This window comes from Pristiophorus japonicus, chromosome 2 (genome assembly GCF_044704955.1).
Source record: "Pristiophorus japonicus isolate sPriJap1 chromosome 2, sPriJap1.hap1, whole genome shotgun sequence".
NCBI classification, from domain to species: Eukaryota; Metazoa; Chordata; class Chondrichthyes; family Pristiophoridae; genus Pristiophorus; species Pristiophorus japonicus.
In genome coordinates, this window is record NC_091978.1 from 358,830,416 (window position 1) to 358,902,504 (window position 72,089).

The following is a 72,089-nucleotide window of genomic DNA, read 5'->3' on the forward strand; positions in this document are numbered from 1 at the left end:
TTTAGAATTCAGCAGAGGAGGACAATGGGGTTAATTTAGAAGGGGGAAATAGATTTTGAGAGGAAGCTTGCAGGGAACATAAAATCTGACTGCAAAAGCTTCTATCGATATGTGAAGAGAAAAAGGTTAGTGATGACAAACGTAGGGCCCTTGCAGTCAGAATCAGGTGAATTTATAATGGGGAACAAAGAAATTGCAGACCAATTAAACAATTACTTTGGTTCTGTCTTCACCAAGGAAGACACAAATAACCTTCCGGAAATACAAGGGGTCCGAGGGTCTAGCGAGAAGGAGGAGCTGAAGGGAATCCTTATTAGTCAGGAAATTGTGTTAGGGAAATTGATGGGATTGAAGGCCGATAAGTCCCTGGGGCCTGATAAGCTTCATCCCAGTGTACTTAACGAAGTGGCCCTAGAAATAGTGGACGCATTGTTGATCATTTTCCAACAGTCCATCGACTTTGGATCAGTTCCTATGAACTGGAGGGTAGCTAATGTAACACCACTTTTTAAAAAAGGAGGGAGAGAGAAAACGGCTAATTATAGACCGGTTAGCCTGACATAAGTAGTGGGGAAAATATTGGAATCAATTATTAAAGATGAAATAGCAACGCATTTGGAAAGCAGTGACAGGATCGGTCCAAGTCAGCATGGATTTATGAAAGGGAAATTATGCTTGACAAATCTTCTAGAATTTTTTGAGGATTTAACTAGTAGAGTGGACAAGGGAGAACCAGTGGATGTGGTGTATTTGGACTTTCAAAAGGCTTTTGACAAGGTCCCACACAAGAGATTGGTGTGCAAAATTAAAGCACATGGTATTGAGGGTAATGTATTGACGTGGATAGAGAACTGGTTGGCAGACAGGAAGCAAAGAGTAGGAATAAGGGTCCTTTTCAGAATGGCAGGCAGTGACTAGTGGGGTTCCGCAAGGTTCAGTGCTGGGACCCCAGCTATTTACAATATTCATTAATGCTTTAGATAAAGGAATTGAGTGTAATATCCCCAAGTTTGCAGATGAAACTAAGCTGGGTGGCAGTGTGAGCTGTGAGGAGGATGCTAAGAAGCTGCAGGGTGACTTGGACAGGTTAGGTGAATGGGCAAATGCATGGCAGATGCAGTATAATGTTGATAAATGTGAGGTTATCCACTTTGGTGGCAAAAACAGGAAGGCAGAATATTATCTGAATAGTGACAGATTAGGAAAAGGGGAGGTGCAACAAGACCTGGCTGTCATGGTACATCAGTCATTGAAAGTTGGCAGGCGGTGAAGAAGGCAAATGGCATGTTGGCCTTCATAGAGAGAGGATTTGAGTATCAGAGCAGGGAGTCCTTACAGCAGTTGTACAGGGACTTGGTGAGGCCACACCTTGAATATTGTGTGCAGTTTTGGTCTCCTAATCTGAGGAAGGACATTCTTGCTATTGAGGGAATACAGCGAAGGTTCACCAGACTGACTCCCGCGATGGCAGGACTAATATATAAGAAAGACTTGATCGACTAGGCTTATATTCACTGGAATTCAGAAGAATGAGAGGGGATCTTATAGAAACATATAAAATTCTGATGGGTTTGGACAGGTTAGATGCAGTAAGAATGTTCCCGATGTTGGGGAAGTCCAGAACCAGGGGTCACAGTCTAAGGATAAGGGGTAAGCCATTTAGGACCGAGATGAGAAGAAAGTTCTTCATTCAGAGAATTGTGAACCTGTGGAATTCTCTGTCACTGAAAGTTGTTGAGTCCAGTTCGTTAGATATATTCAAAAGGGAGTTAGATGTGGCCCTTACAGCTAAAGGGATCGAGGGATATGGAGAGAAAGCAGGAATGGGGTACTGAAGTTGCATGATCAGCCATGATCATATTGAATAATGATGCAGGCTCGAAGGGCCGAATGACCTACTCCTGCACCTTTTTTCTATGTTTCTATGTTTTTATCTTGTTTAAGGCAAATTAACTGGAACACCAGCCATGCAGAATTAGATTTTTTTGACTGCTAAATTAGTTTGAGTCAATTTGTACTTTTCAGAGAGGTTTTCAGCAATAATGTTCGATTGGCTTCATGCATTGAGCACATTATTCCCAGCTAAACAGGGAATGTAATTACCTTAATACAAAAGGAAAATATTGCGGATGCTGAAATCTGAAATAAACACAGAAAATGCAGGAAATACCTGCATTTTCTGTTTTTAGAATGTAATTAGCTTGCTGTGTAGGAGGAAAATTTCTGATACAAGCTGGTAGATTGGATTGGCAGCCTGGCGTGTCGATTGTTTTCAGAGCTAGGGGAGGGGGTGAGCGATTGAGGGCTCAAAATTGGTTATGGCCGTTTTTTGAGGCGATATCACCGCCTGAGTGCTGGTTTTAGCACCGAGTGTTAGGTGCAGCCTCAAAATGGCAAATTCAGTTTTTCCAGCCAAAGTTGAGAGAGCAGCACTGTGGGTGGCATTGCACACTCAGCTTTGGGCGGCAACAGGGCGGGAGCTCAGGAGGCCGACTCAATTCCACGACGGAAGGCTGCCGGTATGCGAGCTGGATAAACGGGGAGAGAAGAAACCGAAAAGTTCTCCCACACACACACACACACACACACACACACACTTCCCCACTGTTTACAACTAGTAATAAATGCTCAATTAAATAAATAAAAAAAACTTACTGGACGAGTCCGCCCGAGATCCGCTATGTTCAAAACATTTTTTGCAGGCTGTCCGAACGTCTGCTGGTAAAGCCATTGTCGAAACGCAGTATCGCGGCAGGGGCCGCTGCACTCTGGATGACCTCACCACATGGGTGGCATTCGAGGGTGCAGTGATACCTCTTGGCCCCTCCACCAAAGACCAACTCAATTTCTCCGGAGGCATGGACGCTGCTCACCGCCGGCGGTAGGCCTTTGCCGTCCATTTGCTGCCCATCGCCGGTGTTAATGAGCGGCGATATCAAGGGAATTTCGTTCCCTAAGCTTTTAGTTTGCCAATCTATGGACTTAAAAAAAACAGGAGTTTCAAACATTGAGGGGGATTTTTGGGAGGCATCAGCAGCGTGTTTCATGGCAGGTCGGGTGGGAAAGTGTTTTTTTTTGACAGCGAGTCGGAGCCCCACAGTCAACTCGCCACCACACGCCTTTCATAAATGTTCGTTCTGTCAACGCTGAGCAGACCCAACCGGCAGTGGCGGGGCAGGCAATTGAGACAATTATCGCTTGTTTACAAGCCCTTAACAGTGATATTTTATTCACTTTTTAACTTTATCAGGTTGCCCATGGATTTCTCCTGGGCCCCGACTGTTCACCTGAGGCAGAGGTTGAGTGGCCGTTGAAGCAGATGATTAGTGACAGCATTAAAACTTGTATAAAACCTCACAATTTAAACCTGCACACTTTCCAAACCCAGTGGCTCTTTGCTTTCTCCCCTTGGAAGAGAGATTGTGCTTTATGCAGGCTGCAAGTCTTTGTAGCAAACTCTCCAGCCAGGCTCACCTCATTGCAGCAATCTCTCTCACCTTTGACAGATCGCTTCTGTCATCTCACCTCCAACTGGTATCTACTCCATCAGGATGGAAACTATTTATACTCTGTCGCCTTGGTCCTGAGAATCCCACCACGATCAGCCCCAACACCAGCAGCACCAGACACGCCAGCAGCATCAACAACAACAACAACTTTCTCCACAAACAACTGATGCTGTACAGGACATGGGCATCAGCACCCGACCACATTGCTGCCCGGGACGCCAGGGATGGCCTCACTATGGCCAGATTTACTTCACTTAACGCTGTATATCCTGGTTGCGACATGATGCAACAGGTTGGCACCACCCCACATGTAAGGGGGTGGTCCCGGGGGTCAGGTTCACCTCTGACCTACTTGAGCAGTTCGAATCGCTCCCACTCCCTTTGGTTCTAGACTCTGGATTTACTTGGGGGATGTGATAAAGTGCAAAGGACAACTGGTTTGATGCAAAAGAACTTTGACTTTATTGCAGACAAGAAAATACAATGTCAAACTTATAAGCACTCTAATAAAGAACAATACATTACACATTCAAAGGGGGTTACAGTAAAAATTACACCTCCCACCTCCCAATACCTAATCCTAGCTAGGTTAGACTCCCGGGAAGGCAGGGACTATGCTTACCAATCCTTTCTGGTCAGTTAGCGGTAGATCATGATTTCGGGGTTTGTTGGATTCTGTAGGTTCTGCTTGCCGTACCCCAAACATCGGAGAAGACTTCTTACTGCACAATCTTCAGTTGTGTTGAGTCCGCTAATGCGGTAAGGCGCGTTTTGGATCTATGGGGTAAGTACCCGGTTTTCTTTGTTAGAAATAGGTTCACAGTCTCTTTAGGTAATGTTTTCACCTGTTGGTAGCCAGACCTTAGATTGTAGAGTGGAAACTTTCGATTCTTCGTTTTTTTCTTGTTGGAGTTTTGTTTCGAGTTTGGTCGATAGTGGTGGTTTTTCATTGGTACCACGTTGGCTGTGGTCGGTTGCTGCTGCGATGGTGACGTTCTTCCTTCCTTCAGGACTTCAGGACTTCGAGGCTGGAGAAGTTAGTTTACAACTGTCTCGTTGGTTTCGCTCCCTGTCTTGATGACATACTCACAGTATAGCACCTGGTGTAGTATGCCATACAGTGTCTCCTGAGGTAGTAGCAACCTTGTAGCTACCTAGCAACCTAATCTCTGTTAAAACAGGGGCAGTTATACGGTTTGAGCTGTTCTAATCTTCACGCCAAATCAGTTTAGAGTTCTTTGTTTAAATTTGGTGGGCTCGACTTTTCTTTGTAATATTTTGGCGGGCTTGTTAAAAGTTAATATGTCTAGGGTGGGTTGCATTTCTAAATCTATTTCCTGATGGAAATATTAGCTTGGTAATCGCAATGTCCTTTTGTGCTTGGTTTTTCTCATACAGGCTGTAGTGGGCCTTTTGTTCTTATTCATGTTGAAGATGGCTTTTCTCAGTTTGGTTTGATGGCTGGCCATCTCTGAGTTATTGTTGTAATGTAAATGTCTCTTGTGGAGAAGGGTTTTCGAATGTCCATTCCTCCAGACAAGTTAACTTAGTCCCAACACCCTGACAGTTCCAATAATCAAGTTGACTTTTTTAGTTCCCTAGGCCCGCCCACAGGCTTGAATTTGTCTTGTAAAAGTCCAAAATTTGATTAAAGTTCGTAGTTTCTTCCATAAGCACTTTAGGATTTCAAACTTTTCGGTAGATAGTCCCAAATTAAATTTCCTTTCGAATGAGCCCAAACACTGGGGGAGGGGAGGGGGCTTCTCGGGAATTTTGCACCCTTCACACACCAAAACTATAAAGCATCCCTGCAATGCTCAAGCCATTCCTTTCACACTCTTCACCATTGCAGGTGTGTTACCCTTATATCTCACCATTCACTGCAACTCACTAAGCCTCTTCCAAAGGTGCACACAAATCTGTCCAAGAACACAAAGTGTTGAAAATAAAGGTTTCAATGTTTGACACCAAATTAACAGAAACTTTACATGAACATTGCATGAAACACCTAAGTGCCCAACCTGTGTGTTGTTAGTTGGTATGATTGGACCAGGATGAGGGTGAGTGTGAACGGTGGTTAGTGAGATGGGGAAGTGATAATATAGATAGAGAGGGATGGGTGGAGGTGCAAGGTAAGTTGGTGTAAATAAGATTGTGCAGGACTGGGTTGGGAAGGCAGAGTGATGGGGTTGTGATGAGTGGCACAGCAGAATGAGGTTGAGTGTGGCTTTGCAGTAACATTTCATGATCTACTGAGATCATTGAAAGGTTTGTGTCACTGCAGCCAAGTCCTACTGACGACATCTCTGCTTGTGTCCTCCTGTGCAATGTGCAACCAGGCTGCGTAATCTCCTGGGGAGGTCTCTCCCACCTATTGGAAGGGAAGAAAACCTCCCTGCGTGCTGTGACTCCCTCCATAAGCATTTGTAGGAAGTCATGGGAGAGCCTGGGGTGCAGCTCTGTACCTCTGTGCAGTGTGTGTCAGTGTTTGCAGCACCTCAATGCTGCAGAACACTGACAGCACAACTGTCAAAGTAAATTTGGACATGGTCCCTTTAAGGAAACCGGCTGATGACACGTCATCGAATGACGACGTTAGACCCACTTCCTTCAATTGGCTGGGAAACGCGCTGGCGGGCTTAACAAGCCCCATCAACGGAAAATCATTCCTACACAGCGGGCTGGAGCCAACAGCGAGGTTGGGACCCATCACTGACTTCACCCGCCACAGACCCGCGGAGGTAGGGGAAATCGTGTCCGAAGTGTTTGCCAGACAGACTATGATACTAACCAGTAAAATGAGATAGACTTATTCCAAGGGCAAAGTTTGCATAATTTATTACTTGAGTTACAAGGAACGACAGGATATAGGTAAAGCTTACTATAAAAATGCTATTCTGCTCAATCATGCAATTCATATAAAAAAATATCTGTTTTTTGGGTTAATATTGACATCTCGTTAGAGTGCTCATCAACCCACCTTCCAGAAGATAGCAGCAATACACCAGGGACATGTACAAGGTCACGCACATGGAGGGTTCTTATTGTTACAGCCCCTGATTCACATTATTGTATGTTGAGTCATTGGGCAGCAAAGGACATACTCCTGGCCATAGGGCACACAGGGCCCATCCCCAGGAGTGACTGGTGATGCCAAACATGAGAGATTACCTGGGGCAGATCTGACATTGCTAACACCTATCTTTTAGAAATCTGTGTCGACCTTGATTGAATTATATTACATCCCATATTATAGATTTATTTATTATAAAGGAACATAAGAGCAGGAGTAGGCCATTTAGCCCCTCGAGCCTGTCCCGCCATTCAATGAGATCATTGCTGATCTGCGACCTAACTCCATATACCCGCCTATCAATCTATCAATCTCAGATATAAAATTAACAATTAACGTAAGAACATAAGAACATAAGAAATAGGAGAAGGAGTAGGCCATAAGGCCCTTCGAGCCTGCTCCGCCATTCAATAAGATCATGGCTGATCTGATCATGGACTCAGCTCCACTTCCCCCCCCGCTCCCCATAACCCCTTATCCCCTTATCGTTTAAGAAACTGTCTATTTCTGTCTTAAATTCATTCAATGTCCCAGCTTCCACAGCTCTCTGAATTCCACAAATTCACAATCCTCTGAGAGAAGAAATTTCTCCTCATCTCAGTTCTAAATTGGCGGCCCCTTATTCTAAGATCATGCCCTCTAGTTCTAGTCTCACCCACCAGTGGAAACATCCTCTCTGCATCCACCTTGTCAATTGCCATATGTGGAAGAGAGTTCCAAACTTCTACCAACCTTTGTGTGTAGAAGTGTTTCCTAATTTCCCTTCTGAAAAGTCTGGCTCTCATTTTTAGACTCTGCCCCCGAGTCTTGGAATCCCCAACCAGCAGAAATAATTTCTCTCTATCTATCCTATCAGTTCCCCTTAATATCCTGAAAATTTTAATCAAGTCATCCCTTAACCGTCTAAAATCTAGAGAATATAAACCTAGTTTGTGTAATCTCTCCTCATAATTTAACCCCTGGAGTCTGGGTATCTTTCTGATAATCCTACACTGCACTCCCTCCAAGGCCAATATATCCTTCCTAAGGTGTGGTGCCTAGAACTGCTCACATGAATATTTGTGCCTGCACTTGATCGAAATATTATACAGTAAGGCAGTTTGTGTAGGTTCATGTTCTCCCAATATTGCCTTTGCTTCCTTGGCCCCCCCTTTCAGGCCCATTTGCCTCCATCAGCTATGAACATACCCCTCAAAACAACCAATTCCAGGGGGATTGGCCTGCGACAGAGGAGGCCCAAGGTATCCTTATGGGACCAGAAGGAAACACTCCTGTTTCTCATGGCCCATAAGGAACCTTTCATTTAAAAACAGAGCACTTACTTGGGCTTCCTTTGCCTGGGATCCTTGCTGCTGCCAGCTTTTGCTGGCAAGCCGGAAACCATATGGGCGGCAGTCGGGCCCGCAGTTAAAATGGCGTACAGGTCCCAGTGACGTCATCAGGATGCGCCTTTGCCATTCAAATTAAGCCCCACTTCTCTGTGGAGGGTGGCCTTACCGTGCCCAAATTTAGGCAAGCAAAAATGGTGAGGGAGGGGATGGGGGCAATGCGTCTGGAATATGAAGGAAACCCCCTCACCCCCTCACCCCCACTATCAGCAATACTGCTGTACGTGGAGAAGGGAGGTGTTGGTGGAGGAGGTTAAAATTGACCCGTTGGTGTTTGGCAACATTAGGGGCCAACGCTTAAGGCTTGGTAGTACTGGTGGTGCAGGGAGGGTCATCCCATGGTTTGACCATACAGAGCAGGGAATTGTGGGGTCTGGTAGCGGGGTTCTGCAGCACTCGGGGGAGAAGGAACATGTAGAGCTTGATACCAGTTGTGGGGGGCGGGGTGGACAGAGCAATGTGAATTTGACAGTAAGTATGTACAACCCTCTCCCCAACTTCTGTCTGAGGCTGTACCAGACTGTTCACAAACTTGGTGTCATATTTGACCCTGAAACAACTTTCAACCATATATCAGCAGCATAACTAAGACTACCTATTTCCACCTCAGTAACATCACCTGTCTCCGCCCTTGCATCAGCTCATCCGCTGCTGAAGCCCTCTAGACTTGGATAAGCAATGCCTCGATTTCAACATTTTCATCCTTGCTTTCAAATCCCTCCATGGCCTCGCCCCTCCCTATCTCTGTAATCTCCTCCAACCCCACAACCGCCCCCCGAGATGTCTGCGCTTCTCTAATTCTGCCCTCTTGAGCATCCCTGATTATAATCGCTCAACCATTGGTGGCCGTGCCTTCTGTTGTCTAGGCCCTGCCTAAACCTCTCCGCCTCTCTACCTCTCTTTCCTCCTTCAAGTCGCCCCTTAAAACCAGCTCTTTGTCACCTGCGCTAGTTTCTACTTATGCGGCTCGATGTCAAATTTTTTTAATCTCCTGTGAAGTGCCTTGGGACATTTCACTATGTTAAAGGTGCTATATAAATGCAAGTTGTTGTTGTTGTTGTCAGAACCAGAGTATTAGTTAATAACATGCTCATAGCAATCTTGGTCTTCAACTGACCCTCCATGGTACAGCTAGTCCTCAATGTTTTGCAGATGATTAGCAAACAGCATATTTAGAACAAGCTCGGTATCTGGAGCCATCAGTGAGCATCTCAATGTTTATCTGCTGGTATTTACTGCAACACTTGCCTTTCCCTTGGCTTGTATGTTTTGTTCAATTGTTCGACTGTTACAACATTGTCGGGAGTTGGCAGTCATGTAAGGATTCCTCAGCTATCAGATTTTCATTCGAATGAATAGACAGTTTATTTTATGATTAAAGATGTTCTCATTGACCGCTATCTCCAACGACGAAAATACCAGTTAATATGGGCTGCTGGTTCCGATGGGATCATGTGGTACAAGAACAGTGCTGCCTCTTTCAAAGTGTACCCATATTTTTTGTTCCGATTAACATGAGACCCAGTATAAGGGCAGAATAAATGTTTTGCTGGACAAAGAAAAAAAATCCCCTCAAGGAAATAAGATTTAGGGCAGAGCTAGCAAAGATTAATCCTTTTAAAAGCAGTGCCTGTTAAATGTTATCAAAATTCCTTAATCAAAAAATTACCTAGCAACATTTCTATAAAGGCCAGTGTTATCCTTTGATCTGCCTGGAGATCAAAGCAGGTACTAAACCACAAAGGTAATGTTAGATTTCAAGCACCGCTTTTGATTTTGTGTTTGCTGATACAACAAGCAATATTTTCTGTTGTGATGTGTATTAATCTCCAGTATCTCTCCATGCTCTTTTATTACATTACACATTAAGTTCTTGAGACGGTTTTGTAGATAAGTAGGAAACCAAGGTAGACTCCGTGGAAATCAGCTAAAAATCTGTTGTTGATTATAAGCAACTTAGTTGCTTCAGCCTTAATCTTCCAAAGCTCTCTCGATTCAGGAATTGTCCCTTTAGATTGGGAACTTGCAAATGTAAGTCCATAATTAAGAAAGGTGAGAGAGAAAAAACAGATTATAGATCTAACGTCTGATGTGGGGATGTTATTGGAACCTATAATTAAGGACAGAGCGACTGAGCACTTAAAGAAATTTGAGCTGATTGGAGAGAGAACCAACATGGATTTGCAACGGGTAGGTCATGGCTAAGGAGCCTAGTTGAATTTTCTGAGAAATTAACTAAAGTAGTGGACAGGGGAATGTTAATGGATGTAGCATGTGCCAACTTCCAGAAGGCATTCAATCAGGTTCCACATGAAAGACTGTTCGCTAAAATTAAAGCTCATGGAATTGAAGGCAAATTGTTGAGCTGGTTAGGAGATTGGTTAAGCTATAAAAGACAGGTGGGCAAAAATTTGGTAGGGGGTGGTAACACGCGCGAGATGCGAATCTTTGCGCCAGGCGCAGAGGTCTCGTCTCTCACGAGAAATTGGGGTTCGCGCTTCTGAAAAGAAGTGGAGCGCTAAATCAAACACTCCACTTCCTTTCTGGGGTGGTAGTGGGGAGGATGCCTCAGGAGCGGGACGCAGCGCTATGCACTGGGCTGCGTAGTGCTGCCGCGTAGGAGTGGTTCATCCCTTGAATAAAGAGAAGTGCCCAAGCTGCATATGATGCAGCAAAAAGAGGGTCCTACCCAGACCACCGGAAAATGGGGTTGCCGGGCCAACAGCTCGGCACTCAAACAGAGTGCCAGGCTGACCGATCGCGGCACAGACCCCGCATTCAAAGCGGCAACGGGGTGCACAAAAAAAATCGGCAATTTTTTTTCCACAGCAGCACACCTCCGCTTTAGGTTTTGCCCCGCGAAGGGCTGGCTGCCCGATATGCATCTCCCGAAGCTGAGTCTGTCATCACCCAGGGCAGCTCTTCAGGGGACGATATCCAATTTAGGGTCCGGGGCCCTAACGGGATGCTGCGCATGGTGTTGACATCGGCATCGCCAGTAGAGCAAGGCGCTACGGGTTACCGCCATCACCAAACTGCTGCCGAATTTAGCGGGAGTCGTTAGCGGCGCCGCGCCCGGTCGCAAAGTCGTTTTGCGCCACGTTAGCGCCTCCCCCTGGAAGTTCTAGGCCTCTAGAGAGTAGAGATAATGGGTCTGTGATGGAATTGGAAGGAAGTGACTTATGGTGTTCCACAAGGATCAGTGCTGGGGCCTCAGCTATTCACTCTAGGCTAGAAATTCGTCTCAGATTGTGGTATTGGATCGGCCTCCCGTTATAAGCAGTGCGTGATATTAACTGCAATGGAATTCAGTTTCAGGCACTGCGTATAACTGGCGACCAATTCGATACTGCCCGAGATGAATTTCTAGGCCTCTATTAATTACTTAGATAATACAATAGAGAGCCATATATCAAAGTTTGTCGATGACACAAATATTAGTGGTATGGTAAGTAGTATACACAGGAGCATAAAAATCACAAATAAACATTGATAGATTGAGTGGGTAAAACTGTGGCAGATGGATTTCAGCACAGGTCAGTCCGAGATCATCAACTTTAGACCAAAGAAAGATAGACGCTGGTCATTTTTAAATGGTGAAAAACTAGGAACAGTGGAGGTCCGAAGAGATTTATGGGTCCATGTACGCAGGTCACTAAAATGTAGTGGTACAAAAGACATTCAAAAAAGCCAATAGAATGTTAGCCTTTATAATTAGAGGGCTAGAATATACAGGAGAGGAAGTTTTGCCACAGCTATACAAAGCACTGGTTAGACCACACCTTTGTACAGTTCTTGGCATCACACTTCAGGAAGGATATATTGGTGTACCAGTCTCAGTCAGAGCATAGCATAGCGCGAGCATAGCTCTGATTCTCCAGCTAGCTTCAACACTACACCAAGAAATATGGCCAAAGGTCAGAGCTTCAGAATCCAAATCCTTTAATAATGTAGTGTGAAAAATGTTGATAAAGAATACAAGCCAGATCTGACATTCTTGTAACTCAACATTAACAATCGAATACAAGCAGTAATCAAGAGAAGTTACTTATCTCTTTCTGTACATCACATATAAATACAACAATTCCAGAACAATTGGATAAGAAGAAGTTACTTACATCAATGTACTTTTGCGAAGGTTTAATACAGCAGCAGGTTCATTTTTAATCACTAAAACTACAGACAGTGTAAGCTAAAATGGATGTTTGTGGCTTCTCTGCGGCAGCTGGTTTTCTCTTTGGTTTTTCTTTTTCAATGTTCTTTTCTGTCCAATTGGAAAAGCACCACCCTGTGGCTGGAGTACTTCATGACATCTACTGTGTCTAGAATTAAATTGGCTCCAACCAATACAATTGGCCTTTGAAGAGGTGGAGCACAGATTCAACAGAATGTTACCAGGGCTTAAAGAATTAGATTATAAAGAAAGATTACATAAACTAGGCTTGTATTTCCTGGAATGTCGAAGGTTCAGGGGTGATTTGATTGCGTTTTTTAAGAATTTTAACGGAATTGATAGGGTAGATAGAGGGAACGATTTTCTGCTGGTGGGGAAGTCTCGGACAAGGGAACATAAGCTTAAAATCAGAGCCAGGCCATTCAGGAGAGAAGTTAGGAAACACTTCTTCACGCAAGGTATGGAAATTTCTCCCACAATAAGCAGTAGACGCCAGCTCAATTAATAAGTTTAAATCTGAGAGCAATAGATTTTTGCTCGCCAAGGGTTTTAAGGGATATGGAGCCAAGGAGGGTGGATGCAATTAGGATACAGATAAGCCATGGTCTCATTGAATGATGGAACAGGCTCGAGGGGCTGAATGGCCTACCCCTGTTCCTATGTTATTCATCAGGGGCAAATAATTAAGAGTAAATAATTTCTGGCTTAGCACATTTTGCAAGGTTATAACACGACAAAAACAACTTGTATTTATATAGCGTATTTAACGTAGTGAAACGTCCCAAGACGATTTATAGATTATGAGATTTTTAAAAATTGACACTGAGCCCCATAAGTACAAATTAGCACAGGTGACCAAAAGCTTAGTCAAAGAGGTAGGTTTTAAGAACACAAGAACATAAGAAATAGGAGCAGTAATAGGCCATTTAGCCCCTCGAGCCTGCTCCGCCATTCAATAAGATCATGGCTGATCTGATCATGGACTCAGCTCCACTTCCCTGCCCACTCCCCATAATCCTTTATTCCCTTATCGCTCAAAAATCTGTCTATCTCAGCCTTAATATATTCAATGACCCAAGCTCCACAGCTCTCTGGGGCAGAGAATTCCATAGATTTACAACCCTCTGAGAGAAGAAATTTCTCCTCATCTCAGTTTTAAATGGGCGGCCCCTTAAGGAGCATCTTGAAGGAGGAAAGAGATGTAAAGAGACAGAGAGGTTTAGGGAGGGAGTTCCGGAGCTTGGGGCCTAAGCAACACAAGGCACAGCCACCAATGGTTGAGCGATTATACTCAGGGATGCTCAAGAGGGCAGAATTATAGGAGCGCAGACATCTCAGTGGGTTAAACATAGAAACATAGAAACATAGAAATAGGTGCAGGAGTAGGCCATTCGGCCCTTCTAGCCTGCACCGCCATTCAATGAGTTCATGGCTGAACATGCAACTTCAGTACCCCATTCCTGCTTTCTCGCCATACCCCTTCATCCCCCCAGTAGTAAGGACTTCATCTAACTCCCTCTTGAATATATTTAGTGAATTGGCCTCAACTACTTTCTGTGGTAGAGAATTCCACAGGTTCACCACTCTCTGGGTGAAGAAGTTTCTCCTCATCTCGGTCCTAAATGGCTTACCCCTTATCCTTAGACTGTGACCCCTGGTTCTGGACGTCCCCAACATTGGGAACATTCTTCCTGCATCCAACCTGTCTAAAACTGTCAGAATTTTAAACGTTTCTATGAGGTCCCCTCTCATTCTTCTGAACTCCAGTGAATACAAGCCCAGTTGATCCAGTCTTTCTTGATAGGTCAGTCCCACCATCCCGGGAATCAGTCTGGTGAACCTTCGCTGCACTCCCTCAATAGCAGGAATGTCCTTCCTCAAGTTAGGAGACCAAAATTGTACACAATACTCCAGGTGTGGCCTCACCAAGGCCCTGTACAACTGTAGCAACACCTCCCTGCCCCTGTACTCAAATCCCCTTGCTATGAAGGCCAACATGCCATTTGCTTTCTTAACCGCCTGCTGTACCTGCATGCCAACCTTCAATGACTGATGTACCATGACACCCAGGTCTCCTTGCACCTCTCCTTTTCCTAATCTGTCACAATTCAGATAATAGTCTGCCTCTCTGTTTTTACCACTAAAGTGGATAACCTCACATTTATCCACATTATACTTCATCTGCCATGCATTTGCCCACTCACCTAACCTATCCAAGTCACTCTGCAGTCTCATAGCATCCCCCTCGCAGCTCACACTGCCACCCAACTTAGTGTCATCCGCAAATTTGGAGATACTACATTTAATCCCCTCGTCTAAATCATTAATGTATAGTGTAAACAGCTGAGGCCCCAGCACAGAACCCTGCGGTACCCCACTAGTCACTGCCTGCCATTCTGAAAAGTACCCATTTACTCCTACTCTTTGCTTCATGTCTGACAACCAGTTCTCAATCCATGTCAGCACACTACCCCCAATCCCATGTGCTTTAACTTTGCACATTAATCTCTTGTGTGGGACCTTGTCGAAAGCCTTCTGAAAGTCCAAATATACCACATCAACTGGTTCTCCCTTGTCCACTCTACTGGAAACATCCTCAAAAAATTCCAGAAGATTTGTCAAGCATGATTTCCCTTTCACAAATCCATGCTGACTTGGTTGTAGGGCTGGAGGAGATTACAGAGATAGGAGGGGCGATACCATGGAGGGATTTGAAAAGAAGGATGAGAATTTTGAAATCAAGGCGTTGCTTAACCGAGAGCCAATGTAGGTCATCAAGCGTAGGGATGATGGGTGAGCAGGACTTAGAAAGCAGCACAGAGGTTGATATAGAGCAAGAGAGAGAAAGAGTTAAAGAGATAGAAAAAGAGAGATATAGAAGGAGAGAGAGATACAAAGAGAGGCCTTGAATGGCTATATCCTCTTATGACACACTGAAAAAGCAAGCCACCCCGCTTCTCGTTGAAGTGGCTGTTCTTCATGTAGGAGCTTAGAGAATGAACATAAACATGCTATTTAGCCATAGAAAAGAATTAGAGCTGAGTATGGGCTTGCCCACACTAACACAGATCGGGGTCAAGAGTGGGAACACTGTCTGTAATCTTTCGAATGTAGCCCAGAACCGAAGGCCAACATTATAATCCAGCTGGCCAGGGCCAGTTAACAGACTAGGGTTTGATACTTTAGAAATAAATACTGATCCTGACAGCCTCACATGGCAGGTTCCCCCAACTCTCAGGATATTGCTAGAGAGAGAGAGAGAGAGAGAGAGAGAAAGAGAGAGATAGAGAGGGAGGATATGTTGGTCTTGCATGTAAGCTATACTGTGCATGGATGGACCAACTGTACTCTAAGAACATAGGGCTAGAATTTCCACAAAATCCACCACTGCCGGATTGCCGCCCAAAATATCATTAAGATTCTTAAATTATCGCCGGTGAAAAATTGCACAAAAAAAGGAAAAAAATACCGCCTGGCGAGAAAAATGGGTCTTACATGCAGATTCCCAGCGGAAAACGCGATCCTGGGCAAATTGGGCGGTTCTAAATCAAAATGGGCTCAAATTTAGACCGAAGCTGCGGGTTGGGCCTAGGCCGGGGGAAAACCCAAAATATATTTTTATCCAAAACACATAAAATAAAAAAAAATCAGAAAACATTCTCAGGACCCTTTTCAACTTAATCGCTGTAAAAGAATTTTAAAATAATGATAAAAAGCACTTTAACTTATCTTTTTTTGCAGGGCTACTTACCGACCGCCCAGCTCCGGCTGCTTTTCGTGGGCGGGTTTTTCAATGTTACCAATGAGTCACCGCTGAGCCCAAACTTGCGCGGTATCAGTTTTTTCGGCGGTGCATGCCGGCAGCCTGCTCCCCAGATCACCGGTGGAACTCTTTGTGAAATGGAGTAGAAATTGTCGCCGGGTGGTTTTCAGCCCAAAACGAACAATACCGCCGAGAAAACCGGTGGAAATGGAGGGGAAATTGTAGCCCTAAAGAACATAATAAATATGAAAAAAAAAAAGAAATTTTCAACACTCTGTATGTGAAGGGTGTGCGACTGAGTACATCATTACAGGGGCCAGTGTTGGTGACAGATTCCGTTTCATTTCTATCACACACTGGAGGGTGATTCCCGCTGCTACCATTTATGGCGGTTGGTGTTTGAAGGAGTGGGACACAAGGGATTCAGCACCAAACATCTCCTCGGTGGTTCCGGTGCTTCACAAGGTTTCCGCCCTGTGAAAATCCAACAGTAATGTGTTGCTATTTAAATTCCGACTGGTTAATAATACCAAGTCGAGGCTTGTTCATGGTTAACACCCATTGCTCCTGTTTATCCATCGGCACCTGTTACTTCCATAGGGCCGTAGGAATTGCTAGACAAAAAATTACCATGATTCAACAATAATGGAGTTGTTGACTAATCATAGTCATCAATCTCTTTCAGCTAGTCGACAACAGACCCAGACATGAGGCGAGGAGAACCATAGTGGTGGAGTACTTTGGGAACCATAGGTCCAAAGTAACTTGTTCCTCCCAAGCACGCTACACTCAGCACACATCATGTCTCAATTTACTAACTTGGGATGGATTTTCCACATGTTGACACCTCTGTTTTTGCCCCAGAGGGGCGGCAATGGCGGCGGTAAGCTCATCCGGGCGGGCGGCCAGCTTCGAGTACCCCGCCGGGGTTTTCAGAGCCGGTTTCGGCGGGGCATGGAGCATTACTGCCCGGGAGATGTGAGCTGCTGTGCAACCCCCTTGGTTGCAACACCGGCTCGATTTTAGGCTCCAGTCTGATTCACAGTACGCCATAGAGCTGAGACTGCCTGTAAAACATAAGAACATATGAACGTAAGAAATAGGACCAGGAATAGGTCATTTGGCCCATCGATCCAACTCCGTCATTCAATAAGATCATGGCTGATCTGATCTTGGCCTCAACTCCACTTCCCTGCCTGCTCCCCATAACTCTTGACTCCTGAATGCAAGGAGTATCCGTAATAAGGTGGATGAATTAACTGTGCAAATAGATGTTAACAGATTTGATGTGATTGGGATTAGAGAGACGTGGCTCTAGGATGATCAGGGCTGGGACCTCAACATCCATGGGTATTCAACATTCAGGAAGGATAGAATAAAAAGAAAAGGAGGTGGGGTAGCATTGCTGGTTAAAGAGGAGTTTAATGCAATAGTTAGGAAGGACATTAGCTTGGATGATGTGGAATCTATATGGGTAGAGCTGCAGAACACCAAAGGGCAAAAAACATTAGTGGGAGTTGTGTACAGACCTCAAAACAGTAGTAGTGATGTTGGGGAGGGCATCAAACAGGAAATTAGGGGTGCATGCAATAAAGGTGCAGCAGTTATAATGGGTGACTTTAATATGCATATAGATTGGGCTAACCAAACTGGAACCAATACGGTGGAGGAGGATTTCTTGGAGTGCATAAGGGATGGTTTTCTAGACCAATATGTCGAGGAACCAACTAGGGGGGAGGCCATCTTAGACTGGGTGTTGTGTAATGAGAGAGGATTAATGAGCAATCTCATTGTGCGAGGCCCCTTGGGGAAGAGTGACCATAATATGGTGGAATTCTGCATTAGAATGGAGAATGAAACAGTTAATTCAGAGACCATGGTCCAGAACTTAAAGAAGAGTAATTTTGAAGGTATGAGGCGTGAATTGGCTAAGATAGATTGGCGAATGATACTTAAGGGGTTGACTGTGAATGGGCAATGGCAGACATTTAGAGACCGCATGGATGAACTACAACAATTGTATATCCCTGTCTGGCGTAAAAATAAAAAAAGGGAAGGTGGCTCAACCATGGCTATCAAGGGAAATCAGGGATAGCATTAAAGCCAAGGAAGTGGCATACAAATTGGCCAGAAATAGCAGTGAACCCGGGGACTGGGAGAAATTTAGAACTCAGCAGAGGAGGACAAAGGGTTTGATTAGGGCAGGGAAAATGGAGTACGAGAGGAAGCTTGCAGGGAACATTAAGATGGACTGCAAAAGTTTCTATAGATATGTAAAGAGAAAAAGGTTAGTAAAGACAAACGTAGGTCCTCTGCAGTCAGAATCAGGGGAAGTCATAACGGGGAACAAAGAAATGGCAGACCAATTGAACAAGTACTTTGGTTCGGTATTCACTAAGGAGGACACAAACAACCTTCCGGATATAAAAGGGGTCAGAGGGTCGAGTAAGGAAGAGGAACTGAGGGAAATCCTTATTAGTCGGGAAATTGTATTGGGGAAATTGATGGGATTGAAGGCCGATAAATCCCCAGGGCCTGATGGACTGCATCCCAGAGTACTTAAGGAGGTGGCCTTGGAAATAGCGGATGCATTGACAGTCATTTTCCAACATTCCATTGACTCTGGATCAGTTCCTATGGAGTGGAGGGTAGCCAATGTAACCCCACTTTTTAAAAAAGGAGGGAGAGAGAAAACAGGGAATTATAGACCGGTCAGCCTGACCTCAGTAGTGGGTAAAATGATGGAATCAATTATTAAGAATGTCATAGCAGCGCATTTGGAAAATGGTGACATGATAGGTCCAAGTCAGCATGGATTTGTGAAAGGGAAATCATGCTTGACAAATCTTCTGGAATTTTTTGAGGATGTTTCCAGTAGAGTGGACAAGGGAGAACCAGTTGATGTGGTATATTTGGACTTTCAAAAGGCTTTCGACAAGGTCCCACACAAGAGATTAATGTGCAAAGTTCAAGCACATGGGATTGGGGGTAGTGTGCTGACGTGGATTGAGAACTGGTTGGCAGACAGGAAACAAAGAGTAGGAGTAAATGGGTACTTTTCAGAATGGCAGGCAGTGACTAGTGGGGTACCGCAAGGTTCTGTGCTGGGGCTCCAGCTGTTTACATTGTACATTAATGATTTAGACGAGGGGATTAAATGTAGTATCTCCAAATTTGCGGATGAACTAAGTTGGGTGGCAATGTGAGCTGCGAGGGGGATGCTATGAGGCTGCAGAGTGACTTGGATAGGTTAGTGTGAGTGGGCAAATGCATGGCAGATGAAGGACATTCTGAAATGGGAGGGAGAACAGCCAGTTGTCGTGGTGCACATTGGTACCAACGACATAGGTAAAAAAAGGGATGAGGTCCTACGAAATGAATTTAAGGAGCTAGGAGCTAAATTAAAAAGTAGGACCTCAAAAGTAGTAATCTCGGGATTGCTACCAGTGCCACGTGCTAGTCAGAGTAGGAATCGCAGGATAGCGCAGATGAATACGTGGCTTGAGCAGTGGTGCAGCAGGGAGGGATTCAAATTCCTGGGGCATTGGAACCGGTTCTGGGGGAGGTGGGACCAGTACAAACCGGACGGTCTGCACCTGGGCAGGACCGGAACTGATGTCCTAGGGGAGTGTTTGCTAGTCCTGTTGGGGATGGGCTAAACTAATATGGCAGGGGGATGGGAATCTATGCAGGGAGACAGAGTGAAGGAAAATGGGGGCAGAAGCAAAAGACAGAAAGGAGAAAAGTAAAAGTGGAGAGCAGAGAAAAACTATTTTCTATGTTTCTATGTTTCTATGTTTCTTATCGTTCAAAAATCTGCCTATCTCCACCTTAAATATATTCAATCACCCAGCCTGCACAGCCCTCTGGGGTAGAGAATTACACAGATTGACGACCCTCTGAGAGGAGAAATTCCTCCTCATCTCCATTTAAAATCCATGACCCCTTATTCTGAAACTACGCCTCCTAGTTCTAGATTACCCCACAAGGGGAAACATCCTCTCTGCACCTACCCTGTCAAGCTCCCTCAGAATCTTATACATTTCAATAAGCTCACCTCTCAGTCTTCTAAACTCCAATGAGTATAGGCCCAACCTGCTCGACCTTTAAGGCAACCCCTTCATCTCAGGAATCAACCTAGTGACCATTCTCTGAACTGCCTCCAATGCAAGAATATCCCTCTTTAAATAAGGAGACCAAAACTGTACGCAGTACTCCTAGTGTGATCTCACCAAAGCCTTGTATAGTTTTAGCACGACTTTCCTTCTTTTATATTCCATCCCCCTTGCAATAAAGGCCAACATTCCATTTGCCTTCCTAATTACTTGCTGTATCACCATGCTAACTTTTTGTGATTCATGTACAAGGATCCCCAGATCCTTCTGTACCGTAGCATTTTGTAATCTGCCTCCATTTAAATAATAATTGTTTTTTTATTTTTCCTACCAAAGTGGATAACCTCACATTTTCCCACATTATACTCCATCTGCCAAATTTTTGCCCACTCACTCACCTATCTATATCCCTTTGCAGACTCTTTGTGTCCTCTTCACAACTTGCTTTCCCACCTGTCTTAGCATCATCAGCAAATGTGGCTTCTTGGTCCCTTCATCCAAGTCATTAATATAGATTGTAAATAGTTGAGGCCCCAGCACTGATCCCTGTGGCACCACACTAGTTACTGTTTACCAACCTGAAAATGACCCATTTATCCCAACTCTCTGTTTTCTGTTAGTTAGCCAATCCTCTATCCATGCTAATATATTACAGGTTGGACCTCTCTGGTCCAGGACACTCTGATACGGAAACATCCATGGTTCGGCATTAGTCCCGGTTTCCCATGCTTCCTGCCTCTCTGAGTGTTCTGTGAGGTAACCAGGCCGGGCAAGGAAAGGGAAGGGCAGGTGGCTGATTGAGGTGCCGAAGCTGGGCCTGAGGGAGAGGCGGGTTTATTTTAAAAAAGAGCACCAAACCAGCGCGTTAATTAATAAATGTGGCTGGGAGATTTCTACAGAGAGAGAGAGAGAGCGCAAGGCCCAAGTTTCTCAGCCTGAGCTGGAGTGTGACAGAAGCATTCAGGAGCGTGAGCTAGGCGTGACCTCCCATGGTTTGGAAAATTCTCTGTTTCGGCACCGGTCAGATCCCGGAAGTGCAGGACTAGAGAGGTTCAACCTGTACCAACAACCCCGTGAGTTCTTATCTTGTGCAGTAACCTTTCATGTGACACCTTATCGAATGCCTTCTGGAAATCCAAAGACACCACATCTACAGATTCCCCTTTATTCACCCTGCTCGTTATATTCTCAAAGAACTCTATCAAGTTTGTCAAACATGATTTCCCTTTCATAAAACCATGCTGACTCTGCTTGACTGTATTATGATTTTCTAAATACTCTGCTACTACTTCGTTAATGATGGACTCCAGCATTTTCCCAAGGACAGATGTTAGGCTAACTGGTCTATAGTTTCCTGCTTCCTGTCTCCCTCCTTTCTTAAATAGGGGTGTTACATTTGCGGTTTTCCAATCCGCTGGGACCTCGCCAGAATCCAGGGAATTTTGGTAGATTACAAGCAATGCATCCACTATCTCTGCAGCCACTTCTTTTAAGACTCCATGATATAAGCCATCAGGTCCAGGGGACCTATCCACCTTTAGTCCAATTAGTTTGCCTAGTACTTTTTCTCTAGTGATAGTGATTGTTTTAAGTTCCCCCCTCCCTATAGCCCCTTCATTATTTATTATTGGAATGCTTTTAGTGTCTTCTACCATAAAGACTGATACAAAATATTTGTTCAAAATCTCTGCCATTTCCCTGTTCCCCATTGTTAACGCCCCAGTCTCATTCTCTAAGACACCAATGTTTACTTTAGCTACACTCTTCCTTTTTTATAACTGTAGAAACTCTTTGTCATGTATCTTACATTATTATATATAACTGTATCCTAACATGCTATACATAACTGTAATAAGATATGATCTGTAACCACCAGCATACCTTACCACCAGGGTGCACTTGCAAGAGACAGGTATATAAGGACAGGTCTCAGGCAAGTGCAGCATTCCAGAGCTGTGAAATAAAGGTGCAGGTCCAGAGTGACCTTGACTTCACTACATGCCTCATGTGAATCTGTACTGAGGGGACAGGACTTTACAGTGGCGATGAGTTACGGGATTACAGAATCCACAGAATGGCGAACAACGGATCAGATGAAAAGTACAATGCGGGAGACAATTGGGAGGACTTTATAGAAAGGCTCCAGCAAAGCTTTGTAACCAAAGACTAGTTAGGCGATGATAAGGCAGACAAGAGAAGAGCCCATCTCTTGACCAGCTGTGGCTCGAAAACATACGCTTTAATGAAGGATCTGCTGGCACCCGAGAAGCCAGCAAGCAAGTCATTTGAAGAATTGAGCACACTGGTAAGAGACCACCTGAAGCCAGCAAGCAGCCTACACATGGCCAGACACAGGTTCTACAACTACAGACGCTGTGTGAGCCAGAGCATACCCGACTTCGTGGCGGAACTTCGGAGGTTGGCTAGTTTATGTGAGTTCTCCGATGAACTGAGGAGAGAAATGCTGAGAGACTTTTTCATTGAAGGAATAGGCCACGCAGGCATATTCTGAAAGCTCATAGAGACCAAGAACCTGACCTTAGAGGCAGCAACACTGGTTGCACAGAGATTCTTGGTAGGGGAAGAAGAAACGAGGTTGATTTACAATGCAGGTACGACAACTAACAAAATATCGGAACAAGAAGTTCACAGCACTAAACAAGCTGATACCCCCACACACAGACAAAACCGGGAGAACAGGCTCTCGACAGCAGGCAGTGGCACCAGAAGCCATCAAGGGCCACAGGAACGGCCGTTCACACCTCATCAACCCACAATGCGAGCAATCAACTACAAACTGAGAGAAGCTCAAGAGAGATCAGCCAGACGCAGCTCATTCTTTGGGAACACTTTGAACAATGGAACCAGTCTGTGCTGGAGGTGTGGGGGTGGGCACTCGTCAAGGGGATGTCGATTTCAGCAGGCTGTTTGCAGGAACTGTGAAAATACAGGGCATTTGGACCGCATGTGCAAAAAAACGGCAGCTCGGCTGGTATACGAATCAGATGGGTCGGAAAGCGGACCAGAAGACGGTGGGGACAGTACCCGGAACACCGATGTACAGCGGGTCAACACGATCAATGGCCGCTGCTCCTACAACAGAATGCCTCCTATAATGATGAGGGTCCTACTCAATGGGATACCTGTCAACATGGAGCTGGATGCGGGAGCGAGTCAATCTCTCATGGGCGCTCAACAATTTGAACAACTGTGGCTGCATAAAAGAGACCGACCAAAACTCACAAGGGTCAACACCAAATTAAGAACCGATACCAAAGAAATCGTACCAGCCCTCGGCAGCGCCATGCTCTCTGTCACACACAAAGGGAAGATAGACAAGAAGGGAAAGGAGGTGAGGTAGCTCTGTTAATAAAGGTAGATACCAGGGCAGTTGTGAGAGATGATATTGGCTCAAATGAACAAAATGTTGAATCATTGTGGGTGGAGATTAGAGATGGTAAGGGGAAAAAGTCACTGGTGGGCGTAGTTTATATGCCCCCAAATAATAACTTCACGGTGGGACGGGCAATAATCAAGGGAATAATGGAGGCATGTGAAAAAGGAACGGCAGTAATCATGGGGGATTTTAACCTACATATCGATTGGTCAAATCAAATCACACGGGGTAGCCTGGAGGAGGAATTCATAGAATGCATACAGGATTGTTTCTTAGAACAGTATGTTACAGAACCTATAAGGGAGCAAGCGATCTTAGATCTGGTCTTGTGTAATGAGTCAGGATTAATAAACGATCTCCGAGTAAAAGATCCTCTCGGAATGAGTGATCACAGTATGGTTGAATTTGTAATACAGATTGAGGGTGAGGAAGTAGTGTCTCAAACAAGCGAACTATGCTTAAAGAAAGGGGACTACAGTGGGATGAGGGCAGAGTTGGCTAAAGTAGACTGGAAACACAGACTAAACGGTGGCACAATTGAGGAATAGTGGAGGACTTTTAAGGAGCACTTTCATAGTGCTCAACAAAAATATATTCCAGTGAAAAAGAAGGGCGGTAAGAGAAGGGATAACCAGCCATGGATAACCAAGGAAATAAAGGAGAGAATCAAATTAAAAACCAATGCGTATAAGGTGGCCAAGGTTAGTGGGAAACTAGAAAATTGGGAAAATTTTAAAACGACAGCAAAGAATGACTAAGAAAGCAATAAAGAAAGGAAAGATAGATTTCGAAAGTAAACTTGCGCAAAATATAAAAACAGATAGTAAAAGCTTTTACAGATATATAAAACGGAAAAGAGTGACTAAATTAAATGTTGGTCCCTTAGAAGATGAGAAGGGGGATTTAATAATGGGAAATGTGGAAACGGCTGAGACCATAAACAATTATTTTGCTTCAGTCTTCACAGTGGAAGACACAAAAACCATGCCAAAAATTGCTGGTCACAGGAATGTGGGAAGGGAGGACCTTGAGACAATCACTATCACTAGGAGAGTAGTGCTGGACAGGCTAATGGGACTCAAGATAGACAAGTCCCCTGGTCCTGATGAAATGCATCCCAGGGTATTAAAAGAGATGGCGGAAGTTATAGCAGATGCATTCGTTATAATCTACCAAAATTCTCTGGACTCTGGAGAGGTACCAGCGGATTGGAAAGCAGCTAATGTAACGCCTCTGTTTAAAAAAGGGGGCAGACAATAGGCCGGTTAGTTTAACATCTGTAGTGGGGAAAATGCTTGAAGCTATCATTAAGGAAGAAATAGCGGGACATCTAGATAGGAATAGTGCAATCAAGCAGACGCAACATGGATTCATGAAGGGGAAATCATGTTTAACTAATTTACTGGAATTCTTTGCGGATATAACGAGCATGGTGGATAGAGGTGTACCGATGGATGTGGTGTATTTAGATTTCCAAAAGGCATTCAAAAAGGTGCCACACAAAAGGACCCTGCAGAAGATAAAGGAACGCGGAGTCAGAGGAAATGTATTAGCATGGATCGAGAATTGGCTGGCGAAAAGAAAGCAGAGAGTCGGGATAAATGGGTCCTTTTCAGGTTGGAAATTGGTGGTTAGTGGTGTGCCACAGGGATCGGTGCTGGGACCACAACTGTTTACAATATACATAGATGACCTGGAAGAGGGGACGGAGTGTAGTGTAATAAAATTTGCAGATTACACAAAGATTAGTGGGAAAGTGGGTTGTGTGGAGGACACAGAGAGGCTGCAAAGAGATTTAAATAGGTTAAGCGAATGGGCTAAGGTTTGGCAGATGGGATACAATGTCGGAAGGTGTGAGGTCATCCACCGTGGAAAAAAAAAACAGTAAAAGGGAATATTATTTGAATGGGGAGAAATTACAACTTGCTGCGGTGCAGAGGGACCTGGGGGTCCTTGTGCATGAATCCCAAAAAGTTAGTTTGCAGGTGCAGCAGGTAATCAGGAAGGCGAATGGAATGTTGGCCTTCATTGCGAGAGGGATGGAGTACAAAAGCAGGGAGGTCCTGCTGCAACTGTATAGGGTATTGGTGAGGCCGCACCTGGAGTACTCCAAGCAGTTTTGGTCACCTTACTTAAGGAAGGGTATACTAGCTTTGGAGGGGATACAGAGACGATTCACTAGGCTGATTCCGGAGATGAGGGGGTTACCTTATGATGATAGATTGATTAGACTGGGTCTTTACTCATTGGAGTTCAGAAGGATGAGGGGTGATCTTTTAGAAACATTTAAAATAATGAAAGGGATAGACAAGATAGAGCCAGAGAGGTTCTTTCCACTGGTCGGGGAGACTAGAACTAGGGGGCACAGCCTCAAAATACGGGGGAGACAATTTAAAACCGAGTTGAGAAGGAATTTCTTCTCCCAGAGGGTTGGGAATCTGTGGAATTCCCTGCCCAAGGAAGCAGTTGACGCTAGCTCATTGAATGTATTCAAATCACAGATAGATAGATTTTTAAGCAATAAGGGAATTAAGGGTTACGGGGAGCGGGCGGGTAAGTGGAGTTGAGTCCACAGCCAGATCAGCCATGATCTTGTTGAATGGCGGAGCAGGCTAGAGGGGCTAGATGGCTGACTCCTGTTCCTTATTCTTATGTTCTTATGTTCTTATGACAGTGAACCGACTGTCCCTGGAGACCAAACTGGCTGGCAAAATTAAACTGGAAATGGGATGATGTCCATGCCATGTCATTAGAGGAACGGACCTCCTGCTCAACATTATAAAGCGATTTGAACATCTCTTTCAGCCAGGTGTGGGCACTTTCAAAGGGGCCAAAGTCAAAATCTACATCACACAGGGTGCTAGACCGGTCCATCACAAGGCCAGAGCTGTAACCTATGTGATGAGGGAAAAGATTGAACACGAACTAGACAGGCCTCTGCGGGAAGGCATTATATCACCTGTGGAATTTAGCGACTGGGCAAGTCCCATCGTCCCAGTCATGAAGCCTGATGGATCCGTATGAATCTGTGGGGACTACAGATCTACCATAAACAGAGTCTCCCTACAGGACCAGTACCCGCTGCCCAGAGCGGAGGACTTATTTGCCACATTGGCTGGAGGTAAACTTTTCTCAAAACTAGACCTCACATCTGCGTATATGACGCAAGAATTGACCGAGGAATCCAAGCTACTCACCACCATCAACACACATCGAGGCCTTTTCATGTACAATCGATGCCCATTCGGCATCAGTCAGATCGGCAGCTACCATATTCCAGCGCAACATGGAGAGTCTGCTCAAGTCCATCCTGAGGACGGTTGTATTTCAAGACGACATACTTATCACGGGCAGGGACACCGACTCCCATCTCCGTAATTTGGAGGAAGCACTAAAGCAGTTGGATCGGGTAGGCCTACGAGTCAAGAAATCCAAGTGCCTGTTTCTCACACCCGAGACTGAATTTTTGGGCAGAAGGATTGCCGCTGATGGAATCCGCCCAACAGAGTCCAAAACAGAAGCAATTCGCCTGGCACCCAGATCCTGGAATGTCTCAGAACTGCGCGTCTTTCTCGGGCTACTCAATTACTTTGGGAACTTTATGCAGAACTTAAGCACGCTGCTGGAGCCTCTCCACGTGCTACTCAGGAAGGGGTGCGATTGGTTTTGGGGGGACGCCCAGGAACGCGCCTTCAATAAGGCACGCAACCTTCTGTGTTCCAACAGTGTTTTGACTTTCTTTGACCCAGGTAAAAAGTTAGTTCTCACATGCGATGCGTCAGCGTATGGGGTCGGGTGCATTTTGCAACATGTCATTAGTGCGGGCAAATTACAACCCATAGTTTATGCCTCCAGGTCACTTTCGCGGGCGGAGCGCGGGCACGGAATGGTAGAGAAGGAGGCGCTCGCGTGCATGTACGGTGTCAAAAAGATGCACCAATACCTTTTCGGGGCCAAGTTCGCGTTAGAAAAACCGACCACAACCCCTCACATCCCTCCTATCCGAGAGCAAGGCAATAAACGCCAACGCCTCGGCGCGAATTCAATGGTGGGCACTCATGCTGGAATCCTACGACTATACTATAAGGCACAGACCAGGCACAGACAACTGTGCCGACGCGCTCAGCAGGCTACCCCTGGTGACCACGAAAGGGTCTGACGAACAAGACTGTGAGATAGTCATGGCAATCAATGCCTTTGAGTCCACAGGTTCGCCCACGACGGCTCGCCAAATCAGAGCCTGGACGGCCAGCGACCCCACGTTATCCTTAGTAAAAAGATGCCTGCCCCGAGGAATTAAAACCCTTTCACAGGCGCATGCATGAGCTATCACTACAAGCAGACTGCCTGATGTGGGGCAGCCGAGTAGTCATGCCTCTGCGAGGCTGAGAGGCATTTGTCCAGGAGCTCCACCGCGAGCACCCGGGGATCGTTTTCATGAAGGCCATAGCCAGATCCCACGTCTGGTGGCCTGGCATTGACGCGGACTTGGAGCTCTGCGTCCGAAGGTGCACCATTTGTGCCCAACTCAACAATGCCCCCAGGGAGGCTCCACTGAACCCCTGGCCCTGGCCTACCAAACTGTGGTCGCGGGTGCACGTAGACTATGCGGGCCCATTCATGGGCAAAATGTTCCTCGTAGTTGTAGATGCATTTTCAAAGTGGATCGAATGCACCATTTTAAACTCGAGCGCAACCTCCACCACTGTGGAGAGCCTCGCAACCATGTTTGCAACGCACAGAATCCCTGACATATTGGTCAGTGACAATGGTCCGTGCTTCACCAGCGCAGAATTCCAAGACTTTATAATTGACCACGGCATAAATCACGTCAAGACGGCACCGTTCAAGCTGGCCTCCAACGGCCAGGCAGAGAGAGCAGTGCAAATCATTAAACAAGGCATGCTTAAAATCCAAGGTCCCACGCTGCGGGGTCGCCTGTCGCGACTGCTGCTGGCATACAGATCTCGTCCACACTCACTGACTGGGATCCTCCCCGCGCAACTGTTGATGAAAAGGACTTTAAAAACAAGGCTCTCATTCATCCTCCCAGTCATGCACGAAATCGTTGAGGCAAAGCGCCGTAAGCTGACTGAGTACCATGACAGAAATTCGAGGGGGAGATGGAATGAGATAGGGGACAAAGTGTTTGTACTAAACTATGGCAGGGGTCCCAAATGGCTTGCAGGGACAGTAACAGGCAAGGAAGGAAACAGGCTACTGGTAATACAAATGGACAATGGCAAAATCTGCCGGTGGCATGTAGACCAAGTCAAAAGCAGATTTACCAACAACACTGTGGAACCAGAGGCAGACTACAATGTGGAACTCGCACCTCACCTGGTGGACAGATAGAGGGAACAACCTGAGGAAAGGGCAATCCCAACAGACAGCCCAGGCGAGTCAACAACAATCACACCAATCGAAACAGACAGCCCAGGTGAGATACCAGCAACCACACCCAAAGAAAAACAGACACCAAGGCAAACAACTGAACCACAACTCAGACGCTCCACGTGAGAGTGTAGACCACCCGAGAGATTGAACCTATAAAGACAATAAGACCTTGGGGGAGGGTGATGTCATGTATCTTACATTATTATATATATCTGTATCCTAACATGCTATACATGACTCTAATAAGATATGATCTGTAACCACCAGTATACCTTACCACCAGGGGTGCACTTGCAAGAGACAGGTATATAAGGGCAGGTCTCAGGCAAGTGCAGCATTCCAGAGCTGTGAAATAAAGGTGCAGGTCCAGAGTGACCTTGACTTCACTACATGCCTCATGTGAATCTGGACTGAGGGAACAGGACTTTACACTCTTATTGTCTGTTTTTATTTTTCTTGCTAGTTTACTCTCAATCTATCTTCTCTCTCTTTATTATTTTTTTAGTCGTCCTTTGCTGGTTTCTAAAAATGTCCCAATCCTCTGGTTTACCACTAATCTTCGCAACATTGTATGCCTTTGTTTTCAATTTGTTGTCATCCTTAACTTCCTTAGTTAGCCAAGGATAGTTCATCCTTTTCTTAGAGTGTTTCTTTCTCACTAGAATATATCTTTGCTGAGAGTTCTGAAATATCTCCTTAAATGTCCGCCACTGCTTTTCTACCATTTACCCTTTAATCTATTTTCCCTGTCCACTTTAACCAACTCCATCTTCATACCTTTGTAATTGCCTTTATTTAAGTTAAGGACACTAGTATGAGACCCAAGTTTCTCACCCTCAAACTGAATTTGCAATTCTAATGCTGTGATCACGTCTGGTCCATTTTGTCACATATCTATGAATGAAAAGGTGAGATGCAAGTATTACCCAGATAGTCACTATTTTCCATGTGTTGAGCAAATTTAGCTCGATGGGCATGAATTCATAGAATCATAGAATCACAGAGATTTACAGCACAGAAGAAGCTAATTCAGTCCATTATGTCCGTGCTGGCCGACAACGAGCTATCAAGCCTAATCACACTTTCTAGCTTAGGTCCGTAGCCTCGTAGTTTACGGCATTTCAAATGCATTTAGAGTTTAATGCTATTCGAGTTTCTGCCTCAACTACCCTATCAGTCAGTCAATTCCAGACCCCCACGCTCCTCTGGGTGAAACAATTTCTCTTCCAATGCCCTCTGTTAGCGTGAATGTTTTCTCGGAAGAATCACTCAACACTCAGAGTCGGTTCCAACGCCAAAGCAGCCTTTATTTTCACCGGCGGGGAGAGAGCCTCTGATTAACTCCAGGCACTCTACTCCAACGAACAAAGAAATTCATCGATATTTATATGTTTTACAATAGTTCTTTACAGTTACTCAGCCCACTTCGGCTGGACACAATCCAATCATAACGATTATAGATTACATATAGGTTTCTTTAACCCAATAGAATTCCCCTGATACCTCAGGGGCTGTATGTTCGTTTTTTGTCAGCTCGGGCTGATTAATGACCTTGTTATGTGAGGTGGGCCCCCCCCCCCTTATCTCTGTTCCTCGGGCTCTGCTGTGTGAAGTCCTTAATCAAAGGACATTCCACATCAGGTACTATAATGGTTCATTATAGTTATCTTGTCTCAAGTGAGTGAGCCAAGGCATTCCCGGTAGTGGGCCTCACAGGGTCATTGCTCGGTCATTGCTCGGTCAGTCCCAGTTCATTACTTGACTAGCGGAGTTCCCATCATGCTTGGGCAGCCATTTTATATGTGGCCACTTTAAACCTATATGAGTTTAGATATATTCAGCAGGTGCCTAATGCCTAGCGTTTTGATATTTTCAGCAGGTGCCTAATGCCTACAACAATTCCCTCCTTTCAGTAAAGGGACTAGTCCTAGTCCCCCTTTAACCAACCGCCCTACTTTTATTAGATTTTGTGCACGGCCCGGTACTCCCTGCCTCAACGTGCTGGCCAGTCACGCGGTTTCAGGAGTCCCGGTTGCTTAAATCAAATTGACAAAGGCCAAATCCTCCTGCCCCTTTATTAGACAGGCTTGTTTAGTATTTGGGGACCGGTCATGGGTCCCTCTTCGTTGTGCGTGGTGCCTGCATGCCTGGCAGGCCATTATGCCCCATGTTATTGCTAAGATCAATTGTATCCCGACCAGTATGTGTGAAATTATTCGAATCCAAGGATGGATGTTCACATTTATTCCCCAGTCCCAGACCTTTCTCCACCAACTCTGACTTTGTAAGTCCACATCGATATCTTCTTCCAGTACTTTGATTTTAGTTTGCAGTTGGTGGTAGAGCTTTACGGATTGACCCACCGAGCCTCAATTCTCATAATACTTCGGTTAGATGTGGGATAGGGACCTGCTCTGGCTCGTCATAATCCTGCAAATGATCGTGGAACTGATCGGTTACATCAATAACTTCGGGCTTCCGGCGTCTAACCTGGGTGATATGCGCTTGCCCGATCGCGACAGGTCGTAGCGGCACAAAGCAAAAGTTCGGCTGTGGTATCGGGCACTGCAGGTCATTATACTGGTATGAACGCTCTGTGGTAGAGACGCAGTATCTTCCCTTCCCTCCGTAGCCTGCCCTCGCGAAGTGCCTGTGTGCGGGCACTATTTCTAGTACACACCCGTCGGTTCGGTTAAACCCGCACTCGTCTAGCTCACCTCGGCCTACCGGGTGAGGGCATACTGTGATCTCCCCCCTTTGCTTGCATTCTGTTTGGGAAATCCCGGTAAGTATGTTGTTTCGACGAACGGCAGAGGCGGTGGTCAGATAGTAACGTATGGAGACATTTTCCCGTATTACTCCGATATTCTCTAGTTGGTACAGGGGGAACGGCCCTGAGTCCGGCGTGGCTATAAGGATCATCAGGACTATCCCTATCCCAGTATTCCCACCCATCTGGCAATCTGGAATCGTTGGGTATACTCGGGTCAGTCCCTTCAGAGTACAATTATCCAGTGTCCCCCTCTGTTTAGCCAACTGAGCTAAATGTGAACTGTCTATCCAATCGGGTACCTCCCCGCGTTGGATCTGATCGAGATTGTGGCGGATCTGTCCCACCATCCACAGACCATAAGCGTGACAGAGTTGCCCCTGTCTTTGCTTTCCGGTATCTTCTCTTTCTCTATCAATGAGGTGATTGATGGTTTTGGCGTGAGCTTCCAGGACTGAGATGCCATCCAACTGGATTTCGGCACCCTCCTTTCCTAGGTTGGCTTGGTCTTCCTGGTTTTGCTCCACCCTTTCTAATAACCCCTTCATCACCCCTCTAAGCTGTTCCACCCTCTCGTTTAACCCTTGTATGTCTATCGAGTTTACTACGGAGGTCCCTGTATTGAAGCCGGTAGCAACATCATTAACTATTCCCCTCTTTATCCTGGGGACTGACCCGTCCTCGGAATCTACTGGCACCCATTGCATCGGCAGCCTGCTGCATTACAACTTTACTTAATACATTGTACATTTTCCTTGACTGTTCTGTACAGTATTCCGGCATCTGGATGCCTGAAATATTGATCAGGACAGGCACAATTTCATGTTTAACATTATCATACAATAATTCCCCTTCGTTGTACATTACAATCCCATTTTCTGGTCCCTTAGTAGTTATGGGACAAGACAGTTCCTCGGGCAATGTAGTGGTTCTTATGGGGCGTGGTGTTGGAGGGGATGAGAAGCATACATACAATGATATTGTAGCCGCCCCCACCTCCTCGTAGTACTCACACAGCCCCACTCCCTTTTTGCGAATGACTGATTGCTGGGACTGTCCCGGAGGCGCGCAAATTATGCCGAAAGTACATTCATCGGGCCCTTTGACATCCCTCCGTTTAATGCAGTTGCTCCTTATACCCGTGGAGCACTGTACACATATCCGGTTCTTATTAGGATTTACTTGTAACCATGCATTAAAATAAGTCCTGTCCTTGCTCCAATCCTTGGCTGCTGGGATGCACATTCCATCCGTTAAATTAAACAAGACTCCATAGTTCATGTAGTTGTTTATTTCCTGAGTGCGCTGCAATCCATTGGTATCATCCAGTGTTTGCGTGGGTCTTGAGGTTCCCAGTATCATGAGTCCCCAGAGTCGAAGTCACCACTGCGGTCCCATCTTGGTGAGTGTTTTATCTGAAAATTTTAAACAGATAGCCTGGTCGTCACCAGGTATTAGGTTCTGGTCTACTTGTGTCACTGTCACTCTGTGGAATCGGAGGTAAGGATTAGGTTAACCATATTCTTTATAGTCGTACGATCTCTATCACTTCATGTCCCTGTCTGGGCTGCCGTCGGTTTTGCGTTTGAGCCTGCTGTGCTCGAGTCTGCACGATGACCCATCTAAATATTATCCAAACTCCAATCAACACCAATGCCACCATTATTCCTCCAAACATCGCAGTCTGCTTTACCGTTAGGTTGGGTTTGTGGACTACACCTACCCACCGTGGGGTACATTGGCTCTATTGCCATAGGTGATGGTGCTATGGCTGCGCACTGCACTATCTGTCTAGTCCCGTTTTTTAAAACATCTCTTCCAGCCTGTTTATCTTAGCTTTTAACTCTTGACCAGCTAGTTCCGTTTTATTTTTATTCTGAATATCCCACCATTTCCTCTGTCTGTCAGGTGAGTCTTCTTTATTTTATTAAGAAATCCAAATTAATAATGTCCAATATAAAACAGCTGTCAATGGAAAGGGTTAACTCCTTTGTAAGAAAGCCTGATGTCATTACGTGACTTCACGTAATCATCCGAAAAATTCTTTTTTTTTAAGTCTTTGTGCCTTCAAGACTTGCTTAGAAATTAGGAATCCGTTAAAACAGCAGAAATCATTAGTAAAGTGGTCATAATAAAAAATCTTCTCATCGGGAAAGACAGCATTTTAGATTAAACTCCAATTTTTTCTTAACTTCTAATTCAAGTACTTGCCAAAGAATTTTTTTAAAAATTGATTTAAAACGAGACCACACATTTTTAATAGCTATTTTGTTTACTGAAATTCAATTTTTTTTTTTATATTTCTCTCTCAGCACAAAATCTAAACTTCTGTTCCATTTTTTCTTTCTGTGCTGAGTTAGCATAGCTTAGATCTTTCTTCTCGTTATTTTCATACATGCCAACATTTCGGGGGGTTTTTACGGTCCCGTTCACTGGGCAAATCTTGTGTTTTATTTCTCTCTCAGCACAAAATCTAAACATCCGTGCCAGTTCCATTTTCTATAAGAATTTAAAAATTCAGTAAGATTCTCTAATTCCCAGTTTTTTTCTTTCTGTGCTGAGTTCGCATAGCCTAGATCTTTTCTCCTCGTTATTTTCAAAACTCTCCTGCTTGTTTAGACTGTTCGGGACTTTTCTTGATAAACACTGTCCATTTTGGAAATCTTTTCAAACTGCAGTGAAACTTTCTCATAATTTAAAATCATTATCAATGTAGAGTGTCTTTTACCTCCTCCAAAAAAATTTTTTTTCTAATTAAACCAATATCTTTTTCACAGTCAATATCAACTAGTATTTAGTAAGTTATGTCTTTTTCCATCACAAACACCCCCCCTTTTTTTTTTCAACACCTAATTAGTGCGTTACGTCCTTTTTTTTTCAGATCACCTTTCTTCAAATGTTTTTTCTAAACTGCTAAAGCTTGCTGTTCCAACATTTTTCAAAAGTCCCTTTTACACCTTCGCAGATAGCTCGCCACTCACCCAGGAGTTTGATCTGATCCGTGAAGGTATTTCTAGATTGTTTCTAAACCTTTTAGTTTTATTTCTCCTTTTTTCTTTAAGGGATTTAATTTAATAATTATTTTTTTTTTAGTTGAATCCATCTCAGTATTTTGCTGTGCCTTCTCTTAATATCTCAAAATCTCAATTCAAATTTTGTAATTTCAATTTTTATTTAAAACTTTTTTTTTGAGCTAGAAGCTTTTTTTTGAAGACATTCTTTATCTCATTCCTCGACTAAATTTATGTCTTTCAACCCAATGTAATCAATGATTGTGTGTTTTCTTTCGACAAGTAAGTGAGCGTGTCAAATAAATTCTTTTTTTTTAACCACCGGGACCATGTATTTTTTATCTTTTGCTCAACAAACCTATTCTTTGTACATTTCCTAGCTCTGTAACTTATCATCCGAATAAATCCACACCTGCGTTTATAACTTAAAATGTCTTAAAACTTCCCACATACAGGACAACACTACAAAGGGTTAAAACAAATTTCACTCTGTTTGGAAAAGTGGGTGGAGCTAAAATAAATGGACAGCTGCACTCCTCTTCCAACCAGGCTTTCAGAAACATGAAAACATTTAAAAAAATTAATTCCGCAGTCAAAAAATCACACAAGGACTCTCAATGACAGACATTCACAAAAGTCTCTCTTCATTCAACAAAGCTTATTAATTTTATTTTGGCCGGCTCTATTCTTGGATCCATACTTCACTTACGATAATCACTATCAGGTTTTTTTTTATTTCTTACATATTGATTTACTTCCTCTGTTAGTTTTACGTGGGCTCGCAGTATCAGGACCACAGCCTTTTCATTTTTATCTTTCTTTTCCTTTTCCTACCATTCCCGCTGATTTGCTGGCAGGTCCTGAGGGCCCATCCTGACTTAATCATCTTCTCAATTAGTTTATTTTGTTTTTCCGCCAGGTGGCGGGTAAGGGACCCTTCTTGTCCCCACTCGAGGTTATTTGTTTTATTGGCCATTCCTGGGTAGGACTAGAACCGTTAGGAATCTACTCTCAGAGGTCCGCTTTCTACCTAGCGTAACTTGTAGTAGACCGTCTCCTGGCTACTGTCAGGTCACAAGTTCTGCTGTTACACAAACTTATACAATTCTTAAAACGCGTTTAAGCAATTCCCGCAGTGCTCTACGTATCCTTAACGACTACCTACCACCGCTCTGCCCGTTGGTCCGACCCTGTTCACAGGTTTGGATTCCGTTAGTCGCTGCACACCACTTGGTTCTACCCCGCGGTATATTTCAAATTACACTACTGGGTCCGGAAGATGTCTTTCGGTATCACGATCCCACGGTCCAAGTGTGTTCCCGGCACCTACTTAGCTCCTGGCCATCACGTGGGACTAAAGTCCTCTTAATTCAGGCTCAGGCTAGGTGTTTGAGATATTGGACCGTCTCCTCGTGTCGCATCCACCTTCAGCACCCATTATAAAATTTTGTTTAAGGTATATTCACCCGGTTTCTCCAAGAGCGTTCAGCGACCTCGAAATCCTGTTCGTGACGCCACTGTTAGCGTGAATGTTTTCTCGGAAGAATCACTCAACACTCAGAGTCGGTTCCAACGCCAAAGCAGCCTTTATTTTCGCCGGCGGGGAGAGAGCCTCTGATTAACTCCAGGCACTCTACTCCAACGAACAAAGAAATTCATCGATATTTATATGTTTTACAATAGTTCTTTACAGTTACTCAGCCTACTTCGGCTGGACACAATCCAAACATAACGATTATAGATTACATATAGGTTTCTTTAACCCAATAGAATTCCCCTGATACCTCAGGGGCTGTATGTTCGTTTTTTGTCAGCTCGGGCTGATTCATGACCTTGTTATGTGAGGTGGGCCCCCCCCCCCTTATCTCTGTTCCTCGGGCTCTGCTGTGTGAAGTCCTTAATCAAAGGACATTCCACATCAGGTACTATAATGGTTCATTATAGTTATCTTGTCTCAAGTGAGTGAGCCAAGGCATTCCCGGTAGTGGGCCTCACAGGGTCATTGCTCGGTCATTGCTCGGTCAGCCCCAGTTCATTACTTGACTAACAGAGTTCCCATCATGCTTGGGCAGCCATTTTATATGTGGCCACTTTAAACCTATATGAGTTTAGATATATTCAGCAGGTGTCTAATGCCTAGTGTTTTGATATATTCAGCAGGTGCCTAATGCCTACAACACCCTCTAAACCTCCTATCACTTACTTTAAATCTATGTCCCCTGATTGTTGACCTCTCTGCTAATGAAATAGGTCCTTCTTATCCACTCTATCTAGGCCCCTCATAAGTTTATACACCTCAATTAGGTCTCCCCTCAGCCTCCTCTGTTCCAAAGAAAACAACCCCAGCCCATCCAATCTTTCCTCATAGCTAAAGTTCCCCAGTCCAGGCAACATCCTCGTAATTCTCCTCTGTACCCTCTCTAGTGCAATCACATCTTTTTTGTAATGTGGTGACCAGAACTGCACGCAGTACTCTAGCTGTGACCTAACCAGTGTTTTATACAAGCATAACCTCCCTGTTCTTATATGCTGTGTCTTGGCTAATAAAAGGCAAGTATTCCGTATGCCTTCTTAACCACCTTATCTACTTGTCCTGCTACCTTCAGGGATCTGTGGATATGCACTCCAATGTCCCTTTGTTCCTCTACACTTCTCAGTGTCCTACCATTGAATGTGTATTCCCTTGCCTTGTTAGCCCTCTGCAAATGTGTTGCCTCACACTTTTCCGGATTGAATTCCATTTGCCACTTTTCTGCAGACCTGACCATTATATTGATATCTTCCTGCAGCCGACAGCTTTCTTCTTCATTATCAACTACACGGCCAATTTTTGTATCATCTGCAATCTTCTTAAACATAATCCGTACATTCAAATCCAAATCATTGATATATACCACAAAAAGCAAGGGACCCAGTACTGAGCTCTGCGGAACCCCACTGGATATAGCCTTCCAGTCACAAAAACAACCATCAACCATTACTATTTGCTTCCTGCCTCTGAGCCAATTTTGGATCCAACTTGCAATTTTGCCTCGGATCCCATGAGCTTTCACTTTCCTGACCAGTCTGCCATGCGGGACCTTATCAAAAGCCTTGCAAAAATCCGCATAGACTGCCTCAAACTCACTATCCTCATCAACGCTCCTTGTCACCTCCACAAAAAATTCAATAAAGTTAGTCAGACACGACCTTCCCTTAACAAATCCATGCTAACTGTCCTTGATTAATCCGTGTCTTTCTAAATGAAGATTTATCCTGTCCCTCGGAATTTTTTTCAATAATTTTCCCACCACTGAGGTTAGGCTGACTGGCCTGTAATTACTCGGCCCCTTTTTAAACAACGGTAAAATGTTACCAGTCCTCCAGTCCTCCGGCATCACACCTACAGCCACAGAGGATTGAAAAATAATGGTCAAACCCTCTGCTATTTCCTCTCTTGGTTAGAAACAAAGAAACATAGAAAATAGGTGCAGGAGTAGGCCATTCAGCCTTTCGAGCCTGCACCACCATTCAATGAGTTCATGGCTGATCATGCAACTTCAGTACCCCATTCCTGCTTTCTCTCCATACCCCTTGATCCCTTTAGCCATACGGGCCACATCTAACCCCCTTTTGAATATATCTGGCCTCAACAACATTCTGTGGTTCATAATTCTCTGAGTGAAGAAGTTTCTCCTCATCACGATCCTAAATGGCTTACCTCTTATCCTTAGACTGTGACCCCTGGTTCTGGAATTCCTCAACATCGGGAACATTCTTCCTGCATCTAACCTGTCCAGTCCCGTCAGAATTTTGTATGTTTCTATGAGATCCCCACTCATTCTTCTAAATTCCAGTGAATATAAGCCTAGTCGATCCAGGCTTTCTTCATATGTCCTGTCATCCCGGGAATCAGTCTGATGAACCTTCGCTGCACTCCCTCAATAGCAAGAATGTCCTTCCTCAGATTAGGAGACCAAAACTGTACACTATATTCAAGGTGTGGCCTCACCAAGGCCCTGTACATCTGCAGTAAGACTTCCCTGCTCCTATACTCAAATCCTCTAGCTATGAAGGCCAACATGCCATTTGCCTTCTTCACCGCCTGCAGTATCTGCATGCCAGCTTTCAATGACTGATGTATCATGATACCTAGGTCTCATTGACCCATCCTTTTACTAATCTGTCACCATTCAGATAATATTCTGCCTCCTTGATTTAGCCACCAAAGTGGATAACCTCACATTTATCTAGATTATATTGCATCTGCCATGCATTTGCCCACTCATCTAACCTGTGCAAGTCACCCTGCAGCCTCTTAGCATCTTCCTCACAACTCATACTGCGACCCAACTTAGTGTCTTTTGCAAATTTGGAGATATTACATTCAATTCCTTCGTCTAAATCATTAATATATATTGTAAATAGCTGGGGTCCCAGCACTGAACCTTGCGGAACCCCACTAGTCACTGCCTGCCATTCTGAAAAGGACCTGTTTATTCCTACAGTTTGATTCCTGTCTGCCAACCAGTTCTCTATCCACGTCAATGCATTACCCCTAATACCATGTGCTTTAACTTTGCACACTAATCTCTTGTGTGGGACCTTGTCAAAAGCCTTTTGAAAGTTCATGTACACCACATCCATTGGTTCTCCCTTGTCCACTATACTAGTTACATCCTCAAAAAATTCTAGAAGATTTGTCATACATTGGGCTAACCAAACTGGAAGCAATACGGTGGAGGAGGATTTCCAGGAGTGCATAAGGGATGGTTTTCTAGACCAATATGTTGAGGAACCAACTAGGGGGAGGCCATCTTAGACTGGGTGTTGTGTAATGAGAGAGGATTAATTAGCAATCTCGTTGTGCGAGTCCCCTTGGGGAAGAGTGAACATAATATGGTGGAATTCTGCATTAGGATGGAGAATGAAACAGTTAATTCAGAGACCATGGTCCAGAACTTAAAGAAGGCTAACTTTGAAGGTATGAGGCGTGAATTGGCTAGGATAGATTGGTGAATGATACTTAAGGGGTTGACTGTGGATGGGCAATGGCAGACATTTAGAGACCACATGGATGAACTACAACAATTGTACATCCCTGTCTGGCGTAAAAATAAAAAAGGGAAGGTGGCTCAACCGTGGCTATCAAGGGAAATCAGGGATAGTATTAAAGCCAAGGAAGTGGCATACAAATTGGCCAGAAATAGCAGCGAACCCGGGACTGGGAGAAATTTAGAACTCAGCAGAGGAGGACAAAGGGTTTGATTAGGGCAGGGAAAATAGAGTACGAGAAGAAGTTTGCAGGGAACATTAAGACGGATTGCAAAAGTTTCTACAGATATGTAAAGAGAAAAAGGTTAGTAAAGACAAACGTAGGTCCCCTGCAGTCAGAATCAGGGGAAGTCATAACGAGGAACAAAGAAATGGCGGACCAATTGAACAAGTACTTTGGTTCGGTATTCACTAAGGAGGACACAAACAACCTTCCAGATATAAAAGGGGTCAGAGGGTCTAGTAAGGAGGAGGAACTGAGGGAAATCTTTATTAGTCGGGAAATTGTGTTGGGGAAATTGATGGGATTGAAGGCCGATAAATCCCCAGGGCCTGATGGACTGCATCCCAGAGTACTTAAGGAGGTGGCCTTGGAAATAGCGGATGCATTGACAGTCATTTTCCAACATTCCATTGACTCTGGATCAGTTCCTATCGAGTGGAGGGTAGCCAATGTAACCCCACTTTTTAAAAAAGGAGGGAGAGAGAAAACAGGGAATTATAGACCGGTCAGCCTGACATCGGTAGTGGGTAAAATGATGGAATCAATTATTAAGGATGTCATAGCAGCGCATTTGGAAAGAGGTGACATGATAGGTCCAAGTCAGCATGGATTTGTGAAAGGGAAATCATGCTTGACAAATCTTCTGGAATTTTTTGAGGATGTTTCCAGTAGAGTGGACAAGGGAGAACCAGTTGATGTGGTATATTTGGACTTTCAGAAGGCTTTCAACAAGGTCCCACACAAGAGATTAATGTGCAAAGTTAAAGCACATGAGATTGGGGTTAGTGTGCTGACATGGATTGAGAACTGGTTGTCAGACAGGAAGCAAAGAGTAGGAGTAAATGGGTACTTTTCAGAATGGCAGGCAGTGACTAGTGGGGTACCGCAAGGTTCTGTGCTGGGGCCCCAGCTGTTTACACTGTACATTAATGATTTAGACGAGGGGATTAAATGTAGTATCTCCAAATTTGCGGATGACACTAAGTTGGGTGACAGTGTGAGCTGCGAGGAGGATGCTATGAGGCTGCAGAGCGGCTTGGATAGGTTAGGTGAGTGGGCAAATGCATGGCAGATGAAGTATAATGTGGATAAATGTGAGGTTATCCACTTTGGTGATAAAAACAGAGAGACAGACTATTATCTGAATGGTGACAGATTAGGAAAAGGGGAGGTGCAACGAGACCTGGGTGTCATGGTACATCAGTCATTGAAGGTTGGCGTGCAGGTACAGCAGGCGGTTAAGAAAGCAAATGGCATGTTGGCCTTCATAGCGAGGGGATTTGCGTACAGGGGCAGGGAGGTGTTGCTACAGTTGTACAGGGCCTTGGTGAGGCCACACCTGGAGAGTTGTGTACAGTTTTGGTCTCCTAACCTGAGGAAGGACATTCTTGCTATTGAGGGAGTGCAGCAAAGGTTCACCAGACTGATTCCCGGGATGGCGGGACTGACCTATCAAGAAAGACTGGATCAACTGGGCTTGTATTCACTGGAGTTCAGAAGAATGAGAGGGGATCTCATCGAAACGTTTAAAATTCTGATGGGTTAGACAGGTTAGATGCAGGAAGAATGTTCCCAATGTTGGGGACGTCCAGAACCAGGGGACACAGTCTAAGGATAAGGGGTAAGCCATTTAGGACCGAGATGAGGAGAAACATCTTCACCCAGAGAGTGGTGAACCTGTGGAATTCTCTACCACAGAAAGTTGTTGAGGCCAATTCACTAAATATATTCAAAAAGGAGTTAGATGAAGTCCTTCCTACTAGGGGGATCAAGGGGTATGGCGAGAAAGCAGGAATGGGGTACTGAAGTTGCATGTTCAGCCATGAACTCATTGAATGGCGGTGCAGGCTCGAAGGGCCGAATGGCCTACTCCGGCACCTATTTTCTATGTTTCTATGTTTCTATGTTTCTATGTCAAGCATGATTTCTCTTTCATAAATCCATGCTGACTTGGACTGATCATGTCACTGCTTTCCAAATGCGCTTCTATTACATCTCTAATAATTGATTCCAACATTTTCCCCACTACCGATGTCAGGCTAAGCAGTCTATAATTCCCTGTTTTCTCTCTCCCTCCTTTTTTTAAAAAGTGGGGTTACATTAGCTACCCTCAAATCCATAGGAACTGATCCAGAGTCTGGAATGTTGGAAAATGACCATCACTGCATCCACTATTTCTAGGGCCACTTCCTTAAGTATTCTGGGATGCAGACTATCAGGCCCTGGGGATTTATTGACCTTTAATCCCATCAATTTCCCTAACACAATTTCCTGACTAATAAGGATTTCCTTCAGTTCCTCCTTCTTGCTTGACCCTCGGTCCCCTAGTATTTCCGGAAGGTTCTTTGTGTCTTCCTTAGTGAAGACAGAACCAAAGTATTTGTTCAATTGATCTACTATTTCTTTGTTCCCCGTTATAAATTCACCTGATTCTGACTGCAAGGGACCTACATTTGTCTTCACTAATCTTTTTCTCCACATATCTATTGAAGCCTTTGCAGTCAGTTTTTATGCTCCCGGCAAGCTTCCTCTCATACTCTATTTTCCCCCTTCTAATTAAACCCTTAGTCCTCATCTGCTGAACTCTAAATTTCTTACAGTCCTCAGGTTTTCTGCTTTTTCTGGCCAATTTATATGCCTCTTCCTTGGATTTAACACTCTCCTTAATTTCCCTTGTTAGCCATGGTTGAGCCACCTTCCCCATTTTATTTTTACTCCAGACAGGGATGTACAATTGTTGAAATTCATCCATGTGATCTTTAAATGTCTGCCATTGCCTATTCACCGTCAACCCTTTAAGTATCATTCGACAGTCTATCCTAGCCAATTCATGTCTCATACCATCGATGTTACCTTTCTTTAAGTTCAGGACTCTAGTCTCTGAATTAACTGTGTCACTCTCCATCTTAATGAAGAATTCTACCATATTATGGTCACTCTTCCCCAAGGGCCTCACACAACAAGATTGTTAATTAATCCTCTCTCGTTACACAACACCCAGTCTAGGATGGCCAGCTCTCTAGTTGGTTCCTCAACATATTGGTCTAGAAATCCATCCCTTATACACTCCAGGAAATCGTCCTCCACCATATTGCTAACCAGTTTGGTTAGCCCAATCTTTTTGTAGATTAAAGTCACCCATGATAACTGCTGTACCTTTATTGCATGCATCCCTAATTTCTATTTGATGCCATCACCAACCTCACTACTGTTTGATGGTCTGTACACAACTCCCACTAGCGTTTTCTGCCCTTTGGTTTTCCGCAGCTCTACCCATACAGATTCCACATCATCCAAGCTAATGTCCTTACTTACTATTGCGTTAATCTCCTCTTTAACCAGCAACGCTACCCCACCTCCTTTTCCTTTCTGTCTATCCTTCCTGAATATTGAATACCCCTGGATGATGAGTTCCTCACCCTGGAGCCATGTCTCCGTAATCCCAATTACATCATATCCGTTAATAGCTATCTGCGCAGTTAATTCATCCACCTTATTACGAGTGCTCCTTGCTTTGAAACACAGAGCCTTCAGGCTTGTTTCTTTTAACACTCTTTGTCCTTTTAGAATTATGTTGTAATGTGACCCTTTTTGATTTTTTCCTTTGATTTCTCTGCCCTCCACTTTTCCTTATCTCCTTTCTACCTTTTGCTTCTGCCCCCATTTTAGTTCCCTCTGTCTCCCTGCATAGATTCCCATTCCCTTGCCTTATTAGTTTAAATCCTATTACCAGCCTGGGATACATGTTATCCAGACCTGGAGATTTATCCACTTTCAAAGGAGCTAAATCCCGTAATACTTCCTTTTTCAATATGTTTATGTCACCGAATATTTCACACTCCTCCTCCCCGATTGCAATGTCTGCATCGTCCCTCTCCTTTGTGAAAACAGTCGCAAAGCATTTATTCAGAACCATACCCACATCTTCCGCCTTCAATGGTCCCGAATAAGCCCTACTCTTTCTTTAGTTATCCTCTTGCTCTTAATGTATTTATAAAACATAAAACATCTTTGGGTTTTCCTTGATTTTACTTGCCAATATTTTTTCATGCTTTGCTTTCCTAATTTCCTAATTTCCTAATTTTTTCCAAATTTCCTTTTTAATTTCACCCCTGCACTTTCTACACTCCTCTAGGATTTCTGCAGTATTGAGTCCTCGGTATCTGTCATAAGTTTCCCTTTTTTTCTCGATTTGTTAGTCCCACCCTTTTTGTTTAAGGGAACGTACCGCACTATCTCCTCCTTGAATGCCTCCCACTGCTCTGACACTGATTTACCTTCAAGTTGCTGTTTCTAGTCCGCTTTGGCTAAATCACGTCTCAGCTTGCAAAAATTAGCTTTTCCCCAATTGAGAACTTTTATTCCTAGTTTATCTCTGTCCTTTTCCATAACTAGCCTAAATTGAACTGAATTGTGATCACGAGCACTGAAATGTTCTCCCACTGATACCCCTTCCACCTGCCCAGCTTAATTCCCTAAAACTAAGTCCAGATTTATTAAATCACTAACTGTCTTGTCAGTTCACTTTACTACATCAAAGTTGCCCACATGGTGTCCAGCATGTGTTTCTTCCATTTCCCATTTTTCTGGAGTGCAGTTGCAGCTACCCTTGAGCATCCTCAACTAGCTGCCCCAGAACTGGAATACTCTGTGTGGTTTTGCCCCTGGACTAGATCCACTTACCTCTTTAGGTCATGTTCAGGTTACTAAACCCACATCCCCTACTCTCAAAAACAGGTACTTAGGCAGCTGTCATCAGGCACGTGAGCTATACGACCCAACTATTTGATCTGCCTCTGCCTGAGGTGGTCACCGACAGATGTAAGGATTAATGTAATAGTCATGCAATTCCACCTTTAAGGTAATAGACTCATTGTTCAATCATCCATGCAGTCATGTTTATATTTGTAGAAAGCACATGCAGGATTCTACAATATTCCACAGATCCAGATGGGCTGGATTTCAGCTTTGCTGATTTCGGGGCGGTAATGGCGGCGGGGCGGTTAAGTTTGCACCCAGGAATAGTTTGCGCCTCAGTCATCAAAATTGGGCAGCTGGGCCCTAAGTCCTGGGTGCAGCGCTAAGGGAGGCGTTGTACTTCTCTTAGGGTGTTAGCATGGAAAAATCCCGAGTTCAAGAGCCGGGCCGGGAGCGCACCAAGAGACACCTGGGGAGAAAGAAAAAACTGAAAAAAAACCCATGGAATCATTCCCAATACATTGCTCACGCCACCACAACATAAATCGCAAAAAACATTAAGAGAAAAAACACTCACACTTGCCTTGGGACAGCATTACTGACCTTTCTGCAGTCGGTAGAGGTTGGACCGCCAGATTTCCCGGGCGTTTGCTGCGGGGCGCGCTGTGCGGGGCGTACGGGTTGCGGGGGAGAGTCAAAAAGCGATCAGGTTTTGTAACCAGGGGCGTTGCACACCAGCGCAGATCTTCCGGGCGGTGCTGCTCCGCGCCACCACAAAGGTGGTCCCGAAAACCCCCACAGGGTGCTGGAGGATGACCGCCTGCCCAGAAGACCTCATTGCTTCAGGTCAAAAAATGGAGTGGAAAGGACAGGAAAATCCGCCCCAGAGTATTTCAGAGGAGTTCCTTCCCAGGAATAGAACAATTTGTCATTCCCAATATTTTCCTCAGTGTTGAGCACCAAGCTAACCATGAATAAAAGAACAATATTATACCATTTATCACTGTTCTGAAGGCCTTATCCAACTTTAACACTTGCTTGCAGAGGACTTGAGTTCTGGAGTAACTGGGTCCTTATCTATCCTGCAATTTTTTTTTAAATATAAAGTTTTATTTTTACCAGTGCCTAGATTACATATTTTAATTGTAGCATCCGTAAACATTTCTAGGGCATTTGATGAGGTGCAGCAACCTAGCTTCAAGAAATTGACTTCCTGGCCTCGATGTTAACTCCCCCCCTCCAGTACTGGGTCAGAGGAGGTCGTGGAGCAGGGGTTAAGTCCTAAAAAACAGGGAACACATCCACAACCTGCAGCATACACGCCCGTTGCCATGAGGACCGTGAGTTCGGGAGGTCCGAGAGGTCGGGAGGTCCATCCCATGAGTTCGGGAGGACTGTGAGTTCGGGAGGTCAGAGAGGTCCGTGAAATCGGGAGGTCCGTGAGTTCGGGAGGTCCAAGAGGTTCGAGAATTCAGGAGCTCCGAGAGTACGGGAGGTCTGAGAGTTCGGTAGGTCCAGAGGTCCGGAAGTCCGAGAGTTTTTAAGATACAAATTAAACCTCTAGTCTGGGAGGAGTGGCGAGGCCTTTAAAAGGCCCAACGGCAGCGAGGAGCAGCGGAAGTCGGGGAGGAACGGCGAGCTGCAGCAGGGTCAAAAGTAAGAAAAAAGTAAAAAGTAATCGAAGTGTGACATCACAGCCAAGTGATTGGCTGGTTGATTGGTGAGTAGTTTACTTTTTTCTTTTCTTAGCAGTAAGAAACCTTGTCATTGTTGCCAAATTAAGTAATTTAAGGGCTACGTCATGGCAGGAGAGCCCAGACCCGTGTCATGCTCCTCCTATGCTATGTGCGAAATCAAGGACGCTTCCAGTGTTCCTGACTACTATGTGTGTGGGAAGTGTATCCAGCTGCAGCTCCTGACAGACCGCATTGTGGCACTGGAGCTGCGCATAGATTCACTCTGGAGCATCTGCGATGCTGAGGATGTCGTGAATAGCACGTTTAGTGAGTTGGTCACATCACTAGCGGACCGAGGGTTTAGCAAGAAGGAGGAACTGAAAGAAATCCTTATTAGTCAGGAAATTGTGTTAGGGAAATTGATGGGATTGAAGGCCAATAAATCCCTGGGGCCTGATAGTCTGTATCCCAGAGTACTTAAGGAAGTGGCCCTAGAAATAGCGAATGCATTGGTGGTCATTTTCCAACATTCTATAGACTCTGGATCAGTTCCTATAGATTGGAGGGTAGCTAATGTAACCCCACTTTTTAAAAAAGGAGGGAGAGAAAACAGGGAATTATAGACCGGTTAGCCTGACATCAGTAGTGGGGAAAATATTGGAATCAATTATTAAAGATGTAATAGCAGCGTATTTGGAAAGCAGTGACAGGATCGGTCCAAGTCAGCATGGATTTATGAAAGGGAAATCATGCTTGACAAATCTTCTAGAATGTTTTGAGGATGGAGATGGACAAGGGAGAGCCAGTGGATGTGGTGTATTTAGACTTTCAAAAGGCTTTTGACAAGGTCCCACACAAGAGATTAGTGTGCAAAATTAAAGCACATGGTATTGGGGGTAATGTATTGACATGGATAGAGAACTGTTTGGCAGACAGGAAGCAAAGAATAGGAATAAACGGGTCCTTTTCAGAATGGCAGGCAGTTACTAGTGGGGTACCGCAAGGTTCAGTGCTGGGACCCCAGCTATTTACAATATAATTATTTAGATGAAGGAATTGAATGTAATATCCCCAAGTTTGCAGATGACACTAAGCTGGGTGGCAGTGTGAGTTGTGAGGAGGACGCTAAGAGGCTGCAGGGTGACTTGGACAGGTTAGGTGAGTGGGCAAATACATGGCAGATGCAGTGTAATGTAGATAAATGTGAGGTTATCCACTTTGGTGGTAAAAATAAGAAGGCAGGTTATTATCTGAATGGTGACAGATTAGTAAAAGGGGAGGTGCAACGAGTCCTGAGTGTCATGGTAAATCAGACATTGAAAGTTGGCATACAGGTACATCAGGCGGTGAAGAAGGCAAATGGCATGTTGGCCTTCATAGCGAGAAGATTTGAATATAGGAGCAGGGAGGTCTCACTACAGTTGTACAGAGCCTTGGTGAGGCCACACCTTGAATATTGTGTACAGTTTTGGTCTCCTAATCTGAGGAAGGACATTCTTGCTATTGAGGGAGTGCAGTGAAGGTTCACCAGACTGATGCCTGGGATGACAGGACTGATATGAAGAAAGACTGGATCGACTAGGCTTATATTCACTGGAATTTAGAAGAATGAGAGGGGACCTCATAGAAACATATAAAATTCTGACGGGATTGGACAGGTTAGATGCAGGAAGAATGTTCCCGATGTTGGGGAAGTCCAGAACCAGGGGTCACAGTCGAAGGATAAGGGGTAAGCCATTTAGGACCGAGATGAGGAGAAACTTCGTCACTCAGAGAGTTGTGATTCTGTGGAATTCTCTGCCACAGAAAGTTGCTGAGGCCTGTTCGTTAGATATATTCAAAAGGGAGTTCGATGTGGCCCTTACAGCTAAAGGAATCAAGGGATATGGAGAGAAGGCAGGGGTGGGGTATTGAAGTGTATGATCAGCCATGATCATATTGAATGGTGGTGCAGGCTCGAAGGCCGAATGGCCTACTCCTGCACCTATTTTCTATGTTTCTATGTTTTTACGGCTACAGTCAGCAAGGTGTGTGACTGTTCCATCTTGCAGAGGTGGGACAATTCATTATCATATTTAAATCAGGCTCCCACAGCTGCCCGGCCAGATCTTACAGGGTTTTGGAAACCCAGCAGAGGCCAGAGCTGTCAGCTCAAGAAGATAGTGCTTTTTATAGCACTCTTTGTGGACCAGAAGGAGGAGGAGTGCTCCCACACACACCCTCCTCCCCTCCCCACCCACCACCCAGTGCTTCAAGGAAGCCTTCTACAACCTTCCGGCCGATCGCAACTTCTCTCTAACCCCTGCAGTGATCGGCAATCTCCTCCCCCGCACAAGCCCCGATCTGCAGCCTGCCCCGAGATCACGATTGCCGGGGAACCATCCTGTAGGGTGTTCATGCTACTCTGATTCTTAGACCTTGGAACTTATAGTGGGAAAGGACAACATGTGGCACAAAATTTAGGCTTAACCCAGTGTTCATTTTATTCCGCAGCAAAAAACGACTAAAAACAACAGGACTAGACTTCTGAGAGAAATTTGACTTTAGACATACAATCACCACAGATTCGTGGTCGTTGATTCCGTGACCTGCTGTTTCTTCTTCTGGCTGTTCTCTGCAGCTTCTGTTCCTTACTGCTGCTTCTTCTGTCTATCTGTCCTTCTTCTGTCTTCCTGCCCTTCTTCTGCTGAGCTGCTTCGAGCTCGCATATTTATATCCAGGGTTTGAATAAGTTTGCCGCTAGGCCGAGATCCGATTATCGAGGTAGTGATTTGATTAACTGGCTGTGGTGATGAGTTTAAATGGCTACTAATTTGCACACGGAGTTGACAATACAAAATATATTTCCTTATGCTGAATGCTGTTATCCAAAAATTTGCATTTTGTGGAGTCCTTTGTTGTCCAGTCTTTTTTACAGACTTGATGTCTCCAGTGGGCTGTTTTCCCCACCCTGGTCAATCAAGTTCAAGGCCTCATGCAACAACTCCATTGTTGTTATGCAAGAAGTCAGTTTTAGTTCCTGACCACAGAATGTCCTTAATTGTCCAGCTCAATTCCAAAAGCTTGTATTAAATTCCAAAAGTTTGGATTAATCAATTTTTAGTTCATGGTCTGTGTTTTTCTGAAGATTAGTAACCTTACAGTCCCAAGGGTTCCCGTCTGTGTCCTTCCGTCATTAGTTTTCCTGGGGCTCCCTCCGTCCAATGGAGTCACTTTGCAAAGGGTGGGTCTTTAGCCTTGGTTCACTTCGGAGAACATGCTCCGAAGTTAGAAACCGTGAGCAAAGGCGACGAGAAACCACCTCAGCTATTTGTCCATAGTGCGTGGTTCCAAAGTCTCATGAGACTCCAGATAGAACGTTCCCCAGGGCAGAATACGACAGATATGGTAAGCTGTTGGATTGGATAAGTAAAATTATTGCAAGAAACAAGGACTGGACTTAAATGGTTATTCAACTTCCCACAGCTATACATAGGCGTCCTGGCCAATGTTTATCCCTCAATAAACATAACAAATACAGATTATCTGGTCATTATTATGTATGCAACCCTATGTAACCAATATTATACCGCAACCAGAGGGCGTACCTGTTGGAGTCCCAAGGGATCCCAGCATCCCTTGGGAGCACAGTATATAAGCAGGCCTCCCATGCAGTACCAACACTCTGGAGTTGGAATAAAGGGACTAAGGTCACACTTACTCATGTCTACAGTACTCAGTTACATTACTTTATTATGAACATAGCAATTATCACATTGCTGTTGGTAGGAGTTTGCTGTGCGCAAGTTAGCTGCCGTGTTTCCCACATTACAACAGTGACTACACTCCAAAAGTACGTCATTGGCTGTAAAGAGCTTTGAGACGTCCAGTGGTCATGAAAGGCGCTATATAAATCCGAGTCTTTCTTTCTTCGTTATTTCGGGGAAGCATACTTGACAGATTTGTTCTCCAACTTCAGTGATGTTCTTTGGTGATGACAGTGCCAAAGAGAGATTGGCCATCTCCCAACCACAAAAGGGAAAGGATGGCCAAATGACTACAGCTTTATGTGGAAGAGAGTTCTATGCTCCCATCATCTTTTGCACGATTCGTAGATTCATAATATACGGCACAGAAGGAGGCCATTCGGCCCATCGTGTCCGGGCCAGCCGACAAAGAGCTATCCAGCCGAATCCCACTTTCCAGCTCTAGGTCCGTAGCCTTATAGGTTACGGCACTTCAAGGGCACATCCAAGTCCTTTGTAAATGCGATGAGGGTTTCTGCCTCTACCACCCTTTCAGGCAGTGAATTCCAGACGCCTACCACTCACAGAGTGAAAAATTTTCCCCTCAAATCCCCTCTAAACCTCCTACCAATTACTTTAAATCTATAGCCTCTGGTTGTTGACCCCTCTGCTAAGAGAAATAGATCCTTCCTATCCACTCTATCTCGGCCCCTCATAATTTTATACACCTCAATTAGGTCCCCCCTCAGCCTCCTCTGTTCCAAAGAAAACAAACCCCAGCCTATCCAATCTTTCCTCATAGCTAAAATTCTCCAGTCCAGGCAACATCCTCGTAAATCTCCTCTGTACCCTCTCTAGTGCAATCATATCTTTCCTGTAAGAAGTGTTTCCAAACTTCTCTCCTGAATGGCCTAGCTATGATTTTAAGGTTCATGTCCCTTTGGATTAGACTCCCCCACCATCAACATTTAGCCTACTTTATGTAATTTATGTAAGAGTAGGAGTAAATGGGTACTTTTCAGAATGGCAGGCAGTGACTAGTGGGGTACAGCAAGGTTCTGTGCTGGGGCCCCAGCTGTTTACATTGTACATTAATGATTTAGACGAGGGGATTAAATGTAGTATCTCCAAATTTGCGGATGACACTAAGTTGGGTGGCAGTGTGAGCTGCGAGGAGGATGCTATGAGGCTGCAGAGTGACTTGGATAGGTTAGGTGAGTGGGCAAATGCATGGCAGATGAAGTATAATGTGGATAAATGTGAGGTTATCCACTTTGGTGGTAAAAACAGAGAGACAGACTATTATCTGAATGGTGACAGATTAGGAAAAGCGGAGGTGCAACGAGACCTGGGTGTCATGGTACATCAGTCATTGAAGGTTGGCATGCAGGTACAGCAGGCGGTTAAGAAAGCAAATGGCATGTTGGCCTACATAGCGAGGGGATTTGAGTACAGGGGCAGGGAGGTGTTGCTACAGTTGTACAGGGCCTTGGTCAGGCCACACCTGGAGTATTGTGTACAGCTTTGGTCTCCTAACTTGAGGAAGGACATTCTTGCTATTGAGGGAGTGCAGCGAAGATTCACCAGACTGATTCCCGGGATGGTGGGACTGACCTATCAAGAAAGACTGGATCAACTGGGCTTGTATTCACTGGAGTTCAGAAGAATGAGAGGGGACCTCATAGAAACGTTTAAAATTCTGACAGGTTTAGACAGGTTAGATGCAGGAAGAATGTTCCCAATGTTGGGGAAGTCCAGAACCAGGGGTCACAGTCTAAGGATAAGGGGTAAGCCATTTAGGACCGAGATGAGGAGAAACTTCTTCACCCAGAGAGTGGTGAACCTGTGGAATTCTCTACCACAGAAAGTAGTTGAGGCCAATTCACTAAATATATTCAAAAGGGAGTTAGATGAAGTCCTTACTACTCGGGGGATCAAGGGGTATGGCGAGAAAGCAGGAAGGGGGTACTGAAGTTTCATGTTCAGCCATGAACTCATTGAATGGCGGTGCAGGCTAGAAGGGCTGAATGGCCTGCTCCTGCACCTAGTTTCTATGTTTCTATGTTTTTCACCATTTAAATAATACTCAGATCTATCATTTTTTGGTCCAACATGGATGACCTCACACTTACCTATATTAAAATCCATCTGCCACAGTTTTGCCCACTCACCTAGGGACCGAAATTCAGCAGCCCACCGCCCGCTGCCCCCGACTGCCGCCCACTGCCAACAACATTCCTCCTGCAGAACTGCCCAGTGCCACTTTGGAGGTGGCCTGGAGCGGGCGGGAGGGGAGAGCCGCCGGGAACCGCCTGCTGACATCAGGGGACGGACGAGTGGCGCAACTGAGCTCCCGCCCGCCGAGCTCCCAGATTCCTGAGGGCGGGAGTCAGTTTTTGTATTTTTTATTGGTGATTTGTTTTTTCCAGGTCTTCGACCCTCCGTGGGCCTGACTCCATCCTCGGTGGCACTTGGGAGGCAAGCACCTCCGCCGCCGAGAATACGATCTCCCATCCGCTGCCACCCAGATTGGCGGCGTATGTCATCCATTTGCCGCCCACCGACCTTCGAGGAACCTCGGCCATGAATATCCCGCCCAAAGTGCCGTCCGGCACCTCGGCGGTCATCGGCGGCACTTTGGGCAGGCGGAGGCCTTGCTGAGAATCGACCCCCTAATCTATCAATATCTCTTTCTAATGTTATGCTCCCGTCTACACTACTTACTACATCACTAATCTTTGGGTCCTTGGCAGACTTCGACATATGGTCCTCGATTGTATTATCTAAGTCATTAATAAATGTAGTGAATAGTTGAGGCCCCAGCACAGATACTTGTGGGACACCACCAGTCACTTCCTTCCAATTTGAGTACATACCCATTATCCCTACTCTCTGTTTTTTACTGCCTAACCAATCACCTAACCAGGTCAATGATTTGCCTTCATTTCCTTCAGCTTTAATTTTAGCAAAGTCTTTTATGTGGAACCTTATTGAATGCCTTCGGGAAGTCTATATAAATCACATCCATAGACCTTCATCTGTCCACTACTTTAGCTGCTGATGATGAGTTACTTCCTCCAAAAATTCAACTAGGTTTGTTAGACATGACCTACCCATTGCAAATCCATGTTGAATCTCTCTCTAATCAACTCAGATTACTCAAAGTGCTCAGTCACTTTTTCTTAATTATAGGTTCCAATAACTTCCCCACAACAGATGTTAGACTAACAGGTCTATAATTTCCTGGATTCTCTCTCACACCTCTCGTAAATAATGGAATTTAATTTGCAATTTCCCAATCTGAATGGACAATTCCGGATTCGAGAGAGATTTGTAAGATTTTGGCTGAAGCATAGAATCATAGAATGGTTACAGCACAAGGAGGCCATTCGGCCCGTCGAGCCCGTGCCGACTCTCTGCAAGAGAACTTCAGCTAGTCCCACTCCTCTGCCCTTTCCCCGTCACCCTGTAATTTTTTTCCTTGAGGCATGTATCTAATTCCCTTTTGAAAACCACGATTGAATCTGCTTCAACCACCCTGTCAGGCAGAGAATTCCAGGGCCTAACCACTCACTGCGTAAAAAAATGTGTTTCCTCATGTTGCTTTCATTTAATCTGCAACTTTCTCACCTACTTCCTTTAAAACCCTGGGGCGGAAACCATCTGGCCCTGGGGATTTGTCAGTCTTTAGTTCCATTATTTTTTCGAATTATTTTTTCTTGCTCACTTTAACCTTAGTGAGTTTCAGTACTTGATTCATTCTTAATTTCCCTGAAATGTCAGGTATATTATCCTCTTCTGTAAAGAGTGACAAAAATTAATTACCCAACAAATCTGCCACTTCGGCATTTTCATGTGCAGTATTCCCCACAACTGTTTTTAAAGTGCATACGTTACCCCTGTGTAAGAGAAATTTGGCATTAGGGGTACCAGCGGGACAAGGGTTAAGTGCTGGTTCCTGCAATGGCTCATAAGGAGGTAAAAGGCCACTCGTCGGCCTTGTACCAAGGCTCCAGAAGTTATCAATTCAATAATATTCCAACAGGATACGATGTGAGAACCTAAACAGACATTGATAAGACCTTGCGAAGAGGCTCAAGGCGACTCACAGGCACCAAGGAAATGTATAACAAATTCCGACCTAATGAAGTCATTCTCGTCACGGCCTAAAGCGGTCACGAGGGTCTTGGCCTGTCAATCCAAAGTAGCACTAATAAGGTAGTCCAATTAGAGAAGTAGCACTGATAAGGTAGTTCAATTAGAAATCTAGGGAGGTCTTGTCCAGGAACAGAGGGGTTTTGAAATGTATAAGAGTTGTATGATTGTGCTGTTCGGAGAGCATCTCCACTCACAGGCGACTGTGATAAGAGGTGTTCCCGGACGTTCGTAATAAAGATCGTTATACTTTGCCATCCGTCTCTGTCTGCTAACTTCGAGAATTGCTACGTGGGCTGGGGCGAGCGTCGACCCTCTATATCAGTGGGCCCGCTCGTGGGAGAGGAAGCCTTCCCATCTCCCCCTTACATTTGGTGCTGCGAGCAGGGTACGGACTTCCCGAACGGAACAATGACCCAGCTGTTGGGGTGAGTATGTTTTAATTTACCACCTTCAAGTTAGAGCCGTGGCATTGTAAACCGCAAGGGAAGGACATCCGTACAAAAGAACCATCTGTAGTGAGTCCCGGAGGGACGGAGACAGAGGACAAGGACGATCTAGGGGTAAAAGGGGGGTCAAAAGGTGCATCCTAAAACGCGCGCGTGGAGGTAGCACGGCAGTGCGTTCAGGGTACGACGCAAGGGAAGATATAGAGGGAGAGAGAGGTCTATTGACCCGAAGTGGTACGAGCGCACGGTGCTGGGATGGGAGAACGGCAGTGCGATCAGGGTATGACGCAAGGGAAGATATAGAGGGAGAGAGAGGTCTATTGACCCGAAGCGGTACGAGCACACGGTGCTAGGACGAGAGAGAGAGAGGGAATAGAGACAACGTCCCTGAGCAGTGACGGGATATATTGACCCAAAGCGTGCAGTGGTACGAGTGCACGGCGCCAAGGGAAGACATATAAATAGCGTCCTGCATACCTGACACGAATTTAAGGGAGTACCCAAGACCCTCATAGCCCGAAGAAGATGGGTAACACGGCTAGTAAAAAGGCGAATAAAACCAATCATTAATTGTAACTTGCGTATTTACGTAAGGCCATAAAAAAGCTGATAATGACTATCTTAAGTGACAAATGGATCCAAAAATAGAACCGGCCAACCAATTAATAAGCTTTGTTGAATGAATGTCTGTCGTTGAGTGAGAGTCCCTGTGTGATTTTTTGACTGCGGAATGAACTTTTCATGTTTTCCAAACAGAGTGAAAGTTTTTTAACTCTTTGTAGTGTTGTCCTGTATGTGGGAAGTTTTAAGACATTTTAAGTTAGAAACGCAGGTGTGGATTTATTCGGTAAGTTATGGAGCTAGGAAATGCACAAAGGATAGGTTTGTTGAGTAGAAAACAGCAAGCTTTAGCAGTTTAGAAGAGACTTTGTAACGACCTTGAAACTGGAATTTGAGATAACGAAAAGCAGCCCTCCGTGTAAAATACAAAACCAAATTTGAAGAAAGGAGATCTGAAAAAAAAAAGATGTAACGTACTAAATAGATGCTGACAAAAAAAAGGGGTGTTTGCGATGGAAAAAGACATACTAGTTGATATCGGCTGTGAAAAGAATTGGTTTAATTGGAAAAAAAAAAAGAATTTGAAGAGGTAAAAGACACTCTCCATTGATGGACGTTGTTTATCAAGAAAAGTCCTGAACATCTAAACAAAATAGCTATTAAAAATGTGTGGTCTCTTTTTAAATCACTTTTTAAAAAAAGAGAATTTTTCGGATGATTACGTGAAGTCACGTAATGACATCAGGCTTTCTTACAAATCTGTAAAGGAGTTAACCCTTTCCATTGACAGCTGTTTTATACTGGACATTATTAATTTGGATTTCTAAATAGAATAAAAAAGGCTCACCTGACAGATGGAGGAAATGGTGGGATAGTCAGAATAAAAATAAAAACAGAACTCGCCTATGTAATAATACTCGCCTGATACAGATAAAAGAAAGATACTCAAACAAAACAGAACTAGCTGGTCAAGAGTTAAAGGCTAAGATAAATAAGCTGGAAGAGATTTTTTTTTAAATGGGACCAGACGGATAGTGCAGTGCGCAGCCATAGCACCATCACCGATGGCAATAGAGCCCACGGTGGATAAGTGTAGTCCACAAACCCAACCTAACCCTTACCTCCGATTTCACAGAGTGACCTCAACATGCATGGATAAAAGAGGAGTAGACCAGAACCTAACACCTGGTGATGACCAGGCTATCTTTTTAAAATTTGCAGATAAAACACTCACCGACTCTGGAGACTCAGGATACTGGGAACCTTAAGGCCCACGCAAGCACTGGATAATACAGATGGACTACGAGACATATAGCACACGCAGGAAAGACACAACTGCATGAACTAGCTTTGTTTAATTTAACTGCCGAAATCCAACGGGATGGAATTTCAGTTCTAGAAGCTCATGCCTGGGCGGGCGAAGCTGCAAAACAAGCCGCCAAATCCACCCCGCAAGAGAAACAGAAGGGTGGCAACAGAAACAGAACAAAAAGGGGGGCGGATGGAGTGTGAAGCCCCACCACTGCCCCAACAACCACCCTGGGGACAACAAATCTTCCCAGCACAACCACGCAAGTCCCCCCATAAGCCTGTCCATAAAGACTGAAGCCAAAGGGGGGTTAGTAATAAAAGAATCTAAAGAAAGGATATAATTAGGATGCGTCAGCGACTACTTAACCTAAATCTAATGGATATCATTCTTCCTAGCTTCTGTGGGAATGAGACTATAAGTCTGTACCAGAATCTAACTCAGAGAATCCTTGAAGGCCCGGAATCCACAAGCTTGAGATTCAATACCAGAAAAGGGATAGAACGAGGTCGAACGAAGAGGGATATACTGGAAATGCTGGGCACGGGTTACGCTGCGGGACTTGCAACAGTGAATACCATAGACCTGTATGCAATAAACGATAGGGTCAATACCTTGACGCAAATCTTGAGGGGTGTGCTGGGGAAGGACATGGATAACCAAGTCCTACAAGCGCGGTTGGGAGATGGCGAAGAAGGGGAACTGTTACAGGTGGCCCATACCTTGCAGAAACATGCCAAGACAATAAATTTGATCCATGCAATGGGAAACGCTATAAGTAAACGATTACAAGCTGAGATAGTTTGCTCCGGGTATGGGGCCTGGATATTAAGTGAGGTACAACATAACTTGGAGCAACTCCAAAATGGGGACATACCAGATTGGATCCCAAACAGTATACTTAACAATTGGACTCTAGATAAAAAGGTGAATAACACATGCGAGGTACAAAGGAATAGCCATGCATGGGTGCCAAAATTCAGATGTATTACTGGGCGAGTGAATATGATTGGATTTGTGTTGTCCATACCACAGTATGATGTAACAAAGGGAGACCCCTTATACCAGATTGAAATATCGGTGAAGTGAGAAACCAAACTCGGTTGCGTTACCATCAGCCTGCCAGATGGGCGATTAAAGTTAACAATAGTACCAGAGGCATTGCCATAACCGACTGCTATAAAAATAACCAAGTGGTTTTATGTCGAGGTACGCCACGAATGACAAATGGTGAGTGCGGATTCCACCAGATAAACGGATGTATGCTGAGTATCATTCCTCTTGAACACGATCTGGAGACCATCGCTGCCCCGCAAGGGAACGGAGAGTGGGTGCGTGAGCACGGGGGCAGCCAACTTAACTATATACATCCCGAGACAACGGAAATCATCCACGGAACAATACCGGAATTAAATGAGGAACAATTACGTCTAGTGCAAGGAATCCAGAATCAAAGATGACAGTATATCCGGCTGATGGAAGAAATAGACAACTTACAGAGAGACACTAATGCAATGCTGGCTGATCAGCCCTGGCACTCAAAGCTGTGGGACATTGGACTTGATAATCAAATTCACCCATGGATAAAAATAATATCACATGTACTTATAGTAATACAGGGCCTGGTTCTGATGGTCATGATGGGATTAACATGTGCACGAATTAAACAGGTCAAACGATACGTTAGGGCACGCACTATGATTAAGGCCATAAGGGATGAAAATGTAAGCAGTCCTACAGGAAGTACTTACCTTATATAACTCTGTGGGAAGGTTTCAGGAGGTCCCGAAGCTTGGGAGATGGCCACCCAGGTGAACGAACCTATCTGGAACTCGCCTACAGGGAGATAGTTATCGGGAAATATGGCCAGCATGGCGTATAGCCAAGGGCCAAAAGGGGGGAATTGTAAGAGAAATTTGGCATTAGGGGTACCAGCGGGACAAGGGTTAAAGTGCTGGTTCCTGCAATGGCCCATAAGGAGATAAAAGGCCCCTCGTCGGCCTTGTACCAAGGCTCCAGAAGTTATCAATTCAATAATATTCCGACAGGATACGATGTGAGAACCTAAACAAACATTGATAAGACCTTGCGAAGAGGCCCAAGGCGACTCACAGGCACCAAGGAAATGTATAACAAATTCCGACCTAATGAAGTCATTCTAGTCACGGCCTAAAGCGGTCACGAGGGTCTTGGCCTGTCAATCCAAAGTAGCACTAATAAGGTAGTCCAATTAGAGAAGTAGTACTGATAAGGTAGTTCAATTAGAAATCTAGGGAGGTCTTGTCCAGGAACAGAGGGGTTTTGAAATGTATAAGAGTTGTATGATTGTGCTGTTCGGGGAGCATCTCCACTCACAGGCGACTGTGATAAGAGGTGTTCCCGGACGTTCGTAATAAAGATCGTTATACTTTGCCATCCGTCTCTGTCTGCTAACTTCGAGAATTGCTACGTGGGCTGGGGCGAGCGTCGACCCTCTATATCAGTGGGCCCGCTCGTGGGAGAGGAAGTCTTCCCATCTCCCCCTTACACCTGACTACCCTTTTTCCTTCTAATATTATTGTAATAACCATCCTTTCCAACAGTACAGCGATACGAATGGACTGTCAGCTCTCCAGACTCACGACTGGAGCAGCAAGAAGCTGTTGGGTCGTCCGTGTTGATGCCAAGAATATCAGCAGCTGCTCCAGCTGCACTTCCAACAGTTTGTGCCAATCCCAAAAGCCCAGAACCGTTGGCATAGCTTCACAAACTAATTCCCTGCATGTGTGTGGAACTCTGTTCTTGGTGAATAGAAGTTCAAATGTAGAAATTCTACCAAGTTGTTGGAGCGCCTAGTGTGGGACCAATAGCTCAGTACGTTTTCTTGTTACAGTTGCATCTCAGGGCATGGCGGGACTGACCTATCAAGAAAGATTGGATCAATTGGGCTTGTATTCACTGGAGTTCAGAAGAATGAGAGGGGACCTCATAGAAACGTTTAAAATTCTGACGGGTTTAGACAGGTTAGATGCAGAAAGAATGTTCCCAATGTTGGGGAAGTCCAGAACCAGGGGTCACAGTCTGAGGATAAGGGGTAAGCCATTTAGGACTGAGATGAGGAGAAACTTCTTCACCCAGAGAGTGGTGAACCTGTGGAATTCTCTACCACAGAAAGTAGTTGAGGCCAATTCACTAAATATATTCAAAAGGGAGTTAGATGAAGTCCTTACTACTCGGGGGATCAAGGGTTATGGCGAGAAAGCAGGAAGGGGGTACTGAAGTTTCATGTTCAGCCATGAACTCATTGAATGGCGGTGCAGGCTAGAAGGGCTGAATGGCCTGCTCCTGCACCTATTTTCTATGTTTCTATGGTTATACTACTCTCAAAACATGAGCCAGGATTCATATTTCTTCGTCTTACCATAAAGTCCCCCCCTCACCCTGCCCCCACCTCCACTGTTGAAGTTGATGTCATTCCTTTGCCTATTTATGAGGTGTTAGATAACAAAACACAGACAAATGTGAATCAGTCCTTCACCACTTATTTCTGGCATTGTGACAAAAGCGATTTGAGTTTCCTTGCTCAAGTCTAAAATTGTTCAATCGTTAAAGTGATTTATCTAACATTGAAATTGTGCACAAAGTTTGTCATATTCATTTGAATGCTATACATTTCCAACACATGTCACCATCATATCTTAGCATGAACCTTGCTCTTTGCACACCAGCCATAAACAATGATTGTGAACTCACCCACCAAAAGCTAGTTTAGAAATCTCTAACCTTTTATTTAAGTGGACGTAAAAGATCCCATGGCACTATTTCGAAGAAGAGCAGGGGAGTTATCCCCGGTGTCCTGGCCAATATTTATCCCTCAACCAACATCACTAAAACAGGTTATCGGGTCATTAACACTTTGCTGTTTGTGAGAACTTGCTGTGCGCAAATTGGCTGCTGTGTTTCCTACATTACAACAGTGAATACACTTCATAAAAACATAAGAAATAGGAGCAGGAGTAGGCAATACGGCCCCTCAAGCCTGCTCCACCATTCATCCAATCATAGACTCAGCTCCATTTCCCCACCCGCTCCCCATTACCCCTTATTCCCTTATCGGTTAAGAAACTATCTATTTCTGTCTTAAATTTATTCAATGATCCAGCTTCCACAGCTCTCTGAGGCAGCGAATTCCACAGATTTACAACCCTCTGAGAGAAGAAATTCCTCCTCATCTCAGTTTTAAATGGGTGGCCCCTTACTCTAAGATTCTGCCTTCTAGTTCTAGTCTCCCCTATCAGTGGAAACATCCTCTCTGCATCCACCTTGTTAAGCCCCCTCATAAGATAAGATCACCTCTCATTCTTCTGAATTCCAATGAGTAGAGGCCCAACCTCCTCAACCTTTCCTCATAAGTCTATCCCCTCATCTGAAGAATAAACCAAGTGAACCTTCTCTGAACTGCCTCCAAAGCAAATATATCCTTTTGTAAATATGGAAACCAAAACTGTACGCAGTATTCCAGGTGTGGCCTCACCAATACCCTGTATAACTGCAGTAAGACTTCCCTGCTTTTATACTCCATCCTCTTTGCAATAAAGGCCAAGATTCCATTGGCCTTCCTGATCACTTGCTGTACCTGCACACCAAACTTTTGTGTTTCGTGCATCAACACCCCCAGGTCCCGCTGTACTGCAGCACTTTGCAAATTTTCTCGATTTAAATAATAACTTGCTCTTCGATATTTTTTCTGCCAAAGTGTATAACAACATTATACTCCATCTGCCAAATTTTTGCCCACTCACTTAGCCTGTCTATGTCCTTTTGCAGGTTTTTTGTGTCCTCCTCACACATTGCTTTTTCTCCCGTCTTTGTATCGTCAGCAAACTTGGCTACGTTACACTCAGTCCCTTCTTCCAAGTCGTTAATATAGATTGTAAATAGTTGGCATCCCAGCACTGATCCCTGCGGCACCCCACTAGCTACTGATTGCCAACCCTTCAAAAGTACTTCATTGGCTGTAAAGCACGCCTGGTGGTCATGAAAAGTGCTATATAAATGCAAGTCTTCCTTTCTTTAAGATGGCTGTAGCCAGAAAGAGAAAACAAATTCTGTTCCATCAGTCTGGATTACATTTGAAACCCTAGTTCTATGCATTAGGGTTAGATAATCACCACCACACCACATACTGCAAAGTTATCAGACTGAAACAATTTTAACCAGTCCCAGAATAGCCTTTTTCTGAAGCTGGACACAAAGTTTTGAAATAAGATCGTTTTATTGGCAAGTGAACAATATGCTCTAAATTGCCTGGAAAATTCTTCCTGAATTAAGACGAGATGTTTTGAGTTTGCATTGATTTTCCCTTGGAGAAATGGGGAATTGTGTTTGCAACTTTCAAAAGAGACACCTCTTTCAACATCAGTCACAGCAATTTTCTGCAAATCTCTTCATTAGGGAAACGATGGCAGCATTCACTAATTAATCCGATTCTTCGGCAATCAAACCCACAAATATATAATAATAAACAGTTCCGCTGGCAGCTGGAATTTTCTTATCATAAACCTAATTTTATCGTCTTGTTTAGAGCCTTACACATTCCAGAAGAGTCATGCACTGTTCCATTAAAAAATAATGTGTATTCAGTGTTTCGAGGGCTTGTTCAATCTAGAAAAAAACACCTATCGGCAAGAGATGTTGGATCCTGGCCACGCGGATGAGGTAAAACATGTGTCTCACATGAATGTGTACTTTCAATTTAGTTTTGTTCTGAAAGAATATAAAACTAGAGAGATTTATCACTACCAGTAGAAGGCATAAAGTGAAAAGTGATTACATAAGTACACCAAGCCATTATTTTCAAACCAGGTTGTGTGTGCAAAATGCAAATGCCACTTAAAGTATGTCCTCAAGCTCTCCAGATTTCCCCGTTCAATAATTTAGGCAACAAGGGCAGGTATAAATAAAAGGGATATAATGTCAGTAAGTAAGAAAGACTTGCATTTATATAGCGCCTTTCACAACACAAAGCACTTTACAGTCAATGAAGCACTTCTTTAAAGCGTAGTCACTATTGTAATGATCATCCAGTGGCAAGGATTAACCAAGACGACTGGACACCAGCTCTGCTGCACTGACCTAGTGCGTGCACATATCACAGTGTGGGCTGGCCCGTGCTGCCCCTGGGCCCTCGCCTCTTCTGGGCCCCAATCACATCTCTCCACAGTCTCTCGCCGCTCCTTCGCCCCAACCTCGCCGCTCCTGCTGTACCTGCCCACGTTCCAATCAGCGACCTGGGCCCTGGTGACGTCCCTCTTCAGTGCCGTTGCTCTCCTGCTCCAGCACGTGCTGCTCCCTGGAGCGGTAGGCTGCCATGCTGCTCCTTTCGCTCCCCGGCCTGCTCCGACGGTGCTCGCGGGCCGCAGGCTGCGCAGACTTCTGGGCCAGGCCACCACGCTGCTCCTTCCGCTCCCTGGCCTTAGCTCTGTCGAGCCCGTGTGGTGGCTGGTGTGCAACGGCCACCACACGTTAAAACAAATCCACGCACAGGCATCTTCCACCCTTCAAGATTTAGTTCGGGACCTGGAATTTTAGGTCCTTCATTGAAACACCTGTGAACTTTGGACTGTTCAGCCACCAAAGAACTCACTTCAGGAGTGGAAGCAAGTCATCCTCGATTCGAGGGACTGCCTATGATGATGAGGAAATGCAACAGCCAATTTGCGCACAGCAAGCTCCCACAAACAGCAATATGATAATAGCCAGATAATCTGTTTTTGTTATGTTGTTTGAGGGATAAATATTGACCAGGACACCGAGGATAACCCCCCCTACTCTTCTTCGAAATGGTGCCATGAGATCTTTTACATCCATTTAAGAGAGCAGACAGGGCCTTGGTTTAATATCCCATCCGAAAGACGGTACCTCCAACAGTGCAGCATTCCCTCAGCACTGCACTGGAGTGTCAGCCTGGATTTTTTTTTGTGCTCAAGTCTCTGGAGTTGGACCTGAACCCGCAACTTTCTGACTCAGAGTTTAGGATGCTGCCCACTGAGCCACAGCTGACACTATAAGATACTGAGCAGCACAAACAGGTTATTCAGCGGGGATCACCTTCATCCTCACTGCACTGCATGCCAGCCCTTTGTAGAACGCGCTCGATTTTCAACCCTATTGGCCACACCTCCCCTTTAAGCTGCTGTTACCGTCGCGGACCCTTAACCCACTCACCACCCAGTTTCCCACCTCCAAATCAGCGAGCTGCCTATTGGGAGCATGTTTTATGCAGTCAGCTCACAGACCATGCAAAAAGGGGACGGGGTCCCACACCAACTCACCAGCTTACCTCCGACAGATGAAACTCAGCCCCCCCCCCCCATCCCCGTTAAATGGAAATCAAAAAAGCTTAATCCAGAGCATTGCTTCCGACTTTAAAACCATAACTACAGGGACTTCAGCATCGATTATATTGTGTTCCTAACACAGATGAGGCTGCACACAGGGAGGTTAAAGTAACAGTGACCCCAGTCTTTAATAAGACACTCCAGAGTGAGGAACAGGTCTTAGGGGCCGGCTTATATACAGTGCTCCCAAGGGATGCTGGGATAACTTGGGACTTCAGGGGATGAGCTCCCTGGTGGCGGAACATGGGAGTGCATGCTTTACAGATACACAACTTCACTCCCCCCCCAAAGTCAAAGTGAAAACTATTTACAAGGTGAGGCGGTCGGGAGCCTTTCTTTCCCTGGCGGACCGCCTCGGTACAAATGTCTGTTCTGGTGTGTTGGCTGTGCCCTCGCTGGGCTGGCGTGTTGTTGGCCCTGCAGGGCTGCTGGGTGAGCCTGGCCTTGCTGGGCTGTTGGGCGTGATGGGTTTGATTTCCTGGTCCGGCGTGGTGTCGTTGATCCTTTGAGTGTGTGTTGTGGGCTCGAAAAAGCTGGTGTCTGATGTGGGTTGTTCAGGGCAGTGTGTGAACCACAGCCTCGTTTGGGTCCAGATGCTTTCTGCAAATTTGTCCATTGTCTAGTTTGACTACAAACACCCTACTCCCTTCTTTAGCTATCACCGTGCCCGCGATCCACTTGGGACCATGTCCATAGTTTAACACATACACAGCGTCATTCAGGTCAATTTCCCGTGACACAGTGGCGCGACCATTGTTTACATTTTGTTGCTGCCGCTTGCTCTCTACCTGATCATGAAGGTTGGGGTGAACCAGCAAGAGTTTGGTTTTAAGTGTCCTTTTCATGAGTAGCTCAGCCGGGGGCACCCCTGTGAGCCAGTGGGGTCTCGTGCGGTAGCTGAGCAGTACTCGGGACAGGCGGGTTTGGAGTGAGCCTTCTGTGACTCGTTTAAGGCTCTGTTTGATGGTTTGTACTGCCCGCTCTGCCTGGAGGCTGGTTTAAACGGGGCCGAGGTGGCATGTTTGATCCCATGAATTCTTTAAATTCGGCACTGGTGAAACATGGCCCGTTGTCACTGACCGGTATGTCAGGCAGGCCGTGGGTGGCAAACATAGCCCTCAGGCTTTTAATGATGGTGGTGGCAGTGCTTCCCGACATTATTTCACATTCAATCCATTTTGAAAAAGCATCCACCACCACCAGGAACATTTTACCGAGAAACGGGCCCGCATAGTCGACATGGATCCTCGACCATGGTCTGGAGGGCCAGAACCACAAACTTAGTGGTGCCTCTCTGGGCGCATTACTCAACTGAGCACATATGCTGTATTGCCGTACACAGGACTCTAAGTCAGAATCGATATCGGGCCACCACACGTGGGATCTGGCTATTGCTTTCATCATTACTATACCCGGGTGTGTGCTATGGAGATCCGAGATGAACGTCTCCCTGCCCTTTTTTGGTAGCACTACGCGGATACCCCACAACAGGCAGTCTGCCTGAATGGACAGCTCGTCCTTTCGCCGCTGGAACGGCTTGATTGGCTCTTGCAATCACGTTTGATACAAGAATAATTTTATTAAAGTTAAGTTAAGTACATTGTAAACTTTTGAATAAAATATATTTTACATTAAAACTGAATCATGTTCCATTAACACAACACAACATTACGGACAGCTCCAAACAATAAACATGTCCATGCGGAATAGTTGTCGCTGAGCCCTCAGGCATCAGTAAAGCGTTCATGAATGAGCTGCTGGCGCAAGGCTCGAGCAATCGTTAATGGAGCACGATGGCCCGCCTTCCTCCGTCGTCATGTTCCAGCCTCAGGCACTTGCATGGCTTCCTCATCCTTGTCATCTTCCTCCTCCTCCTCCTCCTCCTCCTCCTCCTGCTCGTCACCCGCATCTTCCAACTCATTATCATCAGCCACTCTCGCCGCAGGTTGTTCTTCCACTACTAGGTGCTGCTGCCTCATGATGGCTAAGTTATGCAGCATGCAGCACACAACAGTGAGCTGACCGACAATCTCAGTGGAGTACAGCAAGTAGCCTCCGGAATGGTCCAGGCATCGGAAACACTGTTTCAATATACCAATGGTCCGCTCAATGATGCTGTGCGTCGCAATGTGCGACATGTTGTATTGACGGTCAGCTTCTGTCCGTGTCACACGTAGGGGTGTCATGAGCCAGGTGGCGAGGCCGTACCCTTTGTCTCCCAGTAGCCAGCTCTGCCCCTCTGGCTGCTGCTCAAACATGTCAGATATAATGATGTCGTGTAGGATCAACGCATCATGGGTGCTGCCAGGCTATCTTGCACCGACTGACATGATGCGATGCATGTCATCACACACGAGCTGCACATTAATGGAGTGGAAGCTTTTTTTATTCCTGTACTGTCGGAATCCTGCAAAGGTGCTCGCAAGGTGATGTGGGTACAATCAATGCAGCCCTGTACCTTTGGGAAGCCAGCAATCCTTGAGAAGCCCACAGCCCTGTCATGGATTGCTTGGGTGGTCATGGGGAACTTGATGAAGTCATTCCTCCGCGCATACAGTGCAGCCATGACCTGGTGAATGGAGATGGCACACAGATCCCCAGTTGTAGCTTGAAACGATCCGGAGGCATAGAATGAAAGTGCAGCTGTAACCTTCACTTCAACTGACAAAGCAGTCCTCATGACGTTTCTGGCTGCAGGTCTGGTCTCACCAACTCACAGATCTCACGAACAACTTCTGTGCAGAAATGCAGCCTTCTGACACTGTCTGCATCACTCAGGTGCAGGTGCAAACGCCTGTCTCGATATACTCGAGGTGGGTAAGGCCTCCTGCCCATTGCGCTATGGGCTCTGATGTTCCTGATGTGATGAGCTCTAATCAATTGTCTCCTCCACAGCACCATGATGCAGAACGCTTGCACAAGGTATGGCATTGTCTGTATTGCCCCCATACTTAAAGTTAAACTTTCAAAGAAGCTCAAAACGGCAGGAAAGTAGACAACACAGGTTCGCAGTTCTCTCTCTCCCCAAGGTCTGTATGGATGGACCACACCCAAAGGTCTTGTGTTCTCTCCTCTCTCCCGCACCTTCCCTCTTGAGTCTTGTGACCTCTCTCTCCATCCCTCTCTCCGGGCACCAAGCTTCTGATCGGCTGTCTTCAACCCTCTCCGGTCTCCGAGTGAGTGCCGGACCCGGTCAGCTGTGGCCCTGAGTGAGTGCCGGACCCGGTCAGCTGTGGCCCTGAGTGAGTGCCGGACCCGGTCAGCTGTGGCCCTGAGTGAGTGCCGGACCTGGTCAGCTGTGACCCCGAGTGAGTGCCAGACCCGGTCAGCTGTGACCCTGAGTGAGTGCCGGACCCGGTCAGCTGTGGCCCTGAGTGAGTGCCAGACCCGGTCAGCTGTGGCCCTGAGTGAGTGCCGGACCCGGTCAGCTGTGGCCCCGAGTGAGTGCCGGTCAGTGAGCTCCCTCCCCCGCCAAGCCTCTCCGGTCCCCGAGTGAGTGCCGGTCCAGGTCCGCTCCGCTTCCCGCCCCTAGCCCAGGCCGAAGGGCCTCCTATTTACTTACCTGCGCCAATTTCTTTAACTCTCCGCAAAGGTTTTCTCGAGAGGCCACATACGCTGGCCTAAGCAGAAATGGAGTAACTATCAGCTGGCCAAAGTTCACTAAATTGCCAGAATTGGCGTAGGTGGCTGGTTACGCCCCCTTGGGATGAAAAAAAAACTTACCTAAAAAAAAACGTAACTAAATGAGTTATGCTGGTGCAAATTGATAGGGGAAACTGGATTTTTAAGTTAGGCCAGAAAAAGCAGCCTGCTGCAAAAAAACGGCCAAATCACTGGGGAAAATTGAGCCCTAAATCCCTTGGACTTGCCGAGCCACAAAATTGGAATGGGAGAGAGTAAAGATTGTGCTGAGGACAAGGGGCAGCAAAGGTGGTGGTGAAGGAATGGTTGAAGAAGTCAACAGCTGCAGATTTATCGTGGAAAACGGAAGGCCAAAGGTTAGGCAATTGGGAATTTGAAAGTGCGGGTGCGAGTGAGTTGGGGGAGGATTTTTTTCCCGGGCAAATGCAGAAGGAAGTGGGGTTGGAAGGGGAGTTGAAAAATGCCTTGCCCACTGGAAGGGCCTGGGGCCACTGGTGTTTGTGCAGTGATAAAAGAGAATGGAAGAAAATAAGAAAGAGAGAAAATAAGGAAGAGAGAAAGAACGAGAGATAGAAAATAAGAAAGAAAGAAAATACAAAAAAGAGAATGAGAAAATAAGAAAGAGAGAAAGAAAGAGAAAAAGAAAGAAAATAAGAAAATGCATTTATTTAGTGCATTTCACGATCTCAGGACTTCCCAACACTCTTCACAACCATTAAAGGGATGTATGGAACCCTCGCAGGGGAGAGGAGTTGTTGTTGTACCCAAGGCGGAGCATTGACTGATGACTGATTCTTCTGTCCTCCATTGTAGACCATTCTTACAGCACCTGGATGCTTTGTAGAGCTTTCATCAACTAGGTCTTGGAGTGGGTAACCCACAATCTAAGCTTTCATTCTGTCATTTCCGCTCCCCTGCCTCCTCCCAGAACCGGTTATTCCCTTGGTGTGTACATCATGACCACCATGGACGCATGCGGTCTCGGACATTTCAGGGAGTTGTAGCCCTCGACTAACAGGAAGGACACTGCCTACACATGTGCGAATGGTTGCAGTTGCGTCACAAATGGTACCTTGTACCTTGTGGTATTTGGAGAGTGACTGAAAAAGTTGTTCTGCAGCTCTTGAATCTCTTGTATCCCAGTATGCGGTGGATGAATGTCATTGTTGGCTCGATGATGTAAGTGAGTCCGGCACCTCCAGTGCCTTCTGCACTCTTGGATTACTCTCTCTTAAAGATCGCAAAAGATAGCACAGGAGAGAGGCTAATTTGGCCAATTATTTAATCCTTGATAGAAGCCTACATTTTCTCACCTCCTCCCACCAACCAACCACCAAGTTGCAGTATCCAATTGACTCCAGACATTTCTGCATCGGCTAGTCTACCTGGAAGACCATCGAGGTTGTGTGAAGCGCCTCTCAACATCAGTCCTGAATTTTCTTTTTAATAATCTGTTGTGTATCTGTAAAGCATGCACTCCCATATTCCGTCACCAGGGAGCTCATCTCCTGAAGTCCAAAGGGATCCCAGCATCCCTTGGGAGCACTGTATATAAGCGGCCCCTAAGGCCTGTTCCTCACCCTGGAGTGTCTTATTAAAGACTGAGGTCACTGTTACTTTCACCTCCCTGTGTACAGTCTCATCTGTGTTAGGAACACAATAACTGGCGACGAGAATACAAATCCAACGCAAAGATGCAACAAACTGTGGGCATCCTGGAGAAGTTCTCGGAGGGTGAGGACTGGGAAGCCTATGTCGCACGGCTAAACCAGTACTTTGTAGCCAACGAACTGGAAGGAGAAGGAAGCGCTGCAAAAAGGAGAGCGGTCCTCCTCACGGTCTGCGGGGCACTGACCTACAGCCTCATGAAGAATTTTCTGGCTCCGGTGAAACCCACAGGTAAGTTGCATGAGGAGCTGTGTACACTGGTTCGGGAGCATTTTAACCCAAGGGAGAGCGTGCTGATGGCGAGGTATCGGTTCTACACGTGCCAGCAATCTGAAGGTCAGGAAGTGGCGAGCTACGTCGCCGAGCTAAGGCGACTCGCAGGACAATGTGAGGTTGATGGCTACCTGGAGCAAATGCTCAGAGACTTTTTTGTACTGGGCATTGGCCATGAGACATCCTACGAAAACTTTTGACTAGAGAGACACCGGCCCTCAGTAAGGCATTGCGATAGCACAGGCGTTTATGTCCACCAGTGATAACACCAAACAAATCTCTCAGCACACAAGTGCTAGCAATGTTCATAAATTAACTGGAACTGTGCATGTGAGCAGAAATGTACAGGGCAGAAACCACGAGTCTGCAACTGCCAGAAGGCCTCAGGTGACCCAGATGACTCAGAGTCCCCAACAAAGGATGAATGCAAGGCAATTCACACCTTGTTGGTGTTGTGGAGGCTTCCATTCAGCCTATTCATGCCGCTTCAAAGGGTATGTTTGCAAGAGCTGTGGAACAATGGGGCACCTCCAATGAGCTTGAAAATGAGCTGCAAGCTCTGCAAAACCTGTTAACCACCGTGTGGCAGAGGAAGATCGGTCCATGGTGGATCAAAGCTATTTCGAGCCTCAGAGAGAGGAGGCAGATGCTGAAGTACACGGGGTGCACACATTTTCGACGAAATGTCCACCTATAATGCTAAACGTAAAATTGAATGGCTTACCCGTAGCCATGGAACTGGACACTGGCGCTAACCAATCCATCATGAGTAAAAAGATGTTTGAGAGACTGTGGCACAACAAGGCACTCAGACAAGCCCTGTGCCCCATCCACACGAAACTGAGAACGTACACCAAAGAGCTTATATTGTCCTGGGCAGCGCCATGGTCAAGGTCACCTACGAGGGCACAGTGCACGAACTGCCACTCTGGATTGTCCCGGGTGATGGCCCCACGCTGCTTGGAAGGAGCTGGCTGGGCAAAGTCCACTGGAACTAGGATGACATCCAAGCACTATCACATGTCGATGAGGCCTCATGTACCCAGGTTCTTAACAAATTTCCTTCGCTTTTTGAGCCAGGCATTAGAAACTTTTCAGGGGCGAAGGTGCAGATCCACTTGGTCCCAGAGGCACGACCCATTCACCACAAGGTGCGAGCGGTACCTCACATGATGAGGGAGAGAATGGAAATTGAGCTGGACAGGCTGCAACGCAAGGGCATCATCTCCCCAGTGGAATTCAGCGAGTGGGCCAGCCCGATTGTTCCAGTACTCAAAAGTGATGGCACGGTCAGGATTTGCGGCGATTATAAAGTAACTGTTAATCATTTCTCGCTACAGGACCAATACCCGCTACCGAAGACAGACAACCTATTTGCGAAGCTGGCAGGAGGCAAGACGTTCACCAAGCTCAACCTGACTTCAGCCTACATGATGCAGGAGCTGGAGGAGTCTTCGAAGGGCCTCACCTGCATCAACACGCACAAGGTACTGTTCATCTACAACAGATGCCCGTTTGGAATTCGGTCGGTTGCAGCGAACTTCCAGAGAAACTTGGAGAGCCTACTCAAGTCGGTACCGCACATGGTGGTCTTTCAGGATGACATATTGGTCACAGGTCGGGACACCGCCAAGCACCTACAAAACCTGGAGGAGGTCCTCCAGCGACTGGATCGCGTAGGGCTGTGGCTGAAGAGGTCGAAATGCGTTTTCATAGCAACAGAAGTGGAGTTTTTGGGGAGAAAGATCGCAGCGGACGGCATTCGGCCCACAGAAGCCAAGACAGAGGCTATCAGGAATGCGCCCAGGCCACAGAATGTCATGGAGCTGCGGTCATTCCTAGGACTCCTCAACTATTTTGGTAACTTCCTACTGGGGTTAAGCACTCTTTTACAGCCCCTACATGTGTTATTGCGCAAAGGTGAGAACTGGGTATGGGGAAAAAAAACAAATAAATTGCTTTTGAGATAGCCAGAAACATTTTATGCTCCAACACGCTGCTTATATTGCATAACCCGTGTAAAAGACTTGTGCTAGCATGTGACGCGTCGTTGTACGGAGTCGGGTGTGCATTACAACAAGCTAATGTTGCGGGGAAGTTGCAACCTGTCGCCTATACCTCCAGGAGCTTGTCTAAGGCCGAGAGGGCCTACAGCATGATTGAGAAAGAAGCATTAGCGTGTGTGTTCGGGTAAAGAAAATGCATCAGTACCTGTTTAGCCCCAAATTTGAGCTGGAAACCGATCACAAGCCTCTCACATCCCTGTTCGCTGAAAACAAGGGAATAAATACTAATGCCTCAGCCCGCATACAAAGGTGGGCACTCGCGCTATCAGCGTATAACTATACCATCCACCACAGGCCAGGCACCGAGAACTGTGCGGATGCTCTTGGGAGTGGAAATGGCGCAGCCTGCAAACTTGTTGATGGTCATGGAAACGTTTGAAAATGATAAATCACCTGTCACGGCCCGCCAAATTAGGACTTGTATCAGCCAAGATCCTCTGCTGTCCCTTGTAAAAAACTGTGTACTGCATGGGAGCTGGGCCAGCATTCTCGTTTAAATGCAAGAGCTAATCAAGCCATTCCTGCGGCAAAGGACGAGCTGTCCATTCAGGCAGACTGCCTGTTGTGGGGTAACCGTGTAGTGCTACCAAAAAAGGGCAGGGAGACGTTCATCTCGGATCTCCACAGCAAACAC